This window comes from Hemicordylus capensis, chromosome 2 (genome assembly GCF_027244095.1).
Source record: "Hemicordylus capensis ecotype Gifberg chromosome 2, rHemCap1.1.pri, whole genome shotgun sequence".
Taxonomy (NCBI): domain Eukaryota; kingdom Metazoa; phylum Chordata; class Lepidosauria; order Squamata; family Cordylidae; genus Hemicordylus; species Hemicordylus capensis.
The window spans coordinates 69,394,269-69,466,357 of NC_069658.1; the positions used below are offsets into that span (position 1 = coordinate 69,394,269).

Sequence of the window (72,089 nt, forward strand, 5' to 3'; positions counted from 1 at the left end):
TGCAGAGCTCTCTCAATGCATTTTGGGCTCTGATTACGCTAGCCTTATACCACGTGTTCAGTGAAGGCCACGGCCATTGCCTTCACCTCTGATGTCAGTGTCCATTGCCCATACATCCCCAAAGCTTGTACATTCACTCTTAGTGGAAAGTTCATAGAGTTGGATGTGGAGCCTTTTCCTGTGATTGGAAACACTGATTATTCTAGAATTGCCATTCCTGTGGAAGAGACTACATACATAGGCACTAAACCATGGATTCATGTTAAGGGCTAATGCACAGATGCAGGGGGCAATCAACAGGCCAACAGTGGGGGACAGGGCCAGATAGTGTGGATAGATTTACTGAACGCTCCTCAGAGAACCGTGTGTGTGTATACACATATTCATGTGTGGTCTGTCTGTAGACAATCAAAAGAATACATGGTGGTCAGGTTCAGAGAATGCATGATCCAGCTCATTCCACGATGTGTTCATTGTAATGTTTATTCAAAGCTCTCACCTATATTGCCAATTAATTAGAACTGAACTTATTATGAATTAGTTAGAAATCTAGATGAAATTAAATAAGCCAGAGACAGGAAAAAAGCTGTTTTTCCCATTTAGATCAGAGAAAATGGAAATCTATTTCCTCTGTACTTTGTATTTTGTTTGTAGACTGGATAGACTGCTATGGATTACCAGTAATGTTAACCAACATTTGACCCTTGATTAAGGAAGCCTACAAAAGGCTTTCAGAGAGACTAATGAACCACCCAGCTGGTGTAGAGTAGCTGAAAGGGAGATCTGTGCTGAGGTTTCATACTTTCCCCCTGATATAGGTCCTTTTGAAATAATCCCTTTGTCAAGACAACAGGCATTATGAATCGCTAGTTATTAGTATTACTCCCAAATGTATATAATCTCAACATATTTGTGAACAGTATGGGTTGGAAATATTTTTAAAATTATTTACTTTGATTTTGGACCCCCCCCCCATAAATTAAATACTAGCTTGTTAAAATACAAACATTTCTTGTGAAAGGACAATGTTTTCTTCTGTAAGGTAACAGGTCAAGGTTATTTATGTATTGGTGTAATCAAAACAGAACTTACAAAGGTGTGTGTGTGTGTGTGTGTGTGTGTGTGCATGCGTGTGTGCGCGCACGCTTGTGTGTGCCCGCATGCATGTACACTGGTTATCCTGAGTGACTCAAAACCATCAAAACATGAAAAGCTGCAATATAGAAGACTCAGTGCCATTGACTCATTACATGAGCACATTGGATCCCTGTCTGTGGGTAGACTAAATTTTTTTAAAGCTTTGTCCGGCAAGGTTTGTCCGAGGACGTAGTGGTGAGAGGGCCCAAGGCGACAAGGACGGATGGCAGCTGAGGAGAGAAGGAGGAAAGACTGCCAAAGGGTCAGACTCAGCTTCAGTGGAGGAGGAATTGAGCCCTGATAAGGCCAAAGGGGAGGCATGCGAGGATAACATCAGCAGCATGCCTCCCGAAGGGAGGGAGTCTGAGCAGGAGGATGGAGAAGGGGGAAGAGGCATTGGCAACAGCTGTAAAAGGTAGACAATTACAGGGAGGAAAGAGGGCGTTGGCCCTGTAATTGGGGGTGGGTGATGCATAGCTTGTGAGGAAGCATATAAGGAGCTGGCCAGGAAGAGGGCCTGGCTGGTGGAGAGTGTCAGGTGCCCCCAGAGAGGGGCAGACACAAAGAACAAGCAGCCTGGGATGGAGGAGGCACAGGGTGATGCTCAGTCCCCTCTCTGTCCCTGCTCTGAGGCTGGTCCCGATAAGTCTAGCCAGGCTCAGTAAAGGAGACAGGGACGTGTAGCCGGACAAGTTTCTCACAATGGTCTGCAATTCTCAAATAGTAAGTACTAGGGCTGTGCATGATTGGAATTTTTTTTTTAATCTGATCTGATCCAAAACCATAGATTTCAGTTTTTTCTCCTTTAAACACTTCAGAATACCATTTTCATTTTTGATACTGGATTTCCCTTTGGAAATCCGATAATTTTCAGTAAAAATCCCCCCCCCCATTTCTCTGGGTAAATTTAAAAAAACCTGACCAACCCCCCCCCCGCCAAAAAAACCCCCCAAAACAAAAAACAAAAACAAAAAACAAGAAAAGGCTGGGCATGGAGCGCTGGAATTTGTCACAAACATAGTGAAGAATGACAGCACCTTCTGTGTTTAATTTCAATTAAATCAGCTCATCCATTTTAAGTAACTGAGAAAATGTACTCACATCCAAGAATCGTGGCAAAAAGTGATGTAACTTCTTCTTCTTCTTCTTCTTATTATTATTATTTAATTCAATTTCTATACTGCCCTTCCAAAAATGGCTCAGGGCGGTTTACAAAGAGAAATAAAACAAATAAGATGGCTCCCTGTCCCCAAAGGGCTCACATTCTAAAAAGAAACATAGGACACACACCAGCAACAATCACTGGAAGTACTGTGCTGGGGGTGGATAGGGCCAGTTACTCTCCCCCTGCTAAATAAAGAGAATCACCATGGTAAAAGGTGCCTCTTTGCCCAGTTAGCAGGGGTTAGCAGAATTCATAAGAGAATCAGAGGGGAAGTGATATAACATTTGAGAATCTACCACTTTATTTTTTTATTTTTAAAGTACTAATCACCTAAATAAAGAAATAAATGCATGGTCAGGCGGTCGGGCAGGCAGATAAATGACAGAAGATGGCTTTTCCCCACCAGCCACAATCGGGGGGGGGGGGAGAAATGAGGAGTGCATTTTGTACTTCCATCACCATTTTGTGCCCTAAATTTTTATATAAATTTTCCTGAAATCCCTTAAACCACATTGGATAATTCCGATCTAATATAGGCTTCCCAATTCCAGATCTGAATTATCTCCAATATCCTCTGAAGTGGCTGACAGAAATAAATAAATAAATAAATAAATAGGATCTTTTCTGAAATCTGATATCCGAAAATGCACAGGCTGAGTTTGCAGTATGCTTATTTCTGGAGACAAACCACACAGGATGAGACTAACACAGGAACACAAAAATGAAATGTACATTGGTCCTTCTCTAACATTACTTTTTGTAGATATAATAAAATGCCTCTTGGAAATCAATTGTGTTTCCACATATGCAAAAATGACTAGTTCCCTGAAAGTTCTGTGCGCTACCCCTTGCATTTTGCAGTCATGCTGTTTATAGGGCTTTTGAGATGGTTGCTCTTCCATGAAAGACACTGTCACATGTGAGCAGTCATTGGAGCTTTCTGCAAGAACTAGTCCATGTCCACAGAAGGTAATGGGAGAAACAGTTCTCAGCACACTAAGCGCAAAGTATGTCAAGCTGGGCACACAAAAGATGAGGCAAAAGAGGATTAACGAACATCTCTTTCAATCTCCTTAAAGCACTGAGACGCTATTGGTTGTGTACAAACTGCTATTGCATACGGTTGCTGTTAATCTTGGGTAAACATATTTGACTATTACGAATAAATCCATTTATGCCAACTGTGGAAAGTAACATTTTGAAACTCCAAACTGTAGCTGATAATAAAGGCCTCTATATTAGTTTTCAAATTACCATTGTCAATGAAACTGATGTACTGTGGAGTGAAAGAAACATTACATAAAGCAAATGATTAAGCTTTAAAGCCACTATATATCAAGGGTGTATATTGTGGCACAAAGGACTTAATATTATATTAGCCCTATATAGTGTAATTGAATGTGTTCACAAAAGTGCTGAAAATGATGGGGAAAATACTGTTTGGGGAATAAGACATGAAAGTGGAAAGTTTGCGTAAAATTGAATTGTATCAAAGCATTATAATTTAAACAAAGTATTTCTGTGAACAGCTAAATGCAAAACAAATACAAATATCAAGCATTAAATTATAGCAATATGCATGTCAATGTCACATTGAACTCCCATTTAATCTGATTAGTTATCAATCCTGGGACAATTCCATTTTAAAAAATAAAAAATAAAACCAATATACTGTAGCATTGTTTTCTGATAAACAAGCATTTAAAAATATATATTACAGTGTTCCACTGGAGAAATTAATAAATGCTTTCTGCACATACAGATTAGTGAGATATAGCTTTGGATGCCATTGGGAGATTTCTTGAAATCAAAATTTTACACTTGAGTGTTCAACTTAGCAGATAACAATTTTTAAAGGAGCCAGGAGAAAATGTTCTTAAAGAATATCATAGACACTTTATTTCCATGAGGACCTTAATCTTCTTCAAAGGCTATAGCCTGAAAAATGTCTGCCTGCATCTTCCACATTTAAAATTAATAGGAAATTTGCAATCAACACTAGTAGAAGCAGTAGCAACCTCCCAATTACATTCTTTTTCATTTGTTTTGTATCTGCAATCTGTCATTTGTTTTATCATTTGTTTTGTATCTGCAATCTGCAGCCTTGTTGTTCCAAAAAAAGAGTTTGGTAAAGCTGAAACATGTACAAGATCTCACTCTTTGGCTGCAGTAATGATTTTTGGAATCACAGCCACTTGTATTCAAATTGACTCCTCCAAAGACAACTTTTTCACTATATGTATGTGATCCTGTTCCCCATTGCATTTATAAATACATTCTGAAGACATTTTTCTGATGAGTTGTGTATTCTTTTGTACCAATGAGTTTTTAGTCCCACTAGATAGCATTTTACAAGCCCTGAACACTAAAAGCAAAACCAGTTAGGACTGAATTGGTTGAGAAAAAAGAAAAGAAAAGAAAAGAGAAAAGAAAACAAACTACTTCTACGTTTCCAAACTTTAAAAACTCAAATGCCTTGCTTTTTATGAAAATAATCATCAACCTCATAGTATCTGTTGTACATTCTGTTTGGCTATTTCCTTGTTGACTCTATTTTATGACTGCCCAGAAAAAGCTAAATTATCCATTAAGTGTGTTAAGTGGACAATATGTTCCCCCGCAGCTATTGATTCTATCAAATTAACATTTTATAAATAAAGCTGAAATGCTTTTGGCTAGAATAGCTCATCTAATTCCAAAAGTAGAAACTTGACTGGAAACAGGTTTGAGATTGCAGGATTGCAAAGTGCTTCATTGTGGGCTGTGTGTATTAAGCATACATTATGGCAAACTCTCAAAGGTGCAACCCTTTCTATCATTCAACATACAAGATCTAATATACATTAAAGATACATTACAGCTAATAAAGCAGAAAAGGGCTATGAATTTGAGGCCAGTGTAAGGCATGACAGCTTAATGAAAACAATGTGAGAATGCTATCAATCAGACAGCAAATTACTATGTTCTATCTAGTTATCTTTTGTGTTTTGTTGTTTGAATATTTGTCCCAGTGGGAATCCTGTAGAGGCAGGTGGACTCAGAAAGGGAAAGGGAGGGAAAGGGCAAGGAGAAAATGGTGTTGTTGCTGAATAAACCGGCATAAGTTAAATCTGCATAAGTTTTCTTTGTGTGAATGAGAAAAGCATCTATAAAACACAAATGTATGTAGTTCTTGAATGATAGAAAGGTGTGAGTTGCTTGAAGAATCTTATTGTTCTGCAACTAGCATTAATACCTTAATAATATTTAATTCAATATTTTCTCTTTGAAACTGGAAAAGGCACAACACCTTTCAGAAGATAATGGCCACTTTGGGACGTAACTAAGAACCTCAGGTCCAATTGACCCACAGTTTTGTGTCTCCATTCCCTACTCTCTTCTCTGTATTTGGATGTACTGGAGAGCATACTCTGCAACAAGACTGCAGAGAGGTGGGGGAGCTGGCTTTGTGGGCTACCTCCAGCACAGCTAAGAGCAGCTGGAGAGAGAGAGGAGCATCTTCCCTCAACTCGAGTTTAGGAGAAGAATAACAGTGGTGCCAGCATTTGGATGTAACTCTGGCACTGCTAAACCAGAGGTGGAGGCTGCAAAACATTAAGATAACCGATGGTACAATCTCTCTTTGGGGAGGGAAACCGTGAGTCCATTTTTGGCTTTAACTGTGGTTGCCTGCACTGAGATGTACAGCTTGCAAAACCAGAGGTGAAGGGATGCAATCGATATGAAATGAGATTTCTGATAAGTCTTCCTTGGGATGACATACAATTTACTGTCATAAGAACATAAGAACAAACCCTGCTGGATCAGGCCCAAAGCCATCTAGTCCAGCATCCTGTTTCACATAGTGGCCCACCAGATGCCACTGGGAGCCTACAGGCAGGAGTTGAGGGCATGCCTTCTCTCCTGCTGTTACTCCCCTGCAACTGGTATTCAGAGGCATCCTGCCTCTGAGGCTGGAGGTGGCCTATAGCCCTCCGACTAGTAGCCAACGCCGTTGATAGACCTCTCCTCCATGAAGTTACCCAAACCCCTCTTAAAGCCATCCAGTTTGTTGGCTGTCACATCTTGTGGCAGAAAATTCCACAAGCTGATTATGCATTGTGTGAAAAAGTACTTCCATTTTTTGGTCCTAAATTTCCAAACAATCAATTTCATGGGATGACCCCTGGTTCTAGAGTTATGTGAAAGGGAGAAAAATTTCTCTCTATCCACTTTCTCCACACTATGCATGATTTTATAGACCTCTATTATGTCTCCCCGCAGTCATCTTTTTTCTAAACTAAAAAGCCCCAGGTGTTGTAGCCTTGCCTCATAAGGAAGGTGCTCTAGGCCCCTGATAATCTTGGTTGCCCTCTTCTATACCTTTTTCAGTTCTATACTGTCCTTTTTTAGATGTGGTGACCAGAATTGTACGCAGTACTCCAAGTGCAGCTGCACCATAGTTTTGTATAAAGGTATTATAATATTAGTAGTTTCATTTTTGGTCCCCTTCCTAATGATCCCTAGTAGGGAATTGGCCTTTTTCTCAGCTGCTGCATATTGAATCAACACTTTCAATGAACTGTCCACCATGAAATTAATTTTTGAGCATCTCACCCAGATTATTTAGTCACCCAGATTTTCGGAGGGCATGGCAACTCTGGTGGACACCTCATTGAAAGTGTTGACTCAATATGCAGGAAAATCAAAACTAAAGGAGCAATCCAGAGTGAGAGGCAGGGTATACCAGACAACAGCATATAGAGGAGTTGGGAAAGTTTCTGTTCTGGAGTTAGTTCTTCCGTGGATGCCTCTGAGAGAGCAGCAGGTTCAGAAGCTGCTGAGGGAAAAGTGAGTCCAACAGCCTTGGCTAGGAATCAATTTGGATTTCCTTACCTAGGAGTAAGTAGGAAAGATAGGGACCAGTTTAGCCAGATGCATCAGGAAATGATGTTTGTTTAAGCGCTTGGATCTGTGTTGTAGCTTTATTGTAATTATTTTGGGGGGGTTGTCTGAAAGGAGGCCAGGTTTGCAGAAGCCTTCTGCATGTTTCCTTATCATCATTTTTTAAAAAATAAATCCCCTTGAAGGCCTAAGATGGCTCAGTCTTTCTTGTAAGGGAGGGATTTTCCACCTTACTCTCCCAGGATATACCCTTAGAAGGGTGAATCTTCCTGCCTGGAAAAGTAGATGGTAGCAGCCTACCTGAGAACTTCCTGCAGCTAAGGGAGGGATTTCCCTCTTGATCACCACATTAGACTATAATAAAATGTGCATCCTGGGCTGCAGAATTGATTAACGCTGCAAAGCTAAAATATGAGCCCATAGCATATTAGCCCAAGCAGAGTAAATGGCAAGAAAAACAACTTTGCCTGTTTCCCCTCACATACTTTCAGTGATGGTTGATGTGGCAAAGGACCTCAACAGGTCCTGTGAGTGAAAAAGACTCCCTGAATGCAAAGAGGCAAAGGGGCTTATTCTAGACCTGGAAAAATATATTCTACAATTCAAATTTTTAAATAATATTCTGCAATTGCAGCAGGAAAGAAGTGATAGAAGAATAAAACTGCATCAGTAAATTCTCAACCACAGATATTCTCAAAGACAGTCAACATTCAAATCTGTAAAATCCTATTGATTCAGGGCACAAAGATGGTTCTGTGAAAGGTTAAATCTGTCTTCTTTTACATAAGAATGGAAGCTCATAATCACCAGCAATTACCAGCTCAGCACCAGACAGTAGTGTCTGTCAGCAGGGAAGCTCATGTCTTCTCTGAAAAAGACGGTTTGTTTTAAGGTATGGAAGATTTTTTATAATTACTCAATTTGATTTTTAATTAATCTAAACATGGGATTGGCATGAGGTCACTTGGTTAGCTTAGTGGTTGAGAAGGAGAATTGGACATATGTTCTTATCTCACTGCTCTGAAGATGGTGGTGTGGCCATGCTCAGATTTTCACAAGCAGAATGGTACCTTACAATTCTAAAATTCTATAATTTGCTTGTGGTTCCTTAGCTGTGGCTGGACTCCAATACCTACTAGGGATGTGCGGAACATTTCGGGTACAGAATGCTCTGTACCCGAATCAGGCCATTTTGGGAAATTTGTGCACAAAACAAATCACCCAATTGCAAGTCCTGAAAGATTTGTGCACAAAATAAATTGCCCAAATTTTGGAACCGAAAGTTTTGTTGTTTTGGACCTCCATTTTGTGGTGATCTCCACATAGTCTCCATTTTGAGTTTGACCTCTCTATTTGAATTTCCTGCCCTTCCAAGCTTCAGATCGGTGAATGAAAGCATAGGCTGATCTGCTGACAATTGTCTCCTTCTTCCTGATTGGCTTTTTTGGCTCTTGCCACTCCTGACTGACCCCACATTGGCCAAGGGAAGGGTCAAAGAAGGGGCAAGGGTGAGGGGAGTTCAAGGAGGGATTTTCAATCAGATTTAAAGAGGCAGCAGCTACCATACTGCCTTTCTGCCTTGTGGGAGAAGAGAAAGAAAGCCTTGCCTTGCCAGCTTGAGCCCAGCCTACCTTGCCATCCAGCCTGCCTGCCCCTGCTGGCTGCTGCATGCCAGCCTGGGAATGGATTATCTGCTACATTGTTTTTTTGTTCCTGAAAAGATTTTTTTCCCACCACCTTGAGAAAATCACTGCCTGCCTTTGCCTGCTGTGTGTCTGTGCCAGCCACCAGCCCCAGCAGCCACTGGCCACCTGGCCAGCCACCCCATTTCCCCCCAGATTTTCCAAGCTTTTGCCCCAGCCCCCAAATCTGAAGACTGAACAAGGAGAAGAAGTCAAGAAGAAGACTGAAGAAGAAAGAGTAGACTCAGAGACCAGACCACAGAAGTGGACAACTGGACACAGTATGGGCAAAGCCTTAGACTGAGTGAGTGCCCATTTTAACACACACACACACACACCCCTCTGGAATTGTGTATTCTTGGAGTTTTTTCCTATTTGGAGGGAGGTTTTGGGTTGCAATTGAATTTAAAAAGTTGTGTGCTATTAAGAAGAAGTTTAAACAGGGGTTCTGTGTGGGGGGGTTCCCATTAGCTAGTACTAGTAGGTGGTTAGAAGGGTAGCATAACCTCGTGGTTTTAAAAAACAATTCTGTCTTTTTCCCCATTCCAAAGATTTTGGAGGGGCATTTAAAAAAAAAAAACAGAAGCCTGTCCTCCAGCCCTCTATGCCCATAATATATCAGTATTAATATTATTCTCTGCCCAGCAGCCAACAGGCTCTGAGTGGGCAGGGAGGCACAGACTCTAGCCTCCTCCCTGCGCCCATTTACCCCCCACTGCAGCATTTTGATTCTATGGCAAAAATTAGCCCTAAACCCACTAACCCTTTCACAGAGCGCGCACGCGCGCACACACACACACACACACACACACACACACACACTGCTCCCCCCACCACACACACATAATCTCAAGTCTAGCAGTATATATATTATGCAATTCAAATGCCTTGGATGTTTTGTTGTTTTGCCTGTATTTTGGGGACCTCATGAGTGGGCACAGGGCAGGCGCTCTCTCTCTCGCTCTCTCTGGACTTCTTTGCAATGAAGATTGAGTCATATTGTGTCTTCTAGCATCATCATCATTTTTATTCAAACTAGATTGTTTGCATCTACAAAAGGTTGTGCTGGTGCATTGTGGACATCATCACTCTTCTACTTGTGTAGGTGGAGGGGGGGGCAAACCTTGCTGTTCCACTGGCAGAATGTTGTTTTGTACCCTTTGTTACTTAACCCATTTTTATGGCCGGGTGCCAAAGATGCAGCTGTGTCTGTTGCTTGTGGATGAAAAATGCTTGCGGGAGGGAAGGCAGGGCACATTTGATGCTGTTGTTAGCCCTAGTCCACTGCCCTAATCTGCTGTGTCTGTGATATCACACTTGCTTGCTTGCTTGTTGCTGACAGCTGCTGTTACTCTGCATTGGGGAGGGTGTGGGGGGGCAGTGCATTTCATTGTTGTTGTTTCACACTGTTGTTTGTAGATAAATTGAATTCTGGGGGGGATGGTGGGACACAATGGATGTGGTGAGTGTGTGACACAGTGGTTGTGCATGACCTTTGGAAACCTTGTTCTTTGCAAAGCTCTGCTGTTGTTGTTGAGGTGTGCTGCATCCACCCTATGGGACAATGGGGATGGACAGTGCCATTTCTGCCTGTGGGTGCCTCCTAGGAGTGCCACAGTAGGTCGGGTGGTAGTGCCCCAATGGGTGCCTGCTACCACCCAGGTTTCAGAGTGATTGGGCAAAGGGTTGATTTTAAAAGTCACCTGTGACATTAGAACGCTACCTTTAGCAGATTTATTCACTGTTCTACTTAATTCAATCATTGTTCCTCTTGGTTTTAGAGGTTTTTTTATCACTTATTTCCGGATTTGTTTCCTGTCACCATTTGTGACCCCCGTTTTCCTGTTTGTTTGCAGATTTGGGGCAGAAAAGGGGTTTGTTTGCAGATTTGGGGCAGAAAAGGGGCTTTGGGGGCAGAAGAGGGGGTTGGGTGGTAGTGCCCCAATGGGTGCCTGCTACCACCCAGATTCCAAAGGAATTGGGCAAAGGGCTGATTTTTAAAGTATTTGAGAGGTTTGTGCATCTTTAAGCCTTTCCCCCATAGAGAATAATGGGGATTTCAGCACACCAGGAAATCCAGTGCGAAAAAAGCTAGGCCTTTGCAGTCTGCCTGTGTGAGGCTCAATAAAACTGTTTTCTCCAGTTTGTTCTTCATACTTTCTTCAAAAATCAAGGGAAGCTCCATACTTCACACTAAGTGCCAGGCAGGTGATAAGGTTTCTGGGGCTATTATGATGGCTTTTGTGAATTATCCTGGCACAGTGACCTACTAGTCTGGGGTGATAGATGTGAAATGAAACCCTAAAATTTTTCTGTTAAACAAAAATTAAGAGGCTGTCTAAAGCCAATGACATGCATATAAATATAATGCATCTAATTTTGTTTCAACGCTCATAAATGTTAACTGCTACTAATGATGAAACCAATGTCATTCCATCAGGGCAGCTTTCTAACATTGACTTAGCTGCTTGTTTAATAGTTTTCCAACGGCCTTCCGAATTGATTGCTTGTTTACCTTTTCCTCCCAACACTTTACATTCTGAACCTTGTCTTATTAGAGCAATCATGCATATACAAACTGTCCTGGCGGTAACCCACAAATAACCTTGATTGGCAGCAGCAAGTCATAACCTACTTTATATTCGGTTTTTAAACACTATGATATCAATAGTGCCTTAACTGCCAACATGTATACAGGATCATTTGCAATTCTACTAGAGCAATTCATGCCACTGTGGTCAAGGGTAGGCTATTATTTCCATTTTAAAATCCTTTGACATAGTTCAACAGGTACAGATTTGCTTCAGGCTCAAAGATGGCATAAAGGATTCCAGGATGAAAACATCCTTTGGTCAGCATTTCTTACTAATTGGATACATCTGCGTCCCAGATGTAGGGAAGGAAGAAATAGCTTATCTTTTAAAAAAATGATTCAATAAACACTGTATAAAATGGTCTTCAGTGCTGCTTTAACTAGCTTTTTAAACAATCCAGCAAATAGTTAGACATCCTTAAGCCCACTAAAAGCTATGGGTGTAAATGTACCTAATGCTTGCCTTCTGTGCATGTCTGATCCAACATACTGAGAAGGAATCCGAATTGTGTTCCTGATCAGCCCTTTGTGGTATCCCTTTCTCCCCAACACCAACATGTTAGGAAAACCTAGAAAAAACTATTACTTTTTGCAAGTCACTAAAATGGTGTAAGTGCCAGTTTCTAGAAAGCTTGTTGGTGGCTAGTGGTACTTCTGATATTGGTGTTTTAAGTTCTCAGGCATACATCTTATGAGTAAAAATAATGAGTAAAATGTACAGAGGATGAGGCTGCAATGGGGATTGACCTGTAGCTCAGTGGTAGAGCATCTGCTTTGCAGGCAGAAGATCCTGGATTCAATTCCAGATGTTAGGGCTGGGAAAGATTCCTGCCTGAAATCTTGGAGAGCCACTATCAGTCAATGAAGACCAGAAATGCACAACTTCAGCCTTATTCCAGCTGTTGACCTACAACTCCTATCATACCTATTGGCCACTGGTGGGGATGATTGGAGTTGTATTCCAAAACAGCTGGAAGGCCAAAGCTGTATAGCCCTGGTATTCCAGGGATTCTCAATGTTGGGTCCCCAGAGGTTACTGGACTTCAACTCCCATAATCCCCAACTAAAGGCCACTGGGGCTGGAGATTATGGGAGTTGAAGTCCAATAACATCTGGGGACCGAACATTGAGAATCCCTGGTAGACAATGCTGAGCTAGATGGACCAATGGTCTGTCTCAGTAGATGGCAGCTTCTGTGTTCCTGATATGCCACTTTTGCCATACAATTGATCTAAGTGAGGCTTATATTTGTCTTCTAACACAAAAAAATGACTGTAAAGGTCCAGGGATAAATTACTGATCACTTACATGGGGACAGATGCATTGAATGCTCTCAAATTACCAGACACATTGATTTTAGTGTAAGGTGTTAGGAATTGGTTTATTGCCACTTTAGGTATCTAACTTTTATTTTGTGTTAATGAATCATTGGCATTTAAATGCTATTGTTTATGTCTGAAAAGTGACTCCTAAAACTCTGTGGCTGAAATCCAAAACTCTCGTATGTTGCTTCAGTTTATGTACCTACCTTAGGAGCATAAGCAACTCTGAAAATCAGTTCAATTGGGAAAAGCCAGTCAGGCAAAAGGAGGACCATGGAATAAAATCATATAATAGATGTAACTGCTTGCTGAGAAATCTAGGAAGATCAAGCCAGGTTATGTATGAGCAAACCTTGTTATCTGTCTTCACTTGTCTTTAACTTCAATAGCAACAGAAATAATGCAAGCAGTTGCCTCATATGACCTCTTTAAAGTTAAGTATAAAGTTAAGTAGAGCCTTACTAATATGTGTCTCCAAATTTTAAACTTGTCTAAATATATTGGCAACCATTTTCCTTTTCTCACCTCACTACTACACACAGAGAGATCAATAATGAACATATAAGCTGATTTAAACCAGCTGGCAGAAACGACAACATTTCCTTTGCATTTTATAGATCCTTCCTATGGGACAAGAATTTTTCAAAGGGGTAAACTGACAGATCCTTTTTCTGTGTGAATCTCTGGCACTTGGTTCCATAGTTAAACCAGTTTTACAGTTTCTTTCTACTCTAAAGTTGTCCAAACTGCTTCAAGCGGGGTGGGTGGGGGGGGCAGCAAAGGGAATGCTATTTTTAAAAAAATGTGTTTTATAAGCACTGGTTCTTCTGATACTGCATTTCTTGTATTTCAAATTTATATGTAGAAATCCCATGTTGTCTATAAGGCAAAGTGTGTGAGACACAGCTGAAATGGGGAAAAACCTATCACCCCAAATCAAATGTATGCTGATGTTACCAAAGATACATAACCACTTTAGCTTCTGTACATATCCTTCACCCATATAATTAAATGGCTGCCATAGGGGAAACAAAGTGCTGCACTTGAGGAGACCACTGCAGTGGGGATACCAGTGTGGAGACCACTGCAGTGGGGAGAAAGCCAAATCACCATTCTTAATAGTGGGTGGTATTTGCCCCACCAACAGAGCTACCAGGGGTGCAATTGTCTCAGCACAGCAGTACTGCCATCCTCCCTTCCTCTATACATACCCCTAACAAAATGACAGGCATTTCACTAGTACCTTTAAAAAACATTTATCATATTTATATGCTGCCTGATAAATACATCTCTAGGCAGTGTGTACACAATCCAAATTACAATATAAAAACAGCAACCAATTAAAACACTTTCACAGAATAAAAACAAAAACAATTCACAGTGTGAAAAAATAATTTCACAGGATAAAAACAATTAAACAGTTTAAGATTAATTTTCATTTAAAGCTTGAGAAAATAGGGCTAAATTCAGACGAAACTGGAGGTCCATTCACCTCCGATTTGGTTCAACCAAATGTCCAAACCCGGGGAAGTGTAGTTAAAAGAAAAAATGGACCCACAGTTTCCCTCCCCTAGTAGAGGTGCGCGAACATGTTCAACGTTGAGCATGTTCAACGTCAAATGGGTTGAGTTCGACTATTCGGGGTAGAACCGAAACACCCCCTGTTGGCTCCGACCCTGGAGTTCCTGGAGGTGGCAGCGGGGGTGTGAGTGTCTCCACAGAGGTTCCCCATCCCACCGCCGGCCTCCATAATCACCCCCCTTGGCTGGTTTGGCCATCTGTCAGCTGGTTTTCAGCCTTCACCCAGCGGTCCGGTGGCCATGATGCAGCCCACATGCCTGCGCACATGGCCTCTGCATGGGGCCATGCAGAGGCCATGTGAGCAGGCGCACAGGCTGCATCATGACTGCCAGGCCACTGGGTGAAGGCCAAAAAGTGGCCAAACCAGCCAAGGGGGTGATTATGGAGGCTGGCGGGGGGAGGGGAAACCTCCGTGGACCCCTGCTGCCTCCAGGAACTCCCCTGAGGGAAGTAAAGGGTTGTTGTTGTTTTTTTTTAAAAAAACTATGTCAGCTCACAACTCCCCTCCGGACTGAACCGAACTGGAGGGGGGTTCGAGGGGGTGCCGGACCGAACAGGCCCGGTTGGGTTCGAGTCCGGTCCGGCCTTGAACCCAACCAGGCCAGCCGGTTCCTTGCACATCCCTATCCACTAGCTCTATTTGTTACCTTTGATTTTTAGTAAGTTACACTGTTGATTACTGCATTTTGGCGGTGCTTTTGTTACATCTGATCTAGGAATGCAGTTTGCCTTTGCCTCAAACCAGAGTCAAGGGAGCAAGCTCCTCCCTTGCTCTAGTTCCTATTGGCTGTGCCGGCTGTCCTTCAAGAAAGCAGGAAGCCTGCATAGCCAGCTCCCCCCTCTCGCTGACTGCAAGTGGTCTGAACTCAGAGAGGAGAGTGGAGGGAGAGTGAGGGGAGGGTGGCATGGAACCGCGGGGTCCAGTGGACCCTGCGGTTCTATATTTCATCTGAATTGGCCCCAGGTGTGTCTTAAGGGACTTAATAAAAACATAATAGAGAGAAACAAGAACATGTGAAGCAAAGATTGAGATTAAGTGAGATTTCAATTTGTGAGGAGGGAGGCAAGGTGAGAGAGAGTGGGAGGATGAAGCTTTGCCTCTATATTCAGCTACAGTGATGTGGGACCTCCCTTGAGTACAGTTCAAACTGGGGAGGTGGGTGGAGAGGTAGCCCCTGAATTAAAACTGACCTGCTTTGTATAGCTAGTTAGTACTGATAGAAGTTGAAAGTACTTGTAGAAGTTATAGAAGTACTTGGGAATATAGGAAGCTGCCATATACGGAGTCAGACCATCTAGCTCAGTATTGTCTTCACAGACTGGCAGCGGCTTCTCCAAGGTTGCAGGCAGGACTCTCTCTCAGCCCTATCTTGGAGAAGCCAGGGAGGGAACTTGAAACCTTCTGCTCTTCTCCGATTGGCTCCATCCCCTGAGGGGAATATCTTGCAGTGCTCACACATCAAGTCCCCCATTCATATGCAGCCAGGGCAGACCCTGCTTAGCTAAGGGGACCAGTCATGCTTGGAACCACAAGACCAGCTTTTGTGTGTGTGTGTGTGTGTGTGTGTAAGTGTTAACCCTCACTCACCTAGTACTGTAGCCCCAATCCAAATAACACCCCCACAACACAGCTGTGTTGAAAAATCACTGAGAGCAATTGCTTTAAAAGAACACACCAGCAATAGTATTCCTAATGTCATTCTCACAAGCCACCTGAACACTGTTAACAAAATACATGCATGTTGTTTCTGTCAGTGATAATATATCACACAACCCAACCATCATGTGGCAGTTGCACAGATCACCTGAAAAATATACCACATTTTTGCACATATACCCCGCACCTGAGTATAATTCACACACAATATTCTCCACAGAAAACCATCACTTTTGAAAAGAAAACCTGTATACCCTCCACTTGTGTAAAACTCAGGGGTTATATGCCAAGGGGCTGCCTCATCTGCCCTTCCAGTGGAACTCATCACCACTTCTGGGGCCAGGGGATGCAGCTTAGGGATCTATCTTGAACGTAATATAATGAATGTAAGAGGAGGCAATGGTGAACCCCTCCTGTATTCTACCAAAGATAACCACAGGGCTCTGTGGGAGGCAGGAGACAAAACTGACTTGATGGTACACTTTACCTTTAAGGGGTGTTTCAGGGGGAAATGACCACCATGGCAGCAAGTTTTTAAATGGGAAAAAATTATATAACCCACATCGTTAGATCCCCACACCGTATTTTGCCAGATACTGTATATCTCATGGGGTATATGTGCAAAAATACAGTAGTCATAGAACACAACTCCAAGAGTCAACTCTTTTATGGAAGTTAACCGCTTACTACCCACATCTTTTTTTTACACAGATAAAGAATATTATCTCATTATTGTTAGGAGCCTCTCCCTGTTCTATCTGTAGTATGCAAACCAATATCCAGCCCCTTCAGGAACTACAAACCAGAAAAGCCGTTTCCTTGGTCAGCTGAGCAAGAGATATGAAAACATGTAGATTTATTCCAAGAGGGAGCTGGGATAGTAGCTTTTGCACTAGCTTTTATTAACATGTACTCACAGCTCCAGAAATAGAAACCAGAATAAAAACTTGGCTTTTGTGTAGTCCCTTAAGCTGCAATCTGACATCAGGATCTGGACTCTTGGAAGACAACAATTCCAACAAAGATCTACATCCAATCATGAAATCTGTGTAATGCAAAACAGGTGCCTTTGCCATTTAAATTGCCATTTCCTAATCCCTTAACCATTCAGCAAATTCCTAGGGAAAGTGCTCAGCATGACTAAAGGAAATTATGAATAAAAGTTTTGGTTTTAAAAGCCAGTAGAAGAATAGAGTGGTTTACATTAAAGCTGACCTAAATGAACTTTGAATGTTCTCCTTGGAAGTAAGGTTGAAAAACAGCCAGAAAGTGACTAAATGTGAGCAGCAGCAAACTGGGGCATTTTTTTCTTTCCAAATGCCACAGGCACTTTGCTAAAGGCTGTATAAGATGCACTATGACTTTGAAGCATTTTCAGTAATAAGGATGTGCCAGTCCTGATTTTGCTTTTTGGAGGCTTAGATTCTGTAGCCTCAGGACACAGAAATCTCCACTTTTCCCCAGCAATTCATGCATGCAAGAAGCAATGCAGTAGAAAATAGGGGGGGGGGGGCACTTGAAAGGAATTGCATCTTTCCTCCCATTACTATAATAGAGCCTGCCTATTTAATCACATCTGTGATAAGGTGGATGGAATAGTGATTTGCAGTTCACGCTGAATTAGCCCAGCCTTGCCTGCTTAATTTCCTAATGCACACTAAATAGCCCCTTAGCAGGGTATGTGTGTGGCCTCTGGACATTTCTTGCTAGCTTGACCTCCTTACATTTAAATGGTAGCCCCATTTAAACAACTCCTCTTGCTCAATATAGCACTGTTTCCCCCCTCCTCATTTTCTGTTCCCCCCTCAATGGCTAGTCTTAAAACTAGTTAGGAAATAAAAGCATTGCACCGTAAGCACGAGTCTCCACTGGAGCTGCTGAAATATACCCTGTTAAATAGCCGAAAGGCTAAACAGTGACACAAATACTTGACTTACCATACTTAATTTTTAAATCATGAAGTTTTTTAGGCATGGTCATCAACTCTGCAAAGCTAACTCTGCAGTTCATTGAGATTCAAGATTACTGTAACCACATATTGGCTTGCTAAAGCCATGGGGCTGCTGCTTATGCTTAGACTGGGTGGATGTTTCAGAAGCTATTATCAGATGTCATGAACATATTTTCTGCAAATAGGAAGGCGTTCCCTTATGAATGTGCAGAAAATTCTGAGTTGTCATTTACTCCTGTGATTTTGGAGAATCTATGGAACAATGCTGGTGAAGCAGGATGTTTCAGGTAAGTCTGAGATTCAGAATCTCTTCTTTTACAGATAAATGGTGATCAGAGAGCTTATGATCTGGGAACTTGTAAGCTTTGCAGTGGTGGAGCCAGGGAATGAGGCACGAGTTCTGCCCCATGCACCAGTGACGCCCTTTGTGCATGACATCACATGCATGTGGGAGTGGCCCAATCACCCATGTGAGCCCTCTGGAAAGCATTCCAGCCTGCGTGGGCTGGCTGGGTGCATTTATTTCCCTTTCTCTCCCTTGCTAGACCTTTGGAGGGGTGGTGCAGGCCTCCGGAAAGACTGGGCCACACCCATGTGTTTGCAACATCACAGTGAGGGATAGAAAGGGGAATAAGAACATTTGCTGAATGAACGAACTCTAGAGTCCTTCCATGGCTCATGGCCAGGTTCTTTGAACCCGTCCACTCAATGGTGGCTCCACCCCTGGTGCTCAGTTGTTAAAACACAGCAGGCCCTCATGCTATTGCACAGGTAGTATTTCTGCATTTCTGAATATAACTGAAGGCTTTTAAATGATGTTGGAGTGACATTTAAGTTTAGACCATTCCAGTTTGTTATATAGGGCTAGAACAATGATAAAGTGTGGTAGATATCCTGGTTTGTACTAACAATGGGTAACAAACCACAGTTCCATGAGTTTGTATGCTATGTGGACTGTGGCTTGATGTTACAGGGAAAGCAAAAGCTGTTACTCCCATCCTTGGAGTGTGGGGAGCGCAAAGCATATGACTCAGAGGTTTATTGCAGCTCATTCATCTGAACTGGGATCACTGTTTAATTGCTACTATGTTCTAAAAATACTATGCTCATTCTCAACATTTCTGTCCCCCCAAAAGACCAGTCCTCAAGTGATGCAGGTAACACAGTATACATCTAGTGTTAACAAATTTAGGAAGTTTAAATTCTTATTATCTTCAAGCAATAATTTCTCTACCTTCCATCTCTGCCATCCCGACACTGCATGAACAAGGAAGAGAGCTGCTGCAGTGTCCCAGCGGGAAGGAACTGGACGTCACATGAAACTAATAATCAGCAGAAGCAAGGCTATACACTTGCTTATTAATTAAAAACACTTAAAGAGGCTGTTTTCTCAAGCAGCATAGCCCAGGCTAGGGCAATGTAGAGCACCAGGATCCATTAATTACTAATTATTTTAATTAATTATTAAATTAATTTAATTACTTTTGAATTCCCTAAGGGAAATTATGATTTAAGTCAGAAATTTGGGCATGGCTCCCCCTAGTCGCAATGCATGTTCACTGCACACATTTGCTCAATTGTAGATCTGCCCTTGAAACTTGGGGTGTGTGAGCCACACATTTTAACTGGCCCACCAACTAGAATCAAAGCAGCCCAGTTTGGGCGATTCAAGCCCAGCCCCCCCACCAAGGTGGGAGTCGGTCTGAGTTCGAACCAGACTATTCCTGGTTCTAAGAACAATTTGGGGATATTTGAAGATTTCCCTTGACAATTAAAGGGGTCATCCCTATTCTAAAGGTGTTGCGGCAGAGGTGGAAAGAAAAAGCAGGCTCCATACCTTTAGAGAAGGCCACGGTGGAGCAGCGGAGAACCATAGGAGGTGGTAGTGGGCAGTGGTGCAGGCTCCTCCAAGCCCCCTGCTGGCCTCCTGAATGACAGCCTGGGCAAAGCATTTGCATAGTGACACAAATGGCTTGTGCGCATGCACGGTCACCAAAAGAGCCTCTGTGTGTGCACGCAAGCCCAAACTGGGCCACAGCTGGCCCAAGCTGTCATTCAGGAAGCCAGTGGAGGGCTTGGAGGAGCCCCCGCCACTGCCCCCCACTGCTTCCTATGGTGCTCCACCTCCTCTGTGGTGCCTCAGCTGCCTCTACCTCAGGGTTTCTCAATGTTTGGGTCCCCAGATGTAATTGGACTTCAACTCCCATAATTCCCAACCAAAGGCCACTGGGGCTGGGGATTATGGGAGTTGAAGTCCAATTACATCTGTGGACCCACACGTTGAGAAACCCTGCTCTACCTCCTCCAGAAAGGGGTACAGATGCTGCTTTCTCTTTCCACTCCTGCCCCAATCCCTTTAGCATAGAGATTAGGCCCTTTACTTGTAAAGGGGAATCCTCAAGGATTCCCCTTAATGAGTATCGCCAAACCAGCCCATGAACCGGTTGGGCCCAGTTCGATAGCCAAACCAGACCAGACCCATTTCAGCCAAGCCCCAAACTGGGCCGGGTCGGTTTGAATCCAGTCCAGACTCGAACTGAACCAGCAAAACTGGTTCTGTGCACATCCCTATTTGAAACCCATACAATAGTCAAAGAATATAGTTTGTGTCCACATCCCATTTTTTTTTTTTAAAAGCTCATTTGAACCTTGCTGCAGAATATCAGTTCCCCTTCATGCTGAAATTGTGGGGCTAACTTGAGAATATTTACAATATTATGCTTGAATAGTGTGGCATTTTAAAATTTTAGTTAATTTACTTAATACCAGAAATCACATAAAAGAATTTCAAAGAGAAAAAACCAAAACAGTGAAGTAAATTAAGCTGTATTACACTGGCCTATTGACTGTAGCGCCTCATTTTCAGATAGCAAATGTAGCTTCCATTGGTTCATAACATTTCCAAGAGATATGCTCTTCTCATCAGCTTCCCCCATGCAGTGGAACCATTTCCCCATATAAAATATTAATCAGCACAACCTTTAGGTTTAAAGGAGCTATTGATTCTGCAATTACCTCTTTTCTCTCAGTAAACATTCCAGACTGGAGTTTTCAAACAGTTACTCACATAAATTATGTTTCCACTATGTGTGGAGAGCACTAAAAATATCATGTATACACTAGGCATTTCTATGCAAACAGTTCAGTCCCAAGATTTGCTATACCAGGAGATAAATGCTTAGGGCCATGGCATATGCTTAGGGCCATGGCATGAGCTTAGGGCCTCATATTATGACCACAATTAGACAAGGCAAATAATATGTCTGAGTGAAGTTTTTGCCTCTGTATCTTCTTCAAGGAAATTCCTCTACTTGCATATTCTTGGTTAGGTCAGCATTCTTGCACAAAAACTAAGTTGGCAACCTGAAAGTTAAAGGTAGCCGGAGACGTAAAAAGGCCCTTTTAGTTGTGAAATATTTCTGCTAGCAGGATGATGATGGTGATGATGATAAATAATAAACCAACTTTATTTGTTAGCTACCCCATAACAAATTGTTCTCTGGGCAGCTTAGAACAGATATGAGTCATAACTCTATCCAATCAAAGTATTATTATTAATCCACCTTCCCACATCCCTTACAGAGAAAGGATTTCCTGGGATTTCCTTCTAGAAGGCATCCTGGGGAATATTAGCAAAGCCTCTGGCTATGTCATTAGCCCCTCCCCAAAGCATCCAGAACTGTTTTATGGTGGTCAAAATGTAATGCCAAGGTCTGAAATGTCAATGTGCTATTTTATTAAAGTGTATAATTTACAAATCTACTTTGTCACAATGGAAAGTTACCTGAAAGCATGGCTCTTCCTCTCCCCTAATTAATAATCACTGTAAGCTCTGCAATCATATGAAGTAATCGTAGAGCTCTCAGATCTGCTTCTCTAGTAGGGATGTGCATGAACAGCTCATGCAAGAATGGGCAGGGTGTGGAGCGGATCCCTTTAAAACAGGGATCCTCAACGTTGGGCCCCCAGATGTTCTTGGACTTCAACTCCCATAATCCCCAGGCCCACTTTGGCTGGGGATTATGGGAGCTGAAGTACAAGAACATCTGGGGGCCCAACGTTGAGGATCCCTGCTTTAAAAGCAGGTAAGCAGGTCCTTACCTGCTCTGTTTCCATCCCGCTACTTTCCCCGGCACTCTATCAAAGGCCGTGGGTGGCTGTGGCACTGTTCCTTGCAGCCTGTGTGCAGCCCAAAGGCAGCGCTGAACTGGTTCATGCACATCCCTATTCTCTCACCCTACTTAGACATTAAGTTGTACTTGTGTACAGATATCCTTGTACTTGCTTTTGTGGGAAAAATAGTACGAGCATTATGAAAGTGGTCCTTGGTACAGGCCCTAAAAGGCAGGGTACAGATCAGAACGGTCCTACTGTATAAACATTGTACATAATGTTTGAATAACTATGTGTGTACTGTTTGTATATAGCCCTGTTCTGAGGTGTTTGGTTTTTTTAAGGATGAGATGCTGGATTCACATATTGTGCCCCAGAGCATGCCTGGAAGTCCCACCCCCTGGTGTGGAGCGTCATCTACCCTGTGCTCTTCACAGTTACTGTACCGTGTTTGTCCGAAGAGGCAAATGCTGTAAGTGTGATCAAGGTTGATTCTGGGCCAATCGTGGAAGCAGCCGCAATGTGGAAAGCATGGGAACAGTGAGGTATCTCAGTGCCGATGCACTGGCATCAAACTTTCAGGCAGAGGTGTAGCTATAACTGAGTGGCTGGGTTCAAAGAACCCGGAGCCCACGAGCTCCTGAGGGCCCCCCAGCTACATCCCTCCATATCTTCTTCATTATCTCCCTCGCTCCAAGGGGCCACCGGAGAGAGGGGTGAACACAGGCCCCCTCTTCCCTAGCTACACCCCTGCTTTCAGGCATGCTCTGGGGAGCTTTATGTGAGTACAGTGTCCTTTTGAAAGACATGTCTGAACTCAGCTTGTGTGTTTAACAATAGTGCAATAGTGTGAGTAGACCTTCTTGTTCCAGAGTATACATAGTTGATTTCTGGGCCTGGGGTATCTTAATGATAACAACTTCAATCATAGTAATTTCCCCTTGCTATTTCCCCACCTGCCCCTAAAAATATACATCAATAAGCCCAATAAGCAGAAATAACATTGTACATGCATATATGGTTTTGAGTGAATGAGTGTTCAGAGGCTTTAGAAATTAAAACTTCATGTGGGTGGCTGTTTCAAAGAATTTGGAAGTGCATACAATTTGGCCCCTAGTTATGCTAAAAAAATTATGATTGGAAAATTTTTAACTTACTGACCTGAGGTCACTGTTTTATGAAGTTTGGAATTCTGGCAGAATCATTTGGACATTGAGCTCTTTACATGATCAGTCACATGGACCTTCTCAACTTCAATATCAAGTTCCCATTGCTCACAGATGATATGGGGAGGGATTAAAGGATTCAGAACACACTTCCGAATAAAAGAAGATAGTTTATATATAATTAGACTAAAACAAAGAAAATATTTTATTTATTCTATTTAGGGAATTCTTAATTTGGGTAAATATGGAAATAATTCCACCATACATCAATAGTTTACAGAAAACAACAACTGCAAATATTGGATCATCTATTTAACAACCTCTATGACTTTCCATTAATTTAATAATTTGTATTCTTACTTGTTAACTGTAACAGAATAACTGCCTATTTTCACTTTGTTTTATGTCTTTTCTCATTATCATAATGGGTACCATTAAACAGCCAATCCTATTTTAAACTAATTTGCATCAGGCTTAATGTGATTTGGAACCTTTAAGGATTATGGATATATTTTGTTTCTCATTAGGTTCTGACAATCAAAATGTGTTAAAAAAAAAAAGAGGAAAGCTATTACATATCAGCATTTTCAGTCATAGTTATACCTTTCTCACTTAATTTTAGGTGCAGGGGAAAAGAATAAGTAATTAAGAACTTTAACAAATAAATATAAGCCTATTCCATGCTTGTGTTTCATAAGCAAGTATCCAATAGCTTAATGAAAAGAGTATGCTTTCTAAACTATTACCCAATCATCAAGGCTCCACATCATTTTTTAGCCTATTCTCCAGTAGGCTTGTGAGGTCACCCGGCATTCTGTGTGAGTGTCCATCCGTGTGTCCGTGTGTGTGTGTCCACCCCCACCCCCATCAACTTTGCAACACCTGGACCAATATGAACTGAATCAGGTACAGCTGTAGGAACACATAGGGACACCTCAATGACATAGTTTGTGTTGATATCATCCACCCCGATTCAAGATGGCGGACATGTAAATTTTTGAGGCGCAAGTAGGCTAACTTGTGAACAGCTGTAGGAACACATAGGGATACCCAGATGGTGTGGTGTGTGATGATATCATCCACTTCAATTCAAGATGGCAGCTATGTGAACATCTGAGGTGCAAGCGGGCTAATTTGTGGACTGTCTAACCAATTTAAACCAAATTAGGTACAGTTGCAGTGAGTGGCACACAGGGACACCTCAATGACATTGTTTGTGATGATGTCATCCACCCTGATTCAAGATGGCAAACACGTAAACCTTTGAGGAGCAAGTGGGCTAACTTGTAAACCACAGCCTATTTCCGCCAAATTTGGTACAGCTGAGCTGTAGGGACACATAGGACACCTCAACAGAATAGTTTGTGATGATGTCATCCACCCCAATCCAAGATGGTGGTTGCGTGAATGTCTAAGGCACAAGTGGCTTAATCTGTGGACTGTCTAACCCATTTTGAACCAAATTGGGTACAGCTGCAGTGAGTGACACACAGGGACACCCTAATGGCATAGTTTGTGATGATGTCATCCACACTGATTCAAACTGGCAGACACATAAACTTTGAATCACAAGTGGGCAAACTTGTGAACCACTTAACCAATTTGATGTAATTATCCAGTGGTGTAGTTTGTGATGATGTCATCCACCTGATTCAAGATGGTGGAACCATAAACCTTTGAGGCACAAGTGAGCTAACTTGTGAACTGCTTTTGAACCGATGAACTTGTGAACCGATTTTAACCAAATTCGCTACAGCTGTAGGGACGCATAGGGACACATCAACAGCGTAGATTGTGATGATGTCATCCACCCCATTCAAGATGGCAGACATGTAACCTTTTAAGGCACAAATGCATTAGTGGACAGTCTAACCGATTTGAACAAAATTTGCTACACCTGTATGGACACATAGGGATGCCCCAATGGTGCAGTTTGTGGTGATGTCATCCACCCCGATCCAAGATGGTAGACATGTGAACTTTTGAGGTGCAACTGCACTAACTTGAGAACTAACTGATTTGAACCAAATTTCGCACAGTTGTAGTTAGTGACACACAGGGACACCACAATGGTGTAGTTTGTAATGATGTCATCCACCCGATCCAAGATGGTGGACGCATGAACATTGGAGCTGCAAGTGTTCTAACTTGTGGACCTTGATTTGAACCAAATATAGTCCAGTTGTAGACACAGTGAAAGGCAGGTAGGTTGATTAGTTCTTACTAGAACAACTTGTATAAAACAGTGCTATTGATTTCAATGGCTGGCATTTCACATTGCAGAATACTGGCATTAGAGACCCTCTTGGGATGCTGCATGATGTGAAAGGCAGTCCTGGTGGCGTTGTGGAGGTGGAAAGTCCACATCACCACTAGTGACAGCAGTGGTGGACATCTCTGCCTCCATGTTTTAGGTCATTGCACAACTGAAGCTGTTTTAATCCATTGCACAAATTCGTGCCTGCACTCCACTGGGGCTTTCTTTCAGACTGTGCAGAAGCCCTAGAGGATCCCTAATGCCAGCATTTTGCAGTGTTGGCCAGTGGTGATACTCAGAACCTGTGTACAAACTGAACATAAGCAGAGAATGCTGCTGAGATAAGAGCATCCTAGATTTGATTGCTCCTGGCCTTGTGTCTGTGTGTGTCACCAAAGGAAGAGTGAAAGACGACCAGGAATCATGGTCTGAGGGACCTGGTTCATTAGCAATTCGCAGAGAAGATGTGAAATCCTATGTGAAATCACACAGGAGAGTCTTTTAATGGCAGTGTGCCACAAAATCTTATGAGGTGACAATTTAGGCCTGTAAACTCAGAATTAAGTTCCAAAAGAGGGAGGTCTATAATAGGTATCTCTGTTCCATGCTGAGCGCAGAGGGAGGGAACTTGGCAAAGAGGCACCTTTTACCGTGGTGATTCTCTTTATTTAGCAGGGGGAGAATAACTGGCCCTGTCCACCCCCAGCACAGTACTTCCAGTGACTGTTACTGGTGTGTATCTTATGTTTCTTTTAGATTGTGAGCCCTTTGGGGACAGGGATCCATCTTATTTATTTATTATTTCTCTATGTAAACCGCCCTGAGCCATTTTTGGAAGGGCGGTATAGAAATTGAATTATTATTAATTATTATTATTATTATTATTATTATTATTAAATTAACAGCTGGGAAAGCTAAGCTTTGTTCGGAATTGGTAAAAGTTTATATGGAGTAGTGTGTTTACTTTTGGGTGCTAAAAAATACAAGAAGGATATTGACAAGCTGGAAGTAATATAGAGCAGATAAGGAGTAATTATGTTTTGGTGAGCCTTTTTATAATAGGGAAAGAGTGAAAGGATGTCTGTAGAAGGAATAAGGTTACCTGACAGGGGCAGAGGAGTTGACAATATTTACATATTCCAAGGGTATCAAAAATGAAAGAAGATTCGGTTCACGACATCTACAGGGGAATGGGGCAAGAAGCAATGGCTAACATCCTAACTAATGGGATGAGTTAGTGCTCACAGATGAGTTCCAGATTAATGCAACTCTGCTGCTTACAAAGGTGGTGGTGAATTTCACTGACCTCCCTTTCTCTTGGTGGAAGTCCTCTGTGTCACCTGAAAATATGTCCCTGAGGACTGCACAACTTTGAAATGATTTTAAGATTAACTCAATTATTAATAGATTAATTTCTAATTGAATGAGAAAGAGTAGCTCATACCAGACTTTTATTTATTTATTTATTTATTCAATTTATATACTCCCTTTCCAAAATGGCTCAGCGCGGTTTACAAAAGGATAAAAACAATTAAAACCAGTTAACAATTAAAATCAAAACTATAAAAACAGAATAAAACCAATTAAACATGCAAACAGCTAAAAACCCTGGAAAACCACGGCAACCATTTAAAACAGTTTATAGTAGTTTAAAAACCCTGGAAGGCCAGGCCAAACAGATAGGTTTTAAGGGCTCTCCTGAAAGACAGCAATGAACTCAAATTACAGATTTCTGCCAGGAGTGCATTCCACAGCCCAGGAGCAGCTACAGAGAAGGCCCGCCTCTGAGTCGCCACCAGACGAGCCGGTGGTAACTGGAGATGGACCTCCTCAGATGACCTTAACATGTGGTGGGGATCATGCAGAAGAAGGTGCTCTCTAAGATAACTCGGACCTAAACTGTTCAGGGCTTTAAAGGTAATAACCAGCACGTTGTATTTTGCCCGAAAACATATTGGCAGCCAATGTAACCTTTTCAGGACAGGCATTATATGGTCTCTCCAGGTTGCCCCAGAGACCAATCTGGCTGCCACATTTTGAACTAACGGAAGCTTCCAAACTGTGTACAAAGGCAGCCCCACATAGAGTGCAATGCAATAGTCAAGCTGGGAGGTTACCAGCTGATACACCACAGTTTTGAGGCAATCCTCTTCAAGGAAAGCGCACAGCTGTTGAATCAGCCGAAGCTGATAGAAAGCACTTCTGGCCATGGCCTCCACCTGAGATGCCAGGGTGAGGCCTGGGTCCAGGAATACACCCAAGCTGCTCCTTCTGGGGAATGTAACCCCAACCAGCACAGGAAGATCTAACTCACCCCTCAGATTCTGAGCCCCTCAGAGTAAGCACCTCTGTCTTGCTTGGATTCAGCTTCAGTTTGTTATCCCTCATGCAGCCCATTACTGCCTGTAGGCATGCATTTAGAGAATGAGTGCCATTTCCTGAAGATGGAAAGGAGAAGTAGATTTGGGTGTCATCAGCATACTGATAACACCCAGCACCAAACCTCCTGATTACCTCACCCAGCTGTTTCATGTAGATATTGAAAAGTATTGGTGACACAATGGAGTCCTGATGGACTTCATATAACAGCTCCAGTTTTGAGGAGCAACTGTCACCAAGCTCCACCATCTGGAATCTACCCAAAAGATAGGAGTGGAACCGCTGCAAAGCAGTGCCCCCTATCCCCAACTCCCCCAGGCAATCCTGAAGGATACCATGGTTGATGGTATCAAACGCCACCAAGATATCCAGAAGATCCAGCAGAGTCACACTCCCTCTGTCTTTACTGGTTCCCCAGTAAAACCATCCATCAGGCTGACCAAGGCTGTCTCAACCCCATAGCCAGCTCTAAAGCTAGTTTGAAATGGTCTAGATAATCAGTTTCCTCCAAACCTGCCTGGAGCTGGTCGGCCGCCACTCTCTCAATCATCTTGCCCAGCCAAGGGAGATTGGGTCTGTAACTATCCATCACTAAGGGGTCCAGGTAAGACTTCTTAAGGAGTGGTCTAACCATTGCCTCTTATGATATTAACTAGGCCAGCAATCTCCCTGCTACACAGAAGCAGCCAAGTCAGGCAAGGATCCAGAGAACAGGTGATTCTCTTCATATCTGTGCTTCTACCTCAATTTTCTTTCCACCTTTCCCCTTTTCTCAGGACATCTACTTATTTCTTAAACATAGTTAATGCCTATGTAGGTCAATATGGTCTTTATGATACTGGAGCAATCCTGCTGGGGGACTGCAGAGAAGTAGCTGAGAACAGAAATAGCTTTAAGTGATAAAATGAGCAATTTCTAAGGTGCTGCTCATCCTCCATGGGAATAATTTCAGATCACACTTTTTTGCAGGTGAGAGATGTGAAAATAGTTCAATTTCTACATATCATTTCATTATACTAATGTGTACTGTACTGACTCAGCCCTATTGAATGCAATGGCATGACACTCTTCAAGAAGTTATTTCTGTTAATAAAAACTTTGCATGATTCAACTAAATGGAGTGATTAAAATGTCTCTTTGAAGATAATTCTCCCACACAGTCCTTGCAGAATAGAGCACAACATAACTATTTATTCACTTTTAATAATCCAAAGTTACAAACATACCTTGGGTATATTTAAACTTTAATCTTACTTTAGTCTAATTTTATTGAAAGTATTCCTGTTTCATGCTCCTGCAAAGACCTTCTTTGAAAATACTCAAAACATAGCCAGTTTCTGAGGCCTTCTAATCAGGGTATTGTTCCCCTCATGTTGTGGTAATTTTCTTTGCATCAGTTTGATTACTGTGATCTACAGTTGATGAGGCCTCCACCAACTAGTAAAATATAATCTATCTTAAATTTAGATGATCTTCTCTTTTTCCCTAGGAGACAATGCAGTGTTCTATGATGTGTGATGAATTATATGGGTCTATGTGTCTAAATTTTCTGGCAACAATAATAAAGGATTCTATCATTCATTTTTTGTTTCTGGAGAAAATAAGCTTTTCTTATGCCTTCTGACGCAGCATTTCCATTACTCCTTAAGAAAGGCTTGGCAATACTTCAAATTGAGTGTTATTTCTGAATATTCTATTACTGCTGCTCAGTAAATATATTACTTTCTTTTCCATTATGTTCACTACTCTCCAAAAAGGGCTTTGCTTTGATTATACTCATCCACCCTGCTGGGAGAACGGCATAATTTCAAGATCTGCCCCTACATGAGAAATTAGTAGCTTTAACCAGAAAAACCTTCTATATTGAAGAGCACAAAATGGTGATGCAGGAATTACAGATTCCCTTTTTTCTGGGCATAGAATTGTATTCTACTAAACATGCTGTTCTTCTTTATACTATGCATTCATCTAGAAATTAGAAGAGCACTGAAAGGCAGGCCACTCATTGCTTTCTGTGTTCTTGAAAGGCTCCCCCCTCTCCTTTGAGCCACAGCTGATCATTTGAAGAAAGGCTCGTTCAGATATTACATGGTGCCACTTTGGTTAACATTTGCTTAGATCCCATCCCTACCCCTAAGATCACAGCTGTAATCTTAATAATGCTGAATTTTGTTTAAATGTACTGTACCCACCCACCCCCAACATTGAATTTGATCATATTATACATTTTTCAGAAATCTAATTCTGCTTTGAAGCATAACATCCTTGGGCAGGGGAGAATAATAGCACTTAGCAATAGCAATAGCACTTACATTTATATACCGCTCTATAGCTGGAAGCTCTCTAAGCGGTTTACAATGATTTAGCATATTGCCCCCCAACATTCTGGGTACTCATTTTACCGACCTCGGAAGGATGAAAGGCACAATAGGGGCCTGTGTGTGTGTTCCAGTCTACACATGCAGCAGAAAGAGGTGGTAGATTTGTGAGAAGGTAGAACCGACTGCACCACTTCTGACTATAGGTGGGGGATACCTCTCTAAATGCTCTCCTACTTAAAACAAACCATCTCTGGAAGTGGAAAATTAGCATGCACCTAATATATAGCACAGGAGTATTGCACTATGTTTAGAATTGCTGAGAATACTTATGGGGAGGAATCCAAAAATATTATTCAGAGACCTACTGTTATGTGGGAGGTGGGTTCCCTCCAGGATCAGAAGCTCGCAGGAGTGTTCGAGACAATTACAGACACAGCAGAAGTGCAAATAACATTTTATTGAGGGAAATCGAGAACAAGTGGTAAGCGGACATTCCCGTGTGACAGGTGTACATGTGAGTCAACCTGTGTGTCAAAACATTGATTTTCTAAAATTTAACACTTTTTGCTAATAAAAACCCTAACCACTAATAAAAACCGTAATCACTAATAAACTAATATAAATTCATGTATATGACTAATTATGGGATTCTCTGATGTTAGAAATGGAGTTTAGATTCTCTGGTGTGACTGCACATAGAGGTGGGAGAACCAGACCTGAGAATGTGCCTAAGGGTCTTGGGGAAAGATACCAGATGATGGAGCAGAAGAAGGTCTGGGGCTGGTTATCTGGAACTTGAGGAAGGGTTTAAATCAACTTTCTAGTAGGGGATATGCATATGAAGCCGGGCAAAGGATCCTGGGGTTTGGTTCACTGTAACTAAGGGTGTTGTTAGATTAGCAAACCCAGGTCAAGCAGTCCAGGAAGACCCAACACACTCTTGGCCTTGTGCTGGCTTGCCACCTAGGGATTAGCCTTCTCATGAAAGGGCCAGTCGACTGAAGACAGAAGAACCATGTGTTTCAGCTCTCCATTTGACTGCACTCTGGTAGTCCTTTCAGCTATAGGGGGCCCTGCTGAAGTAGGGCTCCTGATACCTCTGGTTAACAATAGAACTCAATGTCCATTCTTTCCCCTTTCCAACCTTGGACAGGCAGATTAAGAAAGACCGAGGATGAATTCTATGTCCGCACTTGATCAGGCCTGGCTGGGCTCGACGTTGTAGCAGATGTAAATTTGCTGCCACAGGGAACTCTGAGACAGGACACCTGGGGATTAGAGCAGTCCCTGGCTAGCCAGGTGACTGTGAACAGCAAAACTGACCATGGGGATATATTATGAGAAGACCAGACTCTTAGAAGGAGTGCCTAAGTTTGCAGAATTTGCCGGGGTGTTGCTGAGAGATGTTGCTGAGAGACCCTTCTCATGTCTTGGATGGATCTTTTCAATTGGGCCATGAAGTAAAAGCCCTCTAGCCCGCATGCATATCTCTATTGCTAGTTCTGCTCTGAAGCAGAATCCATCTTCGTTGCATAAGAAGAATCTCTTTGCAATGAAATCTTGCTCTGCATGGATGGTTCTGAACATGCTTTCACCCTAGGGGAAGGGGTTGGGCCACCCTCCCTGACCTACTGGTAAAAACAAAAAACAAAATAGAACAACATTCCAATAACACCAAAACCCAAAGAGGCAACTCCTAAATAATCCTAACCCATTCCTAGCAGTCTAATCCCATGCATCCATACATTTTCATATATGTGATAGGGAACGGAGTCTAGGGAGAGGAAAATAATCAACATCCCCAGAGACACGGGGAGGACAGGATGATGCACCTCCTGACATACCTGCTGAAGAGTTGGACTGGTATGGAGTCCTGGACCTGGGGTCAGGACCAGAGAGCAAGAGAGAGAGGTGCCTGATGCAGCCACCTTAAATAGGGTTGGAACCATGTGGTAGCTCCCTAAGGGGAATATTTAACAGTTCTCTCACATATAGTCTTCCATTTAAGTGCAAACCAAGGTGGACCCTGCTTAGCAAAGGGGACAATCCATGTTTCCTTCCACAAGACTGTCTCTCCTCCCTAACAGAGGAAAATAGGAAGCTGCCTTCTACCGAGTCAGACCATTGGTCCAACTAGCTCAGCATTGTCTACACAGACTGGCAGTGGTTTCTCCAAGGTTGAAGGATGGAGTCTTTCTCAGACCTATAATGGAGATGCCTGCAAAGTAACTTGGAACCTTCTGCATGCAAGCAGGCAGGTGCTCTTTCCAGAGCGGACTCATCCCCTAAGGGGGATATTTTACAGTGCTCACACATGTAAAGGCTATGCACACAACCATGCAGGAGGGTGGGTGGGGGGGAAGTCGGGATCAAACTCACTTTCCACCCAGATGATCAAGGGAACTCAGATGGGAGCGCGGCTTGTGGATCAGTGCGGATCTCCGGAGGCCAGTATGATGCATCTCGATCTCCAGATATCCCACAATGCACCGTCCGAAGAGCGCGTGCATTGGCAAGCAGCCCAAGCACACACAGAACCCTGGCAGCTTATTGTTCTGTTATTGAACAGCTTATTGTTCGTAAGGGAGGTGTGCTTCTGGGGCACACATTGAATAGTCTGATCATAGACTAGTAAAATACAAACTATGCTATACATTGGATTTTAGCTTTTGTAAATGATTTTCCCTGATGCTACTTCTGAAATAGACTGAAAATTCTTCAGCTAATTTCACATGATGAGACTATTCAGTGTGTGCCCCATAGGCACACCTCCCTTACAAACAATAAGCTGCATGGCATAACCGCTTCTTCAGCTTTTTCAGGGCATATTGATTTTGCCTCCAGCACCACAACTCACTCCAAATACACCACCTCAGAACCACTTCCTCTCTAGGCCATGATAATAAGCAAGGCACAGAAATCAATATCAATTAGCCTCCATTCAGAAATGAATAGCAAATCAGTAAGGTTTATCACAAAGAAAATGCAGAATCTATCCAAGGCTATAAAGAGAGTAGAAAGCTTGAAACAACTGTGTGAGAAAAATGAATGGTAATACTTTCTCCTCTTCTCTCCCCCACACCCTCTCTTGTGCTTTTTGTTTATGGAAAACATTGATACACTTCTTCTGGCTGGGTTTTTGTTTTTATTTCTGGTGGGGGTGTCGGGCCTTCCTGCCAGCCATGCCCCGCCCCGAGTACTCACCTGGTTGGGGGGCCAAGAAGACAGAGGCAGTACAGTTCCTGAGTACAGACAAAACCAGCTGAGATCTTACACGGTTGCCAGGGAGAGCTAGGACACTCAGGAACTCACAGACCATGGATGGGCCAAAATGGCCCAACAGGTTGCCTCCTGGTGGTGAAGGCAGGGCCTCAACAGCTGGCAAGACAGGCAACAGCTGAAGGAGGGAGGATCACAGGCAGCTAATCTGGAGAGGGCAGAGTCAGGAGTGGGTGGTTGGGATTGCCCTGGTTGCAGGGCTTTATTTAAGGCTTGGATGGCCAGGGATGAGAAGGTCTGGAAAGATGAGAGAGGCTTGGACCCTGTGAGGAGCAGTCTTACTCCTCTCCCTGACAGCTGGTAGAGGAATGGGGTGACCATTAACTGCTCTCCCCAGCACTTCTGAGACCATTTCCACACCCTATGAACAGGAGCAGAGGAAGGGAGCTGGTTGGAGACTGTGATCCCAGGCCAGTTTGTGATAGAGGGGTTTACAGTTTACTTATAATTCATGGTGTAGATTCAAGGTCAAAGAGTTGCAGAAAGGGACCTCTGCTCCACTGAAGCCAATGTATAATATGGTTCCATTATGCTAGTCTTTAGGGTCACCCAGACCTAACTGCAATTCTTCAAAGTCTGATATCAGATAGGGCTGTGTGCATTCACTTTAATGATGAACAGATACTTGAACCAAATGGGTCATTCAGTCCAACTTTCAATCATCATGAAATGAATGCCTAGGAGGCCTGAATGAGCTGAATGGCATTCAGGCCCTGTTATGGTGAAGAAGGGATGTAAATGCTTATCTTGTAGGGGAACATACAGGTAGATGTGTCAGATGTGCCCCTACTGACAGCTGCCTTTCAACAGGCACCATGTTCCCTCCTACCCAATATCATGGACATGGTACTGGTCTGGAGCATTGTTGGCGGTGGGGGAGGAGGCCACCAGGAGGCAGCCATGAGTGGAGCTCTGATGTGGCTATTCTAACCCCTTCTATCATGGAAACAATGGGGAAATTAAATGGAAAGCATTTTGTGATCAAATATGACTTAACATATAAATGATGTAACCAATTAAACCAGGGGTTCCCAGCCTGTGACAATCCTGATGTTGATGAACTACCACTCCCATCATCCCCAGCCACAATAAATTGTAGCCAGGCATGATGGGAATGGTAGTTCAGCAACATCTGGAGTACAACAGGTTGGGAACCCCTGAATGGAAATGAATGCCATATAACAGAATTGAACAGGAAAAGATTCTTGTGCACTTAACTCCAGAGTCTGAATGCTACCACCTGATTCAAAGGTCAGGCTTCCCTTACATGTTCATAACCCATGTTTCGATCACCTGAAAAGGCTAGTATAGTAGCACTCACTGGTATGTGCAGAAAATCTGAAGCAAAAGGGAAAGGGAAAGAAGTACTTCCTTTATGGTTGGAGAGATGCTGCATTTTCTCTGTGTTACTGCTCTTGTTGCATCAACTAAAGAAGGTCTGTTGTGCAAAGGAGAGGTTCCATTTTAGTCTGTATGATAATGTTGTTGGTTTACATTTTGCTTGCTGTCTGGAGCATACATATTAATAGCTAAGCAGAATGTAAATTTTGAATAAATATCTCCTCCACTAACACAATTGATAGGGAAAGAACATAGTGGACAGAGCCTTTGTCTTCCTTCTCAATTGCCCTGAGCAGATTGCAGACTGATTCCCTCTTCTGAGGTCCCACCCCCACATTTACTTTACTTTATTTATTATGGAACTCAATGTGGCATACATGAATTGCCACCAGGCAGTCATAGATAGCCATTGATTCAGGCATTGATCAGACCTACACCTGTTTAGTTCCAGCAAGATGACTGACTCATGTGCTTTCGGACCATGCCCTGGGAGGGTTTTTTTTTGGGGGGGGAGACAGGGGAAAGAAGAGCACAGAGAAGGGACTTTGAACTAATGTAGGTAAAACTGCAATTTAAACTAAGTTAGGAATAATTGATAGCTGATTGGCTGCTGCTTAGTGTTTACATAACAAAAATAATGAGGAAAAGTTGTTTTTGATGCTGTTATATGAGAAATAATAAAGGTACAGGAAGAGGCCAACTTTGGAGTCAGACCCACCCAGCCCCTTAATGAGAGTTCTCAGCAAACATGAGACTCTCTTCTGTGATGAGAATTCCAAATGGATAATCTAACAAATCCACTCCACAGATGGGACCAGGCCTAACAAGAGATACTTGCAGTCCCACATCCGCATTTCCATTTATATTGCAATTGTTTTCAAAATCTGTTTTCACTTACTACCTACAGCTGTCTGTGTCCATAAAGGGTCGTATTCTGCATTAAGACTTTGAACTGGCCCAGAGGAAGATGATGCTATGATTCTCCATGAATCTTCTCTCTCCATTTCCTTTCCACATGTTGCCGCACCTTTATGAACTCCAAGAGAATTGCTTATATTGCTTATACAGAACCTTCTCTACCTGTGTTTCATCCCAACATGTTGGGATAGATATGAGGTGAGTGGAAGCAGCACGTTTGGGCATACAAACTGCCTTAATGTATCAGATCAATTAGTCCCACTACTCATTCTACACTCTGTTTCCAGAAGTGCTTTATGTGGAATGCTTACAGGAAGGGCATGCTTCCTGTAAAAGCCCTAAATGATTTGGGACTGGGTTACCTGAGAGAGCACCTTGTCCCATGTGTCCCAACTCAGACCTTAAGATCTTTTTTGGAGGACCTGCTCTGAGTGTCCCTGCCAAATGAGGTGAGGCTGGTGGCTCCTAGATAGAGGACCTTTTTGGTGGTTGCACCCCATTTATGGAATAGTCTTCCCAGTGAGGTTCACCTGGCTTCATCATTTTATTCTTTTAGATGCCAAGTAAAGAACTTTTTGTTTACTCAGGCCTTTTAAATTTTGATTTTTTAAAAATTTGATTTTTAAAAAAGTTTTAAATTGTTCTGTATTGTATTATATATATTTTGGGTCATGTTGTGATTTTATGTGTTATGTGTTTTTATTTGATGTTTTATTTGATGTCATGGCTGGGCCATGCAGGGTCCCACTACATGAGTGCAGCTGCCATCCAAAATGGCCACAGCTCCTGGGAATAGGCCCAGAAAGGGCTGAAGACAGCCTGAACTGGGCAATTTTTGCATAAAGGAAGGCCGGCAGAGGGAGGGGAAACCTCCATGGACCTCCTGCCACCTCAGATAAGCCCTCTAGAGGGGGCAAGTTTAAAAAGGGATTTTTTAATTGAAAGAAATGGCTTGATGAACCCCTGAACCAGGAGTGTGTGTGTTCAGTCCGGGACTGAGCCAAACCAGGGGTGGTTCGGCTCAACCCCAAACCTTCAAGCCAAACCAGTTTGATATCTAACTGGTTTGGATTCGAACCTGTTTGCACACCCATAGTTGTAAGCCATCAGGAGAGCAATTAGTTATGGAGCAGCTAACAAATAAAGGTTGTTGTTGCTGTTGTACACACTCCCTCTAATCATGAAGACTCCTTTTGACTGCTTATAATTAATGAGCAAGTTAATAACAAAATTATGTCATATGTGCTGAAATACTTCTTCGTCAGCCAGTTTAGATGACAGCTCCCAGGCTCACATGATTACAAGGGGGACATGCTGAGTCCATCGCAATGTCTTCTGTGACTTCCAAACATTCTCCCAGCACATTCCTTTGTCGTGTGTGGGAGGCTGTTCATCCGAATGGCCACTATACACTAGTTTAAACTTGTGTGTGTGTGTAGAACTGCAATTTGGACAAACAAATCATTCATGTGATCAAGAGATGTGCTGGGAGGCCATTCAGATGTCACAAAAAATGTCATGACAGGCATGCTCTTGAAGCATCCCTTTTTTAATTGTGTGGGCAAGAAAGGTATTTTCTGAACTGGCTTTTTGACTTCCTGAATCTTGGCTTTTAGTGAGCAGGAGGCAACACATGGAGCTAATATCAGAGAGCTGACACGCTATAGAAAGGCAGGCAAAGAAAATAAAAGAATACTATAGGATCAGATAAATTATGTTAATTTAAAACATAGGAAGGGTATTCATATAACTAGGAAGTGGGGAGGGGGGGAAAGGCTGCGCTAAACCTACCTTCCCCCCAGATGATTCGTCAACATTGGTGGGAAGCGTGGATCACACTCACACATGATCCACGCTGCTGTACACTAGGAATGTGTGAACTGGTTTGGGGGAGTTGGGGTTAGGGGGTTTGGTTTGGGGGTTTGGGTTAAAACCAGACTCGCCTGATCTGGCCGGACGGAACTGAACCCCCCTCCCCAGTTGGCGATTTTTTTTTTAAATTTCTAACCTGTAGCCTCTTTGGGGGCTTCCCAAAGGCCATGGGGGGGGGGTCCGCAAAGGTTCCCCCTTCCCCACTGGCCTCTTAATTTATCTCTGCAGCCCGTCCCGGGCTGATTTTCTGACCAGTTCAGGCCTGCAAAGATCAGTGCGGCAGCCATTTTGGAGGCTGCCACACCTGCTCGAATGGCCTCTGTGGGGCCTGACATGGCCTAGGGCCTCGCAGGCACTATTTGAGCATGTGTGGCAGCCATTTTGTTTTCAGCTATTTTTTAAAATTATTTTTTAAAAATGGCCACCATGCATGCTCAAGTGGTCCCTGCAAGGCCCTAGGCAGAGGCCATTTGAGCATGCATGGCGGCCTCCAAATGGCTGCCATGCCGATCTTTGCAGGCCCAAACGGGCCAGAAAATCAGCCCGGGACGGGCCATGGCAGTGAATTAAGAGGCCGGTGGGGGGAAACCTTTGCGGGAGGCCAGAAGTCTTTAGGAAGCCCCCCAAAGGGGCTACAGGTTTTGTGTGTGTGTGTGTGTGTGTGTGTGTGTGTGTGTGTGTGTATATATATATATATATATATATATATATATATATATATATATATATATAATTTTCATGAAACCCCTCCCCCGGATCGAACCAAACTGGGGGGTGGGGGTGGTTCAGGGGGTGCTGGACCAGTTCGGTTTTTACCCGAACTGAACCGGGCCATCCGGTTCTGTGCACACCCCTACTGCACACCGCACGGATCTCTGGAGGCTTGGACAATGCATAGTGCATTGAGGGATACCCCCATGAGACAGGCACTATAGGCACCTGTCTCTGTGTGCACTCAGGCTGTAAGCAGCCTGAGCACACACACAATCCCAGTACTGGGGTTAAGAGCGTGCTTGTGCTTTTAACCATGGCTAAAGGCCAGGCTTAAAAGTGGGGTTAGGTGGGTGGGCAGAGCCGGGATATGTGCAATCCTGGTGCTGCTCACAAGCAGCCTAACTAGGCTGGGTTGCCCTATCCTGGGTTAGGCTGTTCATGAGGACAGTCTTAGGCAGTGAGGAAGGCAGCAAACCTTGACTGCTCACAATTACGGGTTGAAAGAGGATCCCTTTAAACGTTAGCCTAATTGTGTGGGAGTCATTTCTTTGTGAACAGTTCCTGATATATGGGAAACAATGCCATGGGGGAGACCAGTGCAAGGGGTCATTAAATGTTTATCAAGCCATGTGCAAAGGCTAGTCCTGCACGGCTACGAACCTTTTGAAGGGCTCCAGAATCTGAACAACATATGCTTATTTCTTAACAAAAACAATCATTTCTTTTCCTGGGAAGTCAACCCATCAAAGCATAATTTGGAACCCCATTCTGATTTTGTGAACCTCAAGTGCACCTCCTTATGGACTGAATTAATTATAGGAGGCAAGAGGCTATATTTTCAAGATGGGAAACTTCAGGTATTTTTGCAGTGTCACAGCAGTAAATTGGTGCCATCAAGAACTCATGCTGATATAATCACAACTACTGTGCTACGTCAAGTACTGTGTAAATTACCCATACAGCTTGTGATTAAGTGTAGATAAAAGGAGATGATGCCTCTTATTGGGATTGTCAGTTAAAGTTTTAAAAATTTATGAAAATCAGAACCAGAATAGTGCCAAAAAAGAGAGGAGTCAGATTTCACTCAGATTTATCATTCCAATATGATTTCACGTACTTGTGGAGTGTAAGGGATTAGAGGAAAAATCTGAGAGAGGAAGTGTACAGGGACAAATAACCAACATGTAATTTCTTTCGTTCAGCTATATGAGCACACTGTTCTTTACACATTAAACCAGCAAAGCAGTGATGGGGTTGATTGGAATGTCTTTAATCTACCTGCATCAACATTTCAGAAGGAGAGAGTTGCACAAATGAATGCTACTGTGTGATAAACATCAGCAACATGCAGAAAATAAACCATCTTGTCAAAGACATCATCTAAAACATGGTTTGGCTGCTGAACTTTGATTACGTCTTTATTCCAAGTAGATGTGAAAAAATGTTTAGCATCCCAATGGCATAATAAAATTGGAAATTAAAGGGAAAATAAACTTTCCAGGGTTATTATTTCTAAGTTGTGTACAGGAAAACAAATTAAAGCATGCAAATGCAAAAAAGGCAGGCAAATCACCTTGGGAACACAGTATATGCCTTCAGGTACCAAGGAGTTTGAACAGTATTTTTTTGTCCTGCAGGCAGTACATTTTGTCCTGTTTATTGCTATTTGTTGAGTTGAGACTTCTCCAGTATTGAATTCAAGACAAGGTGGTGGGAGAGCAAATGTTTAAACCAGTGTTTGATTATGCCTTTCCATTATTTCTTTCCAATATTGAGGGAACAGTTTCTCAGCAGGAGATTAAGGAGCTCTGGGCAAAGTGAGGGAAGTGTAAAAGAAAGAATTCAAGTACATTTTCTGATCTTAGGGATACACGAATGCCAATAAATGGACAAATTATATGTTAGATTGAATATGTGTGTGTTCTCTCTCTCTCTCTCTCTCTCTCTCTCTCTCTCTCTCTCTCTCTCTCTCTCTCATAGCAGTTGCAGGGGGCAGGGCGACTCTTATCAGGACTGTGGCATGTGGGGAGAGGGTATTTAAGCTTTTCCTTTGTGCTGTGGTCCTGACAGAAAGGGAGTCTGAACCTACTATTTGCCTGAGAATGGAAACTGCCAGTGGAACCAAACTGCCAGTGGGACCTTCCTTCTCAAATCAATGAGCAGCATCTGGGAAAAGGGAAAATTTGCTCAGGGCCATGGGGCAGGGAAAGAGTCAAATATTCTGCCCCAGCCTGCCATTGTCTCATTGTCTCAATTTTGATAAACCACCACATGCAGCTGTCATGTAAGTTTAAAATGCATGCACGTGCACACGCACACACACTCACACACACACACACACACAGATTGGGACAGCCAAACTACACATTTAACTTAATGTCTATTGAGGGCCAAAGTCTAAAGAGTAACTTAGAGGTACCTGCAGCTTATATTAGGTAAAAGAAATTCTAAAGACCTTTCTGATGGCCACCAAAGAGATGCAACTTGAACATGAAGCAAGATGAAACACCTCCTGGGTGGCAAATTTGTGTTAACAGGAAGAAAGATAATTTATCAAATTATTTCCTGCCACTGCCTATGACTCTTACAGCACTGGTGAAGAGTCATCCACAAGGCCTTGATAACCAGGTGGTGCAATATTTTACAAGGTAATGCTACCCTAGAGAAACCTTGTCATTTATTCTAGACTGTTGATGCTAGGAAATGACCTGTGTATGTGCAGCAGAACAAATGGAAGGAGGACATACTGAGGGGAAAAATAGGTTCCTTTTTTCATGGATGGCAGAACTGAAGTGTATTTGTTCACACCGAGAAACAGTCTCTATATGATCCCTTTTATGGTTTCTGGGAGCAGAGGTTATTACATAGAGAAATTAATTTTCTTAATTAGAACCTACTGCAGTGGCTCCCACAGTACATTGCACCAGATATGTGTTTCCATGTAGATTGGATTCATATTATATAAAGTGGGTCGATGTGGGAATCCTGTTACATAGATTTAGAAATGATGGTTTCCTTTCAGATGATTTTAATGGCATGTTATCTCTATGGTACTATACCTGGCATAATTATTTTAGCTCTAGATATGCTGGCAATACCATAACTTCAAATATCTAATAAATATCTAATTAAGTTAATACCACTTCTCACATTTCTCAGCCACCCCTGAAATTTCTCCTGGCAAGGGGATGTATGCATGGCTGTTTCCCAAAGCATGGGAAAGCAAATGCTGTGCTGAAAAGGGGAATGCCATTTAAAAAAATCTCTGAAACATAAATAGCATAAAATATGTTGGGCACAATATTTGTGAGCTGCTAGTGAGTGACTGATTTATTTTTCCTTCATAAAAAATAACCAGATAATCTAGTCTAGCTGGGTTCCTATTGCATGGCTTAAAAGAGAAAAATATTGAAAATGACAGGATAAGGGAGAAGAGAAGCTTACAGTGAAGGGCAAGAATGGAGGCAACATATGGAAAATATTGCCTAAGGCTTTAAAGCTAATAATATAAAATAAGCTAGGGCATAGATGCAGCTTCTCAAGGGTAGGCCTGATTCTGATCTTGCTTCTAATACTTCTTCAACATTGTACCTCTTTACAGCATTTTTGCCTCATCATATCTGAAGGAAATAAAAGGTGAAAAGAGCAACTTGGCAACAAAGCATTCAGAGTGGTCCATTTTTTGTTTGTTCACCTGCCAATAAGACAGACGACATTAAACAACATAGGAAACTGCCATATATGGAGTCAGACCATTGGTCTATCTAGCTCAGTATCGTCTTCACAGACTGGCAGCGGCTTCTCCAAGATTGCAGGCAGGAATCTCTCTCAGCCCTATCTTGGAGAAGCCAGGGAGGGAACTTGAAACCTTCTGCTCTTCCCAGAGCGGCTTCATCCCCTGAGGGGAATATCTTGCAGTGCTCACACTTCTAGTCTCCCTTTCATATGCAACCAGGGCAGACCCTGCTTAGCTATGGGGACAAGTCATGCTTGCTACCACAAGACCAGCTCTCTTCCCAACAGTGCAATCCCAATGTTATATACCTGTTGGGTGAAATATGCCCTGTCATGGCAGTGGAGGTGAAAAAGCAGAATTACTAGACTGCTTCATTAAAATGGAATACTCTCACTGAATTCAACAGAGTGCGGCAAGAGTCTACAGTTGAGACATCACAGAAAATCTATGGCAAATTTGCAGCGAAGTGCAACCGGCATTCCTGTACCTAGTAAGGTAATGAGGCTATTTGCACACGTGTGCAAAACCAGGCTTAAGGAGGCCAGCCTGGATTGGCATGTGTGTGTGGACCACGGGGATCATGTCCGATCCTGACGGCACCATGGCGTCAAATCTGTTTGTGGAACCTCCCCTCCAAATGGGTTTATAAGAGTGAGTGCTCTCCTAACCCTTTTTTCTGATCGCGTGTCAGCTGTGGCTTGGGGGGGGGGAGGGGGTATCCCAATAATGCACTGTACACTTGTACGCTGGTATAGCCAGAGTGGTATCGTGGTTAGAGTGCTGGACTAGGACCGGGGAAACCTGAGTTCAAATCCCCATTCAGCCATGATACTAGCTGGGTGTGGGCCAGTCACTCTCTCTCAGCCTAATCTACTTCACAGGGTTGTTGTGAGGAGAAACCTAAGTATGTAGTACACCGCTCTGGGCTCCTTGGAGGAAGAGAGGGATAGAAAATGTAATAAATAAATAAATTATTGGAGCTATGCGAGGCAGGGAAATGTGGGAGACTGCATCCCAGCACCCTGTCCCTTGGAGCTACAGGCAGGAGCTGGTGCTCGTCTGGGCGGGCAATCTGTCCACCCAAGGAAGGACTGCTCATCTGTGTGGAAGGTGCATCTAACTAGTCTTCCCTGCAGCCCACCCTCTAGCCCTTATAAGATGAGGATCATTCACTCATAAGACGAGGATCATTCACTCAGTGAGTACAGTGGGTACTTACACTAGATAAGACACTGGGTGATCTGTGATCAGATCTGCCAGTTTGATTTTAGTTCAAATTAGCCATGGAGGAGAGTTCTAGAACAAAGCAGAAAAGTGGCACTGAGGAGCAGAGTCTTTAACTATTTTCCCATGCTTCTTTGCCTGCTTTTAAACATTATTAGCAGAAGTCCTGCACCATGTCCCACCATTCTTAAAGGTGTAGTTGATGGTGACAAGAAAACTGTTTTTGAAATAGTGAAATTGGATGGCTGAAAAGATTGATTTTGAAGACTAATCAAAAGTACTTTTTAAAAGTAAAAGGTTGGTGGAGATATGAAATAGGCCCTTTTGGTACAGGTAGCGCTTGTTATCTGTGGTCCCAACACCCGCAGTTTTGCATATTGGTGGTCGGGCAATGGAGACCCAACCTCATATGCGGTTCTAAAAATAGGCAAAATTTGCCTATCCGCAGTTCTGGGGTGGCCAGAAATAAGTGCTGATGTCCTTTCTGGCCTCCATTTCGCAGGACGGAGCCAATTTTTGGCTCTTTCTTTTTTTACAAAATCCCCATGACTTTTTGTGAAAAATCAGAAGAATTGGGCAGGGGGCATTGCTGGACAGTTGGAGACCTGGCAAGCATGGTATGGTATTTTACTACATTTATTCCTCCCCCCCCCCCGCTTTTTTAGCCCCTTTTTTAGCCTTGAGGATAACCTCCCAATTCCCATGGACCCAAGTATCATTATTCATGGGGGGGGGTTTACCTGTGGTTGGAGGCCAGAACAGAACCCCCATGGATAACGAGGGCCACCTGTAGTGGTGCCCAGGTTGCCTCGGAGTCCCATATAGCCCCTATTCTGTAGGCCTTCTGCTGGGCCATTAAGACTTCTTCTTCTTTTATCAAAATTCTGTTGAGTTTTGACCTAAGCTAGTCTCTGTATTATTTTATTTTCTACAGCACTGTGTATTTTTAAATAATATAGGCTAGTTCCATCTAGTCCAGCATTATTTCTTGCCATTTTCTTGCCAATTATTCAGCTGATATGAGATGGACAACCAGAGAGTGGACCATGCTCTATGTTCTGTGTACCCCGCTTTAGGACACGTAGTGCCACAATGTATTTCAAGTTCTCCATGTGAACAAGACAACTAGAAACATGTTTTTGACATAGTGAAATTGGATTGTATAAAAGCTTCAAAAACTAATCAAAAAGTACATTTAAAAAAATCTTTTGTCACCTGTTCACTTTTTTGTGAGCTTGCGGCTTATATAATAAAATGTGATCAGACCCAGTCTCAGAGAAAGTTAGACACAATTATCTGGAACCAAAAAACATTTATATGTCATTTTCTGCTGCATTCCCTCATTTTGCTCCCGGCATACATTTCTGGGCTTGTCTATTCACTTCAGTAGAAAGGGGAACCAAGGTACACATCCCTTTTCACAGATGGAGTAACAGTCTAATCTGATGTGCCATTACATTCCCTGAATCTCTTTTATAGAAGTTTGCATACTCTCTGTAGGGTACTGATATTTTATAATTCTATATCTTGTTTGGTGGCATATAGTTGCGTTGGCCAGCTAAGCTCACCAGTGACATGCGTCATGTAAAGTTAAAGTAAATTTTGATTTGATTTCTGGTGTCTCATCCATTCAACTTCTTAAGCCTAAATTAAAAAGGAGAATAATAAGCAGCCAAGTACAAAATAATGAACATCGCTGTCAGCTTATATAATACTGAGTATTGCAAAAGGAATCATGGGCATTAACATTCTAATATCAAAGTCTGAGATAAAATTTAAAGAGATAAACCAATGACCAGACATTAATCAGGTCTCCTTACAAAGGTTAACAGAATGGAAAGTGATCATAACTCATCCTTGTTATAGTTTTTAGATTATCATCCCATGGTCTGTCTAGATCTCTATGCAATATATCATTGTAAGATGTAACAGGAAAAAACTGAGCCTCTTGTCCCACTGCTAATAACTCTGATGGAAAGTTTTAATAATTTTTGTTCTCTGCCTGTTTTTGCAGTGTGAGCTTTGTTATCCTAAAGGCTCTAACATGAATTGACTGAGCATTCTAGCTCTCATATTCTCTGAGGTCTTTAAATAAGCCTCATTTTTTTTTCATTGGTGTTGTAACAGAGTACATTAAAAGTCCTGGATTTATTGTTATTCTGGCTTCCACTAAGCAAGCCCCTTATTATGATCATCCTGTAATCGTTCATTGAGGAAAGCCTTTTAGAGAAAATGTGATCAGGGAACTGTATCGTGCTTACTATTACTTATATTTACTTGTCTTAAGGGGGCAGCAAAAGCACACCGTGTTCTTCAAGAGCTCCATTTATCTTCTCTGTCCATGGCTAAGATTAAATGTGGCTCTTTATAGAATAGTAGAGCGTAATGGGAACAGGGTGACTTTTTCCATATCAAGACTTTTTAAAAACAATGTTCTGTGCTTTAGCCTGATAATGTTCATTTCTTAGCATTTGCAGAAGACACACACAATTTACTAGCATGTTGAAGCACACTCTTGTGTCACCATCGTTTCTGAAGAGGAATGGGGCCGTTACTATATACATACATGTCCTCACAAGAACAGCATATCAGGAACTGTTTTTTGCAGGTGTTACTTTCCCAAGGTGCTATGGAAGTAATGCAAAATATGATGCAACTTTATTTCAGCATCACTATATTAAAATACACGATGGCTCTTTATTCTCACATAATGAATTCTGGTGAGTTACACACAACAGAATCTATTTTGAATCACTCACAAATTTCTCGATCAATAAGGTATTTTGCGCTCCTTCGCGTGACAAGCTAGAGATAATGTCTGAAGAGTGAATTTGTTTTCAATTCAAATCAAAGGAGGAGAGCTGATCTTGTGGTAGCAAGCATGACTTGTCCCATTAACTAAGCAGGGTCTGCCCTGGTTGCATATGAATAGGAGACTACATGTGTGAGCACTGTAAAATATTCCCCCAAGAGGGTAGAGCTACTCTGGGAAGATAATCTAGGTTCCAAGTTCCCTCACTGCCATCTCCAAGATAGGGCTGAGAGAGATTCCTGCCTGCAACCTTGGAGAAGCTGCTGCCAGTCTGTGTAGACAATAGGGATGTACAAACTGATTCAGCTACAAATCGATTTGTACTCAAATCTAGATGATCCAGGTGATTTGGAGAGAAAACAAATCACCCCTGTGGTCCATCAGTTAGATTTGAGTACAAATCAAATCATGCCTGATTAGATTCAAAATGATTCAAGATTTGGATCCTTCCTCTTAATTTCCCCCAGATTCCCTGCTTTCATTTTTTTAAAAAGCTAAGCTCCAGTGTTCACTATTTTTTAACAGTTTGGATTCTTTGGTATATAATAACTTTCCCACAATGAATCCCTATGAGGTTTCATTACACACCTTCATTTCTTCTATTCATTTGGACTGTCTTTTTGACAGTGCCAACTGTCAACTGCCATGTGCCAACTACACCCCACTCTCACCCGCAAGGCAATGGTATTCAGTTTATGCTCTAGGATTTTTTTCAAGTGTTTAGGCTCTTTGGTGTCTAATAACCTTTCCTCATAATGAATCCCTATGAGGATTCATTACATACCAAAGGGTCTAAACACCTCAAAAATTCCTAAAATATAATCTGAGTACCCAGTCAGGGGTAGTTGGCACATGGGATGCTACTAATTCCCCACCCCCACCTACAAAGCAGTGGGGTACAAATGAACAGAAGAAATGAAGGTGTATAATGAAGACACCAAAGAATCTAAAGACTTCAAAAATACCTAAAAAATAAACTATGTACCCCAGTGTGTGTGTGTGTGTGGGGGGGGTTGTAGTTGACACATGGCAGTTGACAGTTGGCGCTGTCCAAAGACAGTCAAACATGAACAGAAGAAACAAAGGCATACAATGAATCCTCATAGGGATTCATTATGAGGAAAAGTCATTAGACACCAAAGAATCTAAACATTTCAATATTCTTAAAAATTAAAATGAGTACCCCACTGTCTTGCAGGTGTGTATGTGTGTGGGGGGGGAGTGTAGTTGGCACATGGCAGTTGACAGTTGGCACTCAAAATGAACAGAAGAAATGAAGGTGTGCAATGAATCCTCAGAGGGATTCATTATGAGGAAAAGTTATTATAAACCAAAAAGCTGGGGATCTGTGTTAGGGTTAGGATATGGCAAATTCGAATCCCCATTGTTTCCTATGGTAGAAATGTTCAAAACCAGTAAAAACTAAAATAAATGCATTCAATATCAACCAAGCGTCTCACTGCCTTGAAATTTGGATGGTCGGTGGCACCCATGGGGACCTACCTACCTCCCAAATTTGGTGCCCCTAGGACCTTGTTAAGTGGTCCAAATCAGTTTGAATCCAAATCCTAATCTAGTCCCCTCACCCAACCAAGGGTCCATTCCCTCCTTGTTATGTCTGGATTGGGATTTCACCTCCAACTGGAGGGAGAGGAGGACGGTCCATTGCACCTGCAGTTTGCTGTCGTGTCTGAAGGGGGACGGTGTGAAACCTTGGTTAGACAAACCTGTGTTTATTCTGTGAGCCCGGGAATCATCCTGCAGATTACCCTGGAGTTGCGGTCTCACAGCCTCTGGCTTGTGGGCTGAGGGTCCCCTCCCTTTTCATGGTCCACCGAGGATGTATCCCAGCAAGCTCCATAGCACCCATGTTGCCAGACTGTGAGTAAGGCTTCAGGACATTGGTAGAGCGGGAATCATTGGCCATGATCTTTGAGGGCTGTGCCCAATTCAGTTGTGGCTTTTCGGCATCATCATCATCATCCATTTGTTTGTTTGTTTGTTTGTTTCATTGGCTGCCCTCAGCAGGGAAAGAGCATTTAAGCCCATTCCTCACAACACTGCCCTTGCTAGGGCCCTACAGCCATTCTGTCTCACGCAAGCACAGATACTGGTATCGGGGCATGCAGAGGAGCACTAGTTACCTATAACTCCTGGAAAGGGTCATGATTACTTCCTAGGAGGAAACATGTATTTGAGGGTAGGCAAAGGATCCTGGTGTTTGGCCCACTGTGACGCAGGATTCTTTTGGAACAATAGTCCTGGGCCAAGCAGTCCAGGAAGTCTCAATGCACTCCTGCCACCTTGCTGGCTTGCCGGCCGAAGATTAGCCCTCTCATGAGAGGACCTCCACTTTGGAGAGGACCAACGGTTCCATGAGCTTTGGGTATCCATTGGACTACACTCTCATGAGGTTGGCCATCCAACTCTAAGGCCTTGATGTTGTGCCCTCTGTATCCCAGGACTTCTGGATAACATCTGAAGGAGGCTAATAATAACCAGGAGTATTGCTATATGCTTAAAAAAATCCGGGGGTCTGGACCCACAGACACTTTTTGATAACTAAACTCAATCATAAAGCCCCACCCTGTAATAATTACATTTTTTTAAAGTCTCTAATGTTATAATACAGCACCTATTAAGGTGGAAGCAGCAGAGAGCTAGGTGAGGCTAGGAGCTCTCTGTCATACTGTGTGCAGGTGCCTCCACTGCTGCACCTGAACCCTTTTTTGGTACCCCCATCTTCAGAGGATAGACTATTGGATAGAGCATATGTTTTCTGGTGGCACCAAGGCTGTGAAATCGTCTTTCAGTGCAATACATCTGGCACCACTGTTATTATCTTTCAGATGATAAGTCAAGTCAATCCTGAGCTTCCCCGCCCCCCCAAGCTTTTCACATGAATTAATATAAATGGTGTATAATTGTTTTTATATGTATTGGCTATTGCTGTTCATCTGCCCTCCTTAATGAGTTTTTAGTCTTCTCTTGTTAATCATGGCTGTTATTGTATACCAATTTTAACTCAAGCTGTAAGGTCCTTTAAAGTCTAGTACTGTATAGCAGAAAGGCAAGATGAAAATCATTTAAGGAAATGAATTCGATTAAATAACTCCATATTTTGAAAAGTGAGAGGAACTCAGCTATGGAAAATATGATAGTCCAACCATCTATTACCTCCTCTCAAAAATAAAGTTGAAAATAAACCAATAAGACAGTGGTGTCACTAGAATTTGGATAAGATACAATTCCAGGTCAAATCACTTGCATAAGTCTCTTCAAGCATTGCTTGCCTTGAAAAGGCTAAGCAGTATCTTAGCAAGCAGGTGCATTTTTCTATTACAGGCTTTGTCTGTGAATTCTTCAGACAAATTGAAATGTACTTGTTGCTCTTCGGCAAGTATTTATACAGTTCAATTTGCACATGAATATCAAGTATACAACTAGATCTTCCCCCTAATTTCATTCTATATGTCAGACACCAAGAAAGCAGATAGCTTGTCAGGATATTGAGCGGTATGCACAATTAGTGGTTATACATACGTTCCATTTTCTTTGTTAAACACTGAGGCAGATGATTGCCATACTTGCTGCTGCCATGTTTGAATTCACATGCTACATGATGCAGGAGAGACATGCTTAGTGGCAGAACTGGCAGCGGAGAGAACAGTCTTGCTCTCTACCATGTACCAGGAGACAATTGAGAGGGAAGTAAAAAGAATATCTTAGAAGGACAGTATGTACCACTTTTGGAAGGGCAATATATATACATTAATAATCATAATCATAATCATAATTAATTAATAATAGGAATGCTGCAAGTCCATCAAACAGTAGAGAAGGAGAAAAGAGGCCTTGAAGAATACATAAAAGACAGTGAAGAAGATGCACTTAAAATGGTCAATAATGCGAAACTATTCAACACCAATGAAACAAAGCAGGCCTACAAGAAAGAACAAGTCAAGAACCGAGCAGAAAAATGGAAAAATACCTGTAAGCCACTGCATGGTCAATATTTGCACAATATAAGTGGAAAATCAGACATCACCAAGACCTGGCAATGGCTTAAGAATGGCAACTTGAAGAAAGACACAGAGGGTTTAATACTGTCTGCACAAGAACAGGCACTAAGAACAAATGCAATAAGAGCCAAAGTTGAAAAATCAACCACAAACAGCAAGTGCCGCCTTTGTAAAGAAGCAGATGAAACAGTGGACCACCTAATCAGCTGTTGTAAAAAGATCGCACAGACTGACTACAAACAAAGGCATGACAAGGTAGCAGGGATGATACACTGGAACATCTGCAAAAAATACAAGCTACCTGTAGCCAAAAATTGGTGGGACCATAAAATTGAAAAAGTTGAAGAAAATGAAGATGTAAAAATATTATGGGACTTCCGACTACAAACAGACAAACATCTGCCACACAATACACCAGATATAACTGTAGCCGAGAAGAAAGAAAAACAAGTCAAAATCATCGACACAGCAATACCAGGGGATAGTAGGATAGAAGAAAAAGAAACAGAAAAAAATCACCAAATACAAAGATCTACAAATTGAAATTGAAAGGCTGTGGCAGAAAAAGACCCAAATAATCCCAGTGGTCATTGGCGCCCTGGGTGCAGTTCCAAAAGACCTTGAAGAGCACCTCAACACCATAGGGGCCACAGAAATCACCATCAGCCAATTACAAAAAGCAGCTTTACTGGAAACAGCCTATATTCTGCGATGATATCTATAACAATAGCAACAACATTGACCATAAAATTCAGCCATCCCAGGTCCTTGGGAAGGACTCGATGTCTGGATAAAACAAACCAGTCAATAACACCTGTCTGACTCTGTAAATAAATAATAATAAACAATTCAATAGCCAAATTTTGAACAAACATATTTTAAAAAGAGAACCGGCCACCAAAAATAGGTAGAGTATTATATTAATCTGTGTATTAATATATCAGGCAGACCTTGCTTACACTAATTATTTTAGACCAGGGAGACCCAAGTTCAAATCCCCATTCAGCCAAGATACTAGCTGGGTGACTCTGGGCCAGTCACTTTTCTTTCAGCATAACCTACTTCACAGGGTTGTTGTGAGAAGAAACCTAAGAATGCAGTACACCACTCTGGGCTCCTTGGAGGAAGAGGGGGATAGAAAATGTAAAAACAAACAAACAAACAAACAAACAAACAAATAAAATATGTGATCCGATGGCTCATTGCATTCCCACCATGATATAATTGAGTGAATGCTTGCAAAGAACACCCACCCACCCTGCTGGGGCTGCCTCACTCCCCTCCCCTCCATTGCTGGCCAGTTGGCCAGCCAGTCCTAGTGCTGCACTCCTCTGTGCTTCTACCAGCTTCCTCCTCCATCCCCAATGGCACACAGGTTACTTTCCCCTCCTCCCCTCAGCATTTGGTGCATGTGAAAGCCAGCGTGGGGGAGCCTGTGCCGTTTCTTCCTTCCCTCCCCTGCATGCTGTTAGGGTCTCATGCTCCTTCAGTTATTTTTGGAGGCTGCATTGAGCAGCAATGGTGATGCTGAGATCCTGTTTCCATCCTTCTGCTTCCACCACCACCTTCCATCTTCCACCGTGTACTGTGTGTTGGCACCTCGGAAGCAGTGGCACTAAGAAAGGTGGAGGAGAAAGCTCCAGAGTTCACCACTGCCTGGAGTTCACCACTGCCAGGGCAGAGAGCGACTGCCATGGCCGCCGGTGTGTGTGTGTGGCTGCCCATGATAACACTGGCCACCTGTGCCTTGCTATGCCCCTGCCACCAAGTCATGGTCCCATGGAATTGCCTCCAAGATTCCTGAAAGCAAGACCAGGTGACAGAAGCTCTCTTCATATATTATTGGGCCTCTTCATAGCCCTATTCAGGCATTTGGGCTACTTGGGATACCAACATGTGATGGGGCAAATGGGAGCACACTGGCGAGCCATGTCCCCCATGCCATGGATGGTCATGCTACTGGGCTCTGAGCTTATCTGCACGGGCAAGTGTTGAACGCTTGAAGATTTTACCTCTTTTCATGCATTATTTCAACAGCTCAGTTAGCCCCTGCTAACTGAGCAAAGAGGCACCTTTTAAATGTGGTTTCAGTTCGATTCTCTTTACTGAGCAAGGGGTGAGCAACTGGCCCTATCCAGCCCCAGCATAGCATCCCTCCAGTGGCTGTTACTTGGTGTCTATTTTATGTTTCTTTTTTTAGATTGTGAGCCCTTTGGGGAAAGAGTGCCAATTTTCACACACACACATATACGTGTGTGTGTGTGTGTGTGTGTGTGTGTGTGTGTGCACAGGCGTGCATGTGAACCACTTTGGGAACTTTTGTTGCGAAGTGGTATATAAGTATCCGTCATAGTAGTAACATATGTACAATTTGGGTATAATATAGCTATATACAGATCGGTATGCACGTATAGTTAATCACACATTATTTTCAATGCCCCTCTGTATATAGATATGTATTTATAACCTGCATTTAAGGTGACCTGTTCAGTGCCAAAATGTATAGCCATTCACTTAAAAACCTGTACATGTATACAGACTCGTGTGTGCATGTGAAACAAAATGCTGCTTTGGATGATAGAGAATTTGTGTTTTGGGCGGTATAGAAATGCATTAAATAAGAAATTTAAAAAATGATACCTCCCTGGCCCATGAAATTACAAGAGGATCAAGCCAAGTGGGCATCCAATGTGACATCTTTCTGCAGCATCCCAAGGCCCTCCTGGCATTTCCCTTTATTTTGTGGAAGGGGCTGTTCATCTAAATTGTCGCTTTACATGGGCTCTAAATACTAGTTTAAATTATTATTTGGAGTGCATATAGAGTTGCAATTTAGATGACAAGGAGCTTTCTCACACAGGGACTTCACCCCTAACCTCCTTCAGGTGTTTGTTTTCACTGAAGACAGACTCCTGCCGAGGTCAGTTCGATGACTTTGGAAGCACCCCCCACGCAAATCAGGCTTTTTCTTCTAGATTTCACAACTTCTGCCCGATTCATGTGCAAGTTTTTAAAATCCTGTTTTACCCTGGAGTTTTTGGAGATAAATTGAAACAGGTATGTATTCACATTAACATGATAAGAGCAAGTCACGCCTATGAAATGCAAATACTGTAGAAAGCTGCCCAGAGGCAAAGAGTGGATTCTTCTCTTTTCTGCTCTTTGAAAGTTTTTGGAGCAGGGAGATCCAGGAAGGAGACAGAATTTGCAGTCTGCAGAAGACTTTCCTTGCAGAAAGGGAGCATTTGCTTGCTATCATAGAATCTCCTCATTGAGACTGCAAGCTATAAAAGGGAGGAAGACTTCCTTCAGAAAATGGAAGTCCTGCTCCAAGGAAGAGAATATAAAGAAACATAAGCTTTGCCAAAAGAAATGCAAGGAGACAGTGAGGCGATTCTCACGATTGCCAAAAACCAGGCTAAGGGAAGCTAGCCCGCTTTTTGCTGATTGTGTTCTGCCACGGGAGCTGCGTGGCTCCAGGCAACAAACCGCCAAAACTACCCCTCCCCTTAGCCAAGGTTAGCGGAGCGAGCACTCCATTAACCTCGGTGTTCTGCTCGTGTGTCACCACAGAGCACAGCGACACATGAGTAGACCCCCAACCAGGAGGCTGCAAGCAGCCTCTCGGGGTCGGGGGTCTCTCCAGGATGTCCCACATGCTCATGTGGGGCATCTTGAAACTTCCAGGGGCCACGTGGCTCCAGATCCCTGCAGCCCCCACCAGCTCCGTGATGAAGCCAGAAGTTGTGTGGGCGCCCGATCCGACCACCCAGGGCTGCATGCTTGCTCGTCTGCGGGGAGAGCGGGCTAAGTTCGCTTTCTCCATCTAACCCCATCCCTCAGTGAGGGATGAAAAGTGAGAGTTTGAGGAGCATACATCTAGAAGGGGGCTGCCAAAACAGAGGTGATGCTGCAGGAAGGCTGACACATATTGGGTGTGTGTGTGTGTGTGTGTGTGTGTGTGTGTGTATGTTGGGGTCATGGGGGAGGATAGAAAGCCAAGGCTGATGGCTAATTAAACAGAAGTGTGTTTGTGTGTTGACTTCAACAGAGCCAGATCACAGAGAGTGTTTTAATTATAGTACTAAACCCTTGGGGGGGGGGGGAGGTATGGCCATTGTCCACAAACAAAACATGGAAGTGATCTGCATGTGAATCTACACAAAAGAAAACTCGGAGCAGAGAGGGGAGGGGCTGCTTCCCTAATGCTGTGAGTCTAATTTGAAGTGGCTTCACTGGCCGGATAGTCTAAGAGTGAGAAGCCCTGTCTGTAAAGGCTCCAGCTTCCCTTAATGGATGTCATTGGGACATAGTGAAAGACATTGTGATAGATTTGCACTTAGCGTGCCCACCTTTTAATCTCTGGGCCAGGGAGGTATTGGCCATAGTGGCCCAATGTCTGAATAGGGCTCGCCACAATTTAGAATTCTTAACCAGCCAGGGTTCTCATTCTTCACTTGCCTTTGTAGAAAGGCAATGAGTCTGGGGATAATGAGACATATCTATGGAGAGAATTGTGGCAGGAGCATGGCTAGCCAGTGTGCGCTCCTATGCTGTCTCGCTTCCTGTGTCAACTGAATGCAGCAAAAGAACAGCTGAGCAAGGATCATGTGTTTCATGAATGTTTGTACGGCAGCATCAGAAACAGGGATCTTCCATGGCACATTAGCAAAAGTAGGGATAAACATTAGCTAGGATGATCTGAATAAAAATTGCTTTTTATTCATCACAAGTCAACTTATGTGGGAGCTCTCAAAAATGTACTATTGCAAAACATAGATGTGAGTTTGCTTGTGTGAGAGGCCTCCACATCAAGATCTCCAAGCTAATAGACAGCTTAGATGTAAAGAAGAAAGTCGAAGGTACTTCACCTGGTCTGCAATCATTTTATCTATAGAACTAACCTTAGAACTGACTCAAATGCTTTGTGGCCGCGTTTGTACGTAACGTGGAACCGGAGATTTAAGGGACAGAAGTTTCCTCTCTGTATTGTCCAAATGCTTGCAACTCTGGTTCCGTGTGCCGACTGAGTTTTGAGTTTGGATTTTGACTTTGTAACTCCAATTTGAATCTGCAGGTTGTAGTGAGTTTTGTCTCCCCAACCTGAGATTCCACACATCTGGTGTGTTGTCCGAATTTGGAACCGCAGGCTGCATTTGCTGTAGCTGGAGTTGAGAAAGGAAGCTCTTCCCTCTCTCCATCTCTGAATGGCTGTGCAGGCTGTCCTTAATGCAAGAAGGCAACCCACATATCCAGTCCCCCCTCCTCTCTGGGGAAGGTCAGGGACCAGAACCGTGGGTCCATTGGACCCACAGTTCTGCATTATGTGTGAATGGGGCCACTGTCTTTGCCTTACATCTAAAAAGATCAGAGAGGTGGCTAGCTTTAAAAAGTAGACATACAGTGTCTGTGAAAGGACAAGAACAGCTCTTTAGTGTTCTGTCTTTGCACTAAGATAGAACTGAGATAGAACTGATTTTATACACACACACACACACACACACACACACACACACACACACTCATATATGCAGTGTATATAGATTTAAAAACGCATACTTGGTGATGTTATTATTGTGCTATCAATCATTGGTTATGTATAATGGTGTGTTTCAAATAAAAGTGTCATTCATCATGCCAGGATATCAATCTCTGGCTGTATTTTTGTTTTTTTAAAAATCAATAAAATCAAAGCTTCTACTTGAAGAAAGGATTCAAAAGAGACCATTTTATTTACACTGCATATGGATTTTAAAGCAGTCTCTGACCACTAATCAATCTCAACTATAGATGTTATTTCTGAGGATTTCAGAGATACTTTGATCAGCACATATTATGGAAAGCAGTAAGCAGTTTTCTTAGTCCTGCCTTTAGTGACCCCTCTTTCCATTTTCTTAGTGGCTCTTCAACAAGCAGTTCCCTCTGATATTTTCCAAACTTTAATTGTTACACTGTTTCTTTTCAAAGACAAAGAAAACAGGATTATAATATTTAACTTGTAGATCTTGAAGTGGTAGGATGATAAAATTAACAGCAATAATCATAGAGAAAACAGCTGATAAGGTTTGAGGTTCGCTATCGCTGTTACAGAATTGTGGAAAGTTTGCAATACCCATTCGACTGATATTTATGAAGTTATCAGTTTTACATGGTATTGACCCATCTTCCCTACTTCCCTAGAAAGTAAGGGGCAGTCCTTTGTGAGGATAAGAAATAAAATGAACACAGAACTTCAGATTAAACAGGCCACAAGTTTATTAAATAAACTAAAAAGACTGGTGGCTGACATCCTGACTAACGAATCATTGGTGCAATGGGAGAAGCATCAGTGCTTCTGAAAATTCAAACTAACTCAACTCCACCCCTGGCTCAGTGGTGGGGGCAAATTTTGACAACCATCCCTTCCCCTAAAAGCCCTCCCTGCCACCCAAAAATATGTCTCTGAGAGTTGCACAACTTCAGGGACATATTTTTGAGTGACATGGAGGGCTTTTGGGGGAAGGGGTGTTCATTGAAATGAACACTAGCACCAAGCACCAAGCCATTCCTAGATTGCAATTTTACTTTGCTTCACCACAGGAAGGGCAGGTGTATGTTCAGAAATTGGGCGTTGAAGCCCATGCGAAATGTCAGGGTGCACTCCATACACGATTCAAGGTTTTCCCTGCACATTGGAGCTTAGCATGCATAATCTCCATACGAAAAAGTTCCACTTTTTACAGCAGCTTTTTGGGATACTTCAGTATATCCAATATATAGCGATGTTTCTTCTGAGATGTATTTATTTATTTATATTATTTATTTTTTTGATTTATATACTACTCTTCCAAAGTGGCTCAGGGAGGTTCACAACAAGGTAAAAACAATTAAAACCAATGAACAGTTAAAATCAAAACTATAAAAACAGAATAAAACCAATAAAACAATTCAATAGCTAAAAAACCCTGGAGAACTAGGGCAACCATTTAAAACAAATTTTCTCCCAAATCATTTAAAACCCTGGAAGGCCAGGTTTTAATGGCTCTCCTGAAAGGCAGTAATGATCTTGAATTATGGATATCTGCCGGGAGTGCATTCCACACAGCCCAGGAGCAGCTACAGAGAAGGCCCACCTCTGAGTCGCTACCAGATGAACTGGTGGTAACTGGAGATGGACCTCCTCAGATGACCTTAATGTGTGGTGGGGATCATGTAGAAGAAGGCTCTCTCTAAGATAACTTGAACCTAAGACATTCAGGGCTTTAAAGGTAATAACTAGCACTTTGTATTTTGCCTGGAAACATACTGGAAGCCAGTGGAACTATTTCAAAACAGGCATAATATGGTCTCTCCGAGTTTCCGCAGAGAGCAATCTGGCTGCTGCATTCGGAACTAACTGAAGTACATAGTACATACAAAGGCAGCCCCACGTAGAGCGCATTGCAATAGTCAAATCGGGAAGTTACCAGCTGATGCACCACTGTTTTAAGGTCATCCTCTTCAAGGAATGGGTGCAGCTGTCGAATCAGCTGAAGCTGATAGAAAGCACTCCTGGCCATGGCCTCCACTTGAGATACCAGGGTGAGGCCTTGGTCCAGGAGTACTCCCAAGCTGAGCACCTGCTCATTCCGGGGAAGTGTAACCCCATCCAGTACAGGAAGATCTAACTCACCCCTCAGATTCTGAGCCCCTACTATGAGCACCTCCATCTTGCTTGGATTCAGCTTCAATTTGTTATCCCTCATCCGGCCCAGTACTGCCTGTAGGCAGGCATTTAGAGAATGAGTGCCATTTCCTGAAGATAAAAAGGAGAAGTAGATTTGGGTGTCATCAACATACTGATAACACCCAGCAGCCAACCTCCTGATGACCTCACCCAACGGTTTCATGTAGATATTAAAAAGCATTGGTGACAGAATGGAGCCCTGGGGGACTCCATATAACAGCTCCCATTCTGAGGAGCAACTGTCCCAAGCTCCACCATCTACCCGAGAGATAGGAGTGGAAACACTGCAAAGCAGCGCCCCCTATCCTCAACACCCCCAGGCGATCCAGAAGGATACCATGGCCAATGGTATCAAATGCCGCCGAGAGATCCAGAAGAACCAGCAGAGTCACACTCCCTCTGTCGATTCCCCGGTAAAGGTCATCCATCAGGCCGACCAAGGCTGTGTCAAACCCATAGCAGCTGTAAAGCCATTTTGTAATGGGTCTAGATAATCAGTTTCCTACAAGAATCCCTGCAGCTGGTCGGCCACCACCCTCTCAATCACCTTGCCCAACCAAGGGAAATTGGAGATTGGCCTGTAACTATCCATCACTAAGGGCTCCAGGGAAGGCATCTTTAAGAGTGGTCTAACCATTGCCTCCTCCAGACAAGGAGGCACCCTACCCTCCCTCAGTAATGCATTTATGATATTAACTAGGCCTCCTCTAACAATCTCCCTGCTAGATAAAAGCAGCCAAGTCAGGCAAGGATCCAGAAAACAGGCCGCCCCGCCCCAAGCAGCTTGTCCACATCTTCAGGAGTCATAGATTGAAACTGATCCAATCTAATACTGCAAGATGGATCGCTGGACACCTCCTCCACAGACCTTGCAGAAACAGTGGAGTCCAAGTTGGCCTGAATGCAGGAGATAATGTTCACAAAGAACCGATCAAAAGCATCACAGCAGAATGACCCAGGGACTGATTTAAGGTAGAAGGAGCAATAACCAAACTCCTCACAACCCGGGATAGCTCTGCCGAGCGTGAACCTGCAGCTGCAATGCATGCAGACCAAAATCTCTTTTTTGCTGTATGCATCACCACCGCATAAGTCTTCAAATGGGTCACATGCTGTATCCTGTCAGATTCGAACCGAGTTCTCCTCCACTTGTGCTCTAGTCGCCTACCCAGCCACTTCAGCCCCCGCAACTCCTCAGGGCCCATGCTGATAGAACACCTTTTCTTAAAGCCTCACTTTTTTCCTTTTTTATTTTTTTTTTAACATTTGCTTGGTGATCTTGCAGAACATAGTATGTACCCGCACCCACATGTTGTGAGCCGCCCCGAGCAGTAGTGTACTGGAGGGTGTGGGGTATCAATATATTGCGGCTAACATATTGCCTCATAACTCATTCTACTGTACCCCACTTAATTCCACAGTCAAGTCTGCTGTCTGGGAGAGGCCCAGTGCAGTGTTAGTCTGGAACTCTTCAGAAACACTAGTGCCACAATGCAACTTCTCCCATTGTAGCAGTGCTGCATTAGGTAGGATATCAGCCAGTGTGTTTCTAAGCTGAGATATACTGTGGTGCCCAGGCATACTGGCTTGGGCAACCGGCTATAATGCCCCTGGGCAGAACACTGTTTCCCTCAAAGTTAATAAATTCACCAATTTCTTTCTGTGTGAGAGGCTGGTGAGAGTGGCGGGGGGGGGGAGAGAGAGAGAGGAGCAACTCATTGGAGTTGCTTTAAACCCCCTCGCTTGTAACATACCTGGCTTGTAACATCATCGGGGTAGCTGTCCTACCTATTAGTTCCAGCCTTGTGAGTATCCTGTAAACTTTCCCTCAGTGAGATAACCTTCCTGGGTATCTGCTAACATCCCCATTGCCCTTTTGTTTTTATTGTGTTTTTTAAAATTGTATTTTTGTTTAAATTGTCTTGTTTGCTGCTTTGGGCTTACATGGGGAAAAAGTGGCACTTCCATTTAAAAATAAATGAATACAAATAAAGGAACTGGAACTGCCAAGAGACAAAAGAAAGAAAGAAACCACCCAGAGACAAAAGTTTGGGTTGGTGTTTGGGGCAGTATACCAATTTGATAAACAAACAAACAAACAAACAAACAGTGAAAAAAAAAAACTTCCTGAGCCCTGTTAAGAGCAACTAGCCAAACATACTATTTCTATCTATCTATCTATCTATCTATCTATCTATCTATCTATCTATCTACTGATATGTGCATCTCTTGGTGGTGTACCCAGTTTAAAACACAGCAGATAAAAAACAGAGTAAAAACAATTTTTAAAAACTTCACAGAATAAAAACAAAACAATTTCACAGAATAAAAACAATTAAACAGTTCAGAATTAGTTTAATTAAAAGCCTGAGAAAACAGGTGTGTCTTGAGGGACTTTTAAAAAGCAATCAGAGATTGAGATGCTCTTATTTTGGCAGGGAGCATATTTCAAAGCCCTGGGGCAGCCACAGAGGCAACTGTACAAGCCGCACCTGTTATTTCCTTTAACGGTCATCGAGGTTTGTTCAATAGCTAAGAGTCACCAGCCATCAAAGGTCATTAAGCAAGTATACAAGCAACACACACACGCACGTACGTTTAGAATGTGTTTTTCCACTATGTGGTTATAACAATGGCTAACTGATCTAACGGAATTGTATTTAACTGTAATTGGATACTTAACTTTCTGAAGAGCATCCCAGTCTTTAGAAGCACTAATGGCTGTCATATGTTGACACTGCCCCCTCACTTCCAGATTCTCTCTGCACTAAAGGTGAAAAAGTTAATGTTTAACCTCATTGCACAGCATGAATACATTGATTATTTAAATGGAAAAGCTTGGCATGCTGAGAAAATAATCCATATTACGCTTTGGATGGACTTTTGCTGATAATGGTTTGGATGAAAGAATTCTGAAAGAATGATGCATAAATACTTTGGAAATGAATGCTCTCTACTTAGCCAACTGCCTTGTACTAGACCTATCTCAAGATTACCCTGGCAATCCTATAGTTCTGCAAAAGTGGAATTAGACATATAGACATCTACATGAATGCTAAAAGATACAGCTGTTAACTAGCTACAGTTATGCCATAACTGTAACTAAAAATTGCTGCATGTGTGTTTAGTATTGCAGCCAGTTATATGGCGTAATGGGGGGAAACGTCTATGCAAAAAACCTGAACTAGAAACTATCACCTACTTAGATTTCAGATCAAGGTCTTACTTCACAGATCTGAAAGACAAGTCAGCGACCTTTTAATGATGAGTTTTTCCCATTTACTTCAGTGTCATGAACAGCTTGACACTTAGATTCTCAGTGCACATGTGGAGCTGCCCAAACAAAGAAATGAAAAGGGGAAATCCCTAAGAGCTAAGCTTCTGGAGTGTGTTGGAGGTCTGTGGCACTAGAGCTGAGTGACTGCACAATATACAGAATAATAATCAAGGCATGTCTTTGAGATACAGACAGTCCTAGAAAATTATATCTCCCCAATGCTAAATGTTTTCTTCTGTTGGAAAAAGATGAGGGGTTAAAAAGCTTAGTTTTAGAAGTGTCACTCTGAACACCATTCTTAAGCTGGAAACAAAAACTTCCCCAGTGGCTTTAAAATAAGAACTTTGAGTGTAGCAGTGCGGAGACTATGTGCAGGATGCTGTCTTCCTTTACTTTTGGAACTGGGGTCCTGGCCCTGAGAACTGATATGAAAAGTCAAGGTGTCAGAATAGGAGTAAACAAAGAATAGGAATAAATAGGGTCTAAACAAATTAAACCCCCTTGCTCTTGGTTGATGGAATCAAAAAGGCATATGGAATTGGCCAGGAGAATGGCAAGGCACCTGAGATCTGCACGGAGGAAGGATTCCTTTGCTATAAAAATAAATACAGATCTCTTTTTTTCTCCAGTAGTTTTGACAGTCTATGTTATAGGTTGTGTCAAAGTCAATCTATGGGGGGAAACTGTCAACTTCAAGAAGGTCACAGAGTTAAACAGACTAGCATGCTGATTCAGCACAGTGGCATTTCTCATTGCACATGGGTTCCTCCTAGTACAACAAGCAAAACCTTCTCAAGCATGCTGTGAAACTGGGGGTGGGGGGTGGGTGTCTTTTTTCTCACAGAGCTTGATGCCAGCCTATACCTTCAATATTTTGGTGCTAGCAAGAGCAAGTTGATGAGTGACACTTGGCAGCAAGTCCCAAGAAGAGTGATTTATTTCTTTGGATGATTTTATAGGTGCTTCATACTCAAGAGAGTATCCTTATTGGGTTTGGAAACAAATTGGACATGATCCAGTCATCAGCTTTAAACCCTATTCATGATGTTAGGAGATATTTAAGTGCATTGTGGTAGCAAACATGAATGGTCTCCTTTGCTAAACAGGCTCTGCCCTGGTTTGCATTTAGATGGGATGCTACATGTGAGCACTAAGATATTCCCTTAGGGTATGGGGCCACTCTGGGAAGAGCATCTGTATGCTTGAATGCCTAAGGTTTCAAGTTCCCTCCCAACACCAAAATAAGACTGAGAGAGACTCCTGCCTGTAACTTGGAGAAGCTGCTGTCAATCTGTGTAGACTATACTGAGCTAGATGGACCAATAGTCTGACTCGGTATAATCTTCAATTAATTACTGAAGATTACTTACAAACATCCAGTCACCTTAAACTGCTTCTGCTTCAGTGGCATATGATCTGTACCATAACCTGCACCATGATCTTATGCTTATGCTACCCAGTGGCTGCAACATTCATTCTGTGGTTGCAAATTAAAATCACTTGGCTTATTAAATGTAGTCTAAAATAAAAGACTGGGATTCTGCCCTCACACTTCCCCTGCATCCCTGCTCTTGGTATCATTCAGAGGTGTAATAATCTGTGTGCAGAAAGAAGTGTTTAAACAAGGCTCTGGGATATAAGATGGATTATATGAGGACCAAAGGGTGGGAGACAACATCCTGAAGGGACAAGCAATCCCTTTTCATGGGCAATAGAACTCCCAGATCTAATTCTGGAGCCCAGAAGTAGGGCAGTGTTTCATAAAACTGAATGGTAAGTGTTCTTAAGATAGTAATCATATTAACAGAAAGTGCTTAAAGTGGTATTCCACAAAAGCACTCAGAACTAGGAGTGTGCATGGAACCTGGAAGCCCGGTTTGGTTTGAATCAAACTGGACTCGAACTGAACCACGCCTGGTTTGGTTCCATGCATCTCCAGCTGGGCCCTAGTTTGACTCAAAGCTGAACTGTTTTGGGCTCAGCTCGAAGGGGGGGGCGCGTTATATAATTTTTTAAAAAGTATGACTAGGTTTGGTGGCCTCCAGGGGGTACTGCCACGGCGGGTGTCTCCACAGTTTCCCCTCCTCCACAGGCCTCCCCTGGTCTTATTTGGGCCAATTTAGCCCATTTTTGGACATGTCAGTCCTCTCCTGGCTTGCGGCAGCCATTTTGAAGGCCTTCAGGCATGTGCACTGGTTATTTCTGTCCCTGGGTCGTGGTTTGGTGCTGTTGAAAATTCGATGCTGTTTAAAATCTTAAAGGTGTATACATCACTTCTGTGCATGCATTTATAGAGCCCAACCCACTCAGTCTTTTGGATGTAACATGGCAAGTACATGGCTGTTCCTTCTGCTAGTTGGAAAGTTTCCAATGGGGAAAGAAGTAATTTATTATCATCAGTAGCAAGAAGCTCCCATAGACAGAGCAGCACATATACCATTGGCAAGTAGCAAGAAGCTCCCATAGAGCAGCATATATACCATTGGTTAGATATTAAGTTTATACTCATGATCCTTACTGGGGCAGAGAGGGAGGGCAAGCGAATGGGGAAGGCAGGGATGGACCTACCTTCCTCCCAGACAATTGTTGATGTTCCCTTTGGTGCACCAGCATGTGCCCATGCAGTCCACATTGCATGGAGCAGCATGAATATCTGGAGGCTGGGACTCATTTCACTGGCCTCCAGGAATCCCACAATCCCACCATGAGTGTAGTGCATAAGGTGATTTCCCTGGGAGTTGGGCACTCTAGGCACCCAACTCTGTGTAAGCTCAAGTATACACACAACCTTGTACCTGGGGTAAAAAGTGCATTTGCACTCTTTAACCCCGCTAAAAGCCTGAGTACAAAACTCGGGCTTGTGGGCGAGACAGCACCAGGATCAACCTTGGTCCTGGTGCTCCCACCCCGGTAGGGCTTCCCTAACCTGGATAGGGCTGCTCATGTCCACAGCCTCTATGACAAGAGTTAAACATGGAAAAAGTATTTGAATTGAAATCTGGTTTCAGAAGTGAGGAAAAACCAAAATAAATTTCCCTAAACAGAAATATTTGCACACTAGACTTCTGATAATAAGTCTAACCAACATATAGCCAGAGAGGGACTTTTCAAAATAATATTTTTAAAAGAAAAATCTTCTGCATTTAAGTTATTACCTAGCAGGTGTCTACATCAATAATGTGAGACATTTTCCAAAGTTTTCTAAAGCCCCCTCCCCCGCATAATTAATTCTCTTTCTTTAAAGTAATAGCCAAAACAATCATATAATAAGTGTGGTTTAATTTGGAAGACTTGGACTTCCTGTTTTAAGTAGCTTTGCATGAAAGCTCAATTTATGAGCTGTGGATGTTTAATAATTTATTATCCTGGAAGCTTCAACTTTACCTATTAGGTATAAATCTATGACAAAAGCTTGGAGTTAAGAGCTTTTATTAGATTAACAGGATGCAAATATTATACACAAGCTTTTGAGACCTAATTAGACCATTCCTCCTTCTGGTTTTCACCATATATTACAACTGACAGAAGAGTGGGGGTGAGTCAGAGGTTGTTGGTATAAACTAGAAGCAGATTTTATTAGAGCCTAAGGCCAATTTTAACAACCATGGCAGATCAAAACAGACTCATTTTTTTAAGGTGGGGTGGGCTGGAAGACCCATGAACTGAGGCAGCCTAAAGATAATTTAAATCGACTTCTCATTGACAATCATCTTGCTGCACTATCTAGCTTTGTATTTTGATAAACAGGACCTCAAAAACACTTTTCTGAAGCATCTTATACATAGAACCTCTTAACCAGTACGGAAGGGCCCCACTAGACCATATCACAATCTATGCACAGCACATTGTCAGAAATTGCTGGTTGCCACAACAAATATCTGCATATGTATTGAAATAAAATGTTTTATAATACTGTATGTGCATCTATCTCTGTGCTTCGGGCACATCTTCAGGAAGAAGATGGGTAAAGAAGATGGGTAGTTCTAGATTAGGAGGAGGGCAAGAATGAATTGCCCACTTTGCTAAGAAGGATCTGCCCTGGGTTGCATTTGAATGGGAGACTACATGTGTGAGCACTGTAAGATGTTTCCCTTTGGGGGAAGGGGGCACTCTGGGAAGAGCACCTGCATGCTTGCATGCAGGAGGTTCCAGGTTCCTTCCTTGGCATCTCCAAGACAGAACTGAGAAAAACTGATCTTGAGGTAGCAAGCATGAATTGCCCTTTTGCTATGTAGGGGCCACCCTGGTTGCATATGAATGGAATACTATGTGTGAGCACTATAAGATATTCCCCTTAGGGGGTGGAGCCACTCTGGGAAGAGCAGAAGGTTCCAAGTTCCCTCTCGGGCATCTCCAAGATAGGGCTGAGAGAGACTCCTGCCTGCAACCTTGGAGAAGCTGCTGCTGCCAATCTGTGTAGACAATACTGAGCTAGATGGACCAATAGTCTGACTTGGTGTAAGGCAGCTTCCTGTGTTCCTATTATTATTCTCAGAATCAATGTTTGCTGGTCCCCCAACCTCTAAGAGCAAAAACCATGAGAGCATTCCCAGAAATGGAAACAATGACAGGTTATCTGTAAAAACAAGTGAGAAGAGAAACACCCAAAAGTTCTGAGACCCCAAATTTATGTTAAAATATTTGGTAGTGCTCAGTGAAAAAATCATTTTCTTCTGGGGGAAAAGTCTTTATTTCATACACACTAAGGTTTGATAGAAGCATACATTTGTTGAGCTAAGAGTTGCTGAAGATTGTCCTAGGGGTGATTAGAACAGTAGCACATCAAAACAAAGAACCCAAAAGCCCATACAATTGCCTCCCCTTTTCTGTGACATGACAAATGTGCTTTCCCTCAAGGGTTAAGCACACTACAGCTACAACAGCTTTCCTCAGCCTGTGCTACAAAATGAGTCTCATTTTTACATTCTAGAGGTGGCTAATTTTTTATGCAGGACCACAAACAAACAAATGAGGCTATAAATAATAACTTTTCGCCTGACTGGTCTAGATTTTCATTTGCGTGACTCAGTATAACCAATTGCTGAACAATTTGATTTAAATGATCACTGCTGATCAGGCTTTCCTGATTCATGGTTTTATTTTTGTGCTAGTGATAAAGATATTGAGCAAAACTGGAGGTGGGGGGGGAGGATCAGTTACTGTTTATTGATTAGAAAGTTCCTTATGTGTGTGAATAATTACAGCACCCAGTAATGCAGCAAAATGGATTAGCTATTTGGTGACACATTCTTTCATTGTTTATATCCTTTTAGACCTAGAAAAAATCTGTACAGTTTAATGTCTGTGTTTACACAGTATTTAATTCCCAGATTGCAGAACTTGATTTAAAGCCTTTAAAATGATGATTTACATGGAGCACAAAGCAGAAGATGCTGTTACACAACTTGCCATAGAAAGTGTCACCAGAAAAAATCAACAACCTCAGTCATCCCCCCCCCCCAATTTCCCCAGAAAATTAAACCTGTCATTTCTTCTGGAGAGGATTCGAGTAAAGTCTACATCTCCTTACTGCAGAGGTTTTAAGGTTAAAGAACACCTTTGGTAAAGGAAATAGCTGTTTGGTAGGACAACCTTCTTTATCTGACCCTGGAGATGAGTCGTCCTTGGAGGGAAAAACAAGATGATGAGTAGATTGCATGATTTGGGTTCTGTGTGTGCACGTGCACCCTTGTTGGTTCTTAAAAAAAAAAAGTGTAAATTGGGAATACAGTCTTGATTGAGACTGGGATTGCTACAGGAAAGGGGGCTTTTCCCTTATGCCTCAGCTACAGTTCCAGTCTGATCTGGTCCCTCTGCTACAAATGCTATTTTCTCCTAGGAGAAAAAGTGCCCATTGGTGACAATTATGTTGTACCCCCTCTGGGGGCATCTGTGTAGATGGTAATATCTAATGTCCTCACTAACCTTGGGTATCCCAGGGAAATTTAAATGTCAAGCACGAGGCCCTTTTGTCATTACATTCTAGTTCTTTATGATGGATTTGGCTGTTGGTCACCATTCTGTTAGCCTAATTCAGTTGTCCTAAGCACAGAATCAAACAAAAAACAAGTACCCATTGCAAATATTGCCTAGAAAAGGTGTTGCCATACTAAATACTGAGGTAAAGCCTATGAACGTGGTGGGGAATCAGTATCAGAAATAATGAATGCATTAGGTATTAATCGGTATTAATAGGCCTACAGTATTATGTATTAATGGGCCTATATTCAAGCATATGTTTGAATCGAGGAATAAGGTTACTATATGTAAGTGTTAACTGTTCTACATACTTTTGCCCAATGCTCTATACTTAATTTCCAGTTCTAGATATTACATTGATAAGACATCAATACCTTGCTTCATTGATATATTCCTAGAGAGATTAAAGCTGCCCATTTGTGTTTCATTTCATAACATTTAATGGAATTCATAATGAAATGAAAACAAAACACTGTACCTCCAATGATATGTCAGTGTTCTTAGTCACAGCAAATCCAGTACTGGCTTACTAGGAAGATAAAGGTGTCAGAGATTTGTCATTAACAAAAGTAAACAAATTGATTTTTGCCACAAACTGTGCTGAAATGAAGACAGTGCTAACTTGAGGAGTTTGATTTTCATGGCTTGAAAAATCCCACAAGGAGAATTTAAATCAGTTTTGCTTTGTTGGATCAAGTGGGCTGAGATCTTTTATGATGAATCAAAGCTCTGATCCCTTAGCATTACGAAGACTGGCTATCACAATTTGAGCATTATTTCATCACCTGCAAGCGTTTTAGCTGAGGAGTCTTTCTTAAGTTCAAAGAGATCAAACAGCCCCAAAGGCCCATTTTCAGTCTTGCAGCTCAACAGAAATGCTAGGAAAATTCAAACAAAAGTCACAGCATAAATACATAACTACTCTTTGGACACAAACATCTGTCTCACACATAATGCTGGAAGGAACAATAATGAATCTAGGCAAGAGCCCATTAAAATATGAATGATAGCCTGCCTGACTTCACCTTCTAAAATTTATTCCAGTAAACATAATCTTCCTGTTGTCCTAGAATGTGATTATGATGCTGCATTTCTGTAGCTTTTTGGGGGGTAGCTTGCTGAACACTCCAGAGTAACTTCGGTATTATCAATCTGATCCTTTCCTTCCTCTGCTAAACAGCTACTGCAGCATGTAGCCATGTAGCCATAGATCGGAACTGATCCAGTCTCACAATCACTGCAGTGCCCACCATCAGGGCTAGGGCTCTGCCCTCTTCAGACAAGCTCCACTGTAAGTGTGAGTGGCTGTATGTTGTTAGACTTTAATGCACCCCCCCCCCACACACACAAAACAAAGTTGTTTTACCAATTTCCTTAGCCCTGTTCAGACATTCTATCACATGAGTGTCCAGACATTTGTACACTTGCACTTGCTTTTGTGTGAATGGCTGTACCTGTGTTCATTTTAAAAGTGAACCTGGGTGAGACTCCTCCCAATGCAGGGTGCAGATAAGAAATATACTGCTGTATCTGTGATCAATGTAACGTGTGAATAACTGTACTTGTGTACAGATTTGTACCTGTGTACACGGTACCCTTGTTGTACAAGTAGTGAACGTGACATATGAATGGTCTCTGCTGAATGCTGATTAGAGAAGAGATTCTTTTGGGACGTGAAACTGAGCAAGTAGTCCATCCCTAAAACTCAATTGGAAGGAGGGCATATTATAGGGGAGGAAAGACTCCTACAGCCTGATTGTTCATTCAGACTTAACACAGGTGTTAGTAATGTAAAGTTTATGCAACAGACTGATATACAGCTTCCCAAAAGGGCTCTATTATGAAGGCAGGAGCAACATTTCTGTTCAAAGGGCGAGGGAGTGTGGAATCTCATGTTTACTTAAAGGTACCTTGGGTTCATTCATGTGCTGGATGCAACATGCACATTGGAATTTCATGCTGGTCCTTGTGTCACAGACCTGAACCCCACATGAGTTAGGAACTGAAGGGGAAGGCCCAGCATTTTATAAGGACACTTAATAAGCTGCTGTTGCACTAAGTCCATATACTTGTGTGCCAGCCAGCACAAGGACATGCATTGTCTCACTGTGCTGATACTATTATCCCTATGCCAGCCAGAAACTATGATTGCTTTATTAGCGCAGTGGCTAATTGGATTGGCCTGTTAATCTGCACAGTGCTTTTCCAATTTCTCATTCTTCCTCCCAATAAATTTGTTATTAATAGGTGTTTATAACGATGAATGGTTCAAAAAAAAAAAAAGGTGATTTCCTAATTGGAAAACTATGTGAAAATTAGGGAGGGTGGAATTAAATCTTTTGCTTTCATGAAATATGATACTCTGGTTTGAGCTGCAATCATATATTTAAGAGAAGGATTCAAAGTATTTTCTTAAAAAAATGAAAAGCTATTATATGGACACAATCTTACAAGCTGTTTAGTGCCCTAAAAGCCTGCTGTCTTCAATGAGAGCTGGGGGAATGCAATATCTTGCAGAAATAGGCTATTCGGTTTTACATGAATCACAGCTGTGATTCCTGTATTTTTGCTGTGCGTATCTCAGAGAACAGTTGAGCAGGGTGAACTACTCACCAGAAATAATCCCTTCAATTAATTTTGCCCATTTTTCTGTTTCCTTGCTATCTGCATGCAGCCTTAGAGGCTTAGGAAGTGGTTTGTTAAATTTGTTCAAAGAGCACATTCTGCAAACATTCCCCATAGTTCGGTCATCTGTTTGGCCTTTGCATTATTTCTAGGTCATTTATGTCATGTGTTCTTTCTTCTGCTTACTTGGATGATAGATTTATGTAAGGATGATGAAAAAGCCTAATGCTAATTTACATGTTAAGACATGGAGAGCGCTTAAATCTCACCACATGGTGGCTGTGAAGACAATGGTAAACTTTAATGCAAGGGCCTGCAAACAACCATTTTAACTTATTTGGACACTCCATCAGGGACTTCAGAGTAGGCGTATACAAGAAGATTCGTTCTGGTGGGCATGTAGAATGAGGCAAGACAGAGCATGTAGAATGCAGCAAAACAGAGTTATTCAAAGTTGCAGCTGTTTTAGTCATGGCCTAAACAGGGACTAAGGTTTAGTTTTAAGATTGTAAAAACAAAGGCCGTCTTCTGATGTACACTTTAACATCAGTTAACACTAACTGGAGTTAAAATTCCAAATTCCAATCTGCACCACAGATGTATAAATAACTGTGGGCAGCAAAACTCCAGTTTCAGGACATCCCAGGAAGCTCTGCAGCCCGGCTGTGGGCAAAGAGTCACCACATTGGCAAAGCAGCTGCGATTGTCCACAATCTCAAAGTGGGTGTGTCCTTTGCACTCTGTTAGCTTCCTCCAGCAGATGGCAGCTTAACCCTTTCCTCACTCTGCTCCTAGCTATGTGCAATGGAGCAGTCCAGGGTAGGAAGAGAGAAATGTTCCTCTTTCCTAAGAGGAAGCCCATTGAACTAAATAATTAAATTCTAAGTAATCTCAGCAAGCTTGCAAACTGTTCTCAAAACTCAGAAAAACATAGGAAGCTGCCATGTACTGAGTCAGACCATTGGTCGATCTAGCTCAGTATTGTCTTCACAGACTGGCAGCGGCTTCTCCAAGGTTGCAGGCAGGAATCTCTCTCAGCCTATCTTGGAGAAGCAGCTACTATTTCATGATGCATATAAACGTCTTAAGCCTGAAATATCAAGAGATCTGAAACAGGCTGTGGCTAAGCAAAGTGAGGCTGGGATGGAGAGTGACCACCAGGACCATGGAACAGTGGCTTTTTTTTCTGAGTTTTGAGAACAGTTTGCAGGCTTGCTGGGATTACTCAGAAGTAAATGATATAGCTCAATGGGCTTCCTCTTAAGTAAGAGTGCATCGTATTGCAGCTGTAGAAATGTGGCTTGCTTTTAGAGGGGTTTGTGTACACACGGATATAGAAAGAATGATTTTACTTTACTGGGAAACAAAAGAGTTTACAGCTCCTGGCAGCAGGAATTATTAGGAGGTTTGTGCCTCTTTAAATTTCATGGCACACGTCACTGCTGCCAGACAGAACAGGAAAGAGAGGAAAGGATGCGGGGGTGGAGGGGTGGGGGCTGAATCTCCAAGAGGTGATTGCTGTCAGAAAGAGATGCTTAAGTGAGGTTAGGGACAAGTCTGCAAACTACAGTTATCGGTGGTGAACCATTGAGAAAGCCTCAGGTTCCAATTGGAGTTTGTCAGGGCAAACTGGAGTTAGCTTTTGAGGCTTAACAGGGATTTTGTGCATTCAGTCGTGCTATTGTTAAAAGCTCTGGCAGCTTTAACGGGAGTTAAAGTGTACATGTGAACTGGCTCTAAGAGATGTGCTTCTGATTTTGTACCTGCATGTAAAGGTAAAATGTGCCATCGAGTTGGTGTTGACTCCTGGCGACTACAGAGCCCTGTGGTTGTCTTTGGTAGCATACAGGAGGGGTTTATCATTGCCATCTCTTGCGGGGTATGAGATGATGCCTTTCATCATCTTCCCATATCGCTGCTGGTATATATAGGTTTTCCCCATCCTCTGGGAAACATACCAGCAGGGATTGAAACTGGCAACCTCTGGCTTGCTAGTCAAGTCATTTCCCCGCTGCGCCATTAGGTCTTCTAATGCATGTACTCATTTTTAATTGACAGCATAGTAACTGTTCCTTTGGAGGCAGAGCAAGATTAAATGTAAATATTTGTATTAACAAATTGTCTGACTTGGAGGCCCCATTCCATTCTAGTATATGATGAAGCAGGTCAGGGATTCTTAACCCGTGGTACTCTAGATATTGCTGACCATAATATCCACCTACAATTTATTGTGGCTGGGGATGATGGGAGTTGCAATTCTTCAACATCTGGAGTACCAGTTTGGGAACCCTTGAAGTAGGTAATTACCTAAGAAGGCTTATATATTCCTTCCACATTTCAGTTAGTTTTAATAGTGCTACTGAACAATTATAAAAAA

At 42.5% G+C, this 72,089-nt stretch overlaps 1 long non-coding RNA gene across 1 annotated transcript; it reads left to right on the forward strand.

Annotated features, from left to right (window-relative positions):
* The first annotated feature begins 18,131 nt into the window (after positions 1 to 18,131).
* Positions 18,132 to 39,637, forward strand: LOC128343244 (uncharacterized). Its single transcript, XR_008315404.1, has 3 exons — positions 18,132 to 18,259; positions 35,736 to 35,944; positions 39,535 to 39,637. It is a non-coding gene; the product is annotated as an uncharacterized LOC128343244 (long non-coding RNA).
* The last annotated feature ends 32,452 nt before the right edge of the window (positions 39,638 to 72,089 follow it).